Source organism: Engystomops pustulosus, chromosome 2 (genome assembly GCF_040894005.1).
Source record: "Engystomops pustulosus chromosome 2, aEngPut4.maternal, whole genome shotgun sequence".
Classification (NCBI taxonomy): Eukaryota; Metazoa; Chordata; class Amphibia; order Anura; family Leptodactylidae; genus Engystomops; species Engystomops pustulosus.
This window is the reverse complement of record NC_092412.1, coordinates 29,723,246-29,795,334: the sequence shown is the minus strand read 5'-3', so window position 1 is coordinate 29,795,334 and position 72,089 is coordinate 29,723,246. Positions and strand designations below refer to the sequence as shown.

General features: G+C 44.9%; 1 protein-coding gene across 1 annotated transcript; it reads right to left on the bottom strand.

Moving 5' to 3' along the window:
- Positions 1-29,474: 29,474 nt before the first annotated feature.
- Positions 29,475-71,823, bottom strand: C2H11orf97 (chromosome 2 C11orf97 homolog). Its single transcript, XM_072134141.1, has 6 exons — positions 71,745-71,823; positions 68,005-68,139; positions 66,974-67,069; positions 58,815-58,931; positions 44,188-44,232; positions 29,475-30,076 (listed from the first exon to the last, which is right to left on the bottom strand). The coding sequence occupies exons 2-6, from the start codon at positions 68,132-68,134 to the stop codon at positions 29,982-29,984; spliced, it is 483 nt and encodes a 160-aa protein (XP_071990242.1). The 5' UTR covers positions 68,135-68,139; positions 71,745-71,823; the 3' UTR covers positions 29,475-29,981.
- Positions 71,824-72,089: the final 266 nt, after the last annotated feature.

Below are 72,089 nucleotides of genomic sequence, written 5' to 3'. Positions count from 1 at the left end.
GCCGTTTAACCAAACACAGGGAGATTAGATGTGAGCTCATGCGGCCTCCATCGACACACACTGTACAGGCTGAAATACACATCCCTATGGGAGGGAGTAGCTTAATATGTTTTACAAATTAAGCATAATTTGTTATTGAAGTATATTATATGTATATATTATATATTATTGAAAATAACCACTTCCACCCACATACAATATAAAAAATTATCAGAAATGAGGGTTACGCTTCAAGCTTTCACCCTATCTTCTACACAAGCACAATGTGAATGACCTGCACATATATCTAGAGCTGCTGTCATTTGCTGTGACATGTATGAACCTACTCCACCTGCCCTGACTTTAACCTTTTTACCATATATAAACCTACTCTGCCGGTTGTGGCTTTGGCTCGCTGTGATGAGGAACAGCTTTTCCTGCTCATCCTTTGACTACACCTTTATTTTCAATACAGGAAATTAATGTTAATGTATTTATGATAAAAAGTTATACAATTTTCCAATGTACGTTCTGTATCAACTCCTTATGTTTTTCTAGATCTTGGCTTTCTATAGGAAGCTTCTATGTTTACTACCAATGGATAGAAATCTCACCGTGGTCACACAGGTGCATGGCTCGTTAGTATCAGAGAGTCATCAGGGCATTGTGGTATAAGAGTTGTGCACCTGTGTGACCATGGTCAGATTTCTGTCCACTGGAAGTAAACATAGAAGCTTTCTATAGAATGACAGCAAGCAGAGATCTAGAAAACCATGAGAAATTGACATAGAAATTATATTGGAAAACTAGAGAACGTTTTATAATACAAATGATAACATTAATTTGCTGAAATGGGAACATCCCTTTAAATGTTCCAATTGTTGTCACTTCAGATGCCACTTAACTGGGACTACTTCTAGGATGGCAACATGGTGGTTTCTTACCGCGAAGTCCAGCTTCTCATAAAGAGGTAAAGGGTGAAAACTATGGACTGACATTGGCAATTCCCTTGAAAATAGCCCCAATATACTTCAGTTGGTTACATAATGATAATGAGATGACTCTGCTCATACTGTTCCAGTCTACAAAACAAAGCTAAAAAAAACCCTGAATATTTCAACTTCTCTTTGATACTTTTCTGGCCTTTGTTAGCGCTGGAAAATTTCTGTGTCCATTTTTTCACTTAAAATATTTATGAAACATGTTCTATTAAACATTATATGATGTTTACAATAAAGATTTAAAAACAGCCTTGAATATTACATAGAAATTTCTAAACCAAAAAATAAAAGAATGGCTATTGGGTAATAAGTGGAAATTCTCTGGTTTTACATGAAACTATCAGTTGGCCGGACGTGTATTATCGTCAGCGTTACTTTCTTTTTGTTGTACGTTGAAACTGAAAGATTCTCAGACAAAACCGCGGCTCATACAGTAACCAGAGAAAAAAGTGTGTTACTGTTACATAACATGATGTTTTTTCCATTGTTTAGAAGCAGGAAAAGACTTAGAAGATGTCATAATGTGGTCGTCATTGTCTTCTTCCGACAGATAAAACTTTATTTTAAAACCTACACAAAGTTTTTGGTGCAACTCCTCGGTAAAGTTCTGATCCAACAATGATCTTAGTCATTTTGTGTTAATTCTTTTCTGAAGTCCACTTGTTTGGTCACAAAAGTCCATTCTGTGGTATAAGGGACTTACCCGTATATACTCAGGTATAAGCCGACCCAAGTATAAGCCGAGGCCCCTAATTTTACCACAAAAACCTGGAAAAACCTATTGACTTGAGTATAAGCCGAGGGTGGGAAATGCATTGGTCACAGCCTCCCCAGTATATAGCCTGCCGTACCCTTCCCCATACTATATACCAGCACCTGTCCCCCAGTATATAGCCTGCCAGCCCATATCCCCCAGTATATAGCCAGACCCCTGCCCCAGTATATAGCCAGCAGTCCCAGTATATAGCCAGCAGAGGGGGAAGCCAGAAAGGTGTGTTTTGATATATTTTTTTCACACGAGTATAAGCTGAGTTTGGGTTTTCAGCACATTTTTTTGTGCTGAAAAACTAGGCTTATACTCGAGTATATATGGTAATCTCACCGAAAACTACAGGTGATACCTTCAAAGTATTCTCAGGATTAATGTAGATCCTTGAGTACAAGAAAACCTCTATCATAAAGGAAAAAAACCCAGGTGGGAGGTTCAGTCTAAAGCAGCTTAAAGCTCCAGGGCCCCAATGCAAAATCTTCTACAAATCCAAGACCTATCATGCTCCATTTATAGAATGGGGCGTCTTTTTGAGTTTTTTGGGGCTTTCATTGAATCAATAATAACGTTGCAAATAGTATAATTACGGCTTTTACTTTTAGGAAGCCTTGGACCATTTTCTTCTCCGTGTAACCAAACAGTGGGGCTTATTTACCAAGGGTCCACGGTCGCACTTTTGTCAGGTTTTCCGACTTTTTTGGGATTTGTACGGCTGTAATAGGTATTTAACTGGGGATTGTGACGCAAGCGAATGGATTTTGGCGCAGCTGCGGTGGCTTTCATGCAACAGAAATCTAGGGGCGGGTCGTCGGATGATCCGACTAATTCAGACTCAGCGCGGGAATAAAGATTCAAATCATGTCGCAAGATCAAGCACTTACATGCACCAGGAAGAAGAAGGTAAACTCCGTCGGACCTGAGCGGGGAAGCGACACATGCAGGATATCGGGCGCACGAACTGAATCGTGGCAGAGTGCATTCTGGTCGGACAATGCACTTTCTGGGAAATTCGCGGACCGGGTAAGTGAATGTGCCCCAGTATATAAATGGGGTGAATGATTTTGGTTATTCCTCCCAAATCCCTTCAGGTTTCTCTATCCACCACTCAACCCCCCTATTCTACCTCCACTTCACAAAGACATACCATCTTTCTATTTCTTATTGACAACCTAATGTTCCCTCTATACTGCCCTTTTTGACACCAGCAGTCCATGGACCTCTTGTTCCACACAAAGCACCAAGCAGTAGACCTTAGCCTACTCTGGGCCTCCTTTTGTAAGTGAGTTCCTGTCCACTATCTTCTGAAGCTCTGTGATTTTTTTTTTTTATCTTGTCATTGAGCTGACTGTTCTGACCTGTTACTTGATCACTGACTATGCACAGACTCCTCCTGCCATGACCTCGCCCTGTACCTAAGCTATGCTCCTGTTTATCCCCATCACCTTCTACCCTAAGGCCCCTTTCAGACGAATGTTTGTTATTTTCAGTCATGTATTTCAGTGCCTTATTTGGCTGTATATGCATGATGTTTTTTAACTGTATGTGCACATATGTCACTGTATATGTTCTGCATCCATATAAAATATGGTGGGTTAGCAATTGAAAAACCCCAAAATCCCTGGATACTACACATCTATACAGCATATCACACCTATTGTACTCCATAAGGAGAAAAAAATTGGGCAGAGCCTCAAGAGTACCGAAAATAGAAATTGGTGCAATCTATACATCTATACAGCGGCATACAGAGCACAACCGTATACAACACATATTTTAAACTTTCCCAAAGCCTTCTATGGGGCGTATGCAACAGGAATGCAAGAGAAAATAGGACATGGTCTATATTTTTTTCACTTCTCTCTCACGGTATGGTAAGGCGGGTAATACAGTCATGTAAATGGATGACTGTATTGGCCATTGTAGTAAATGGGTCTTGTGCTAGCCATATGAAAACGGTACGGATCGCACACAGACTTTTTAATACGTTCTTCTATGAGGTAGCAACCTGCCTGTAGTCTAGTTAAGATCCACACATGGGGGTTAAAGGTTGAAAACCTGGGGAGATTGCTCAGACAAATCTCCCCCAATGGGTCCAGTATTACTTCCCCAATGCAAGAACAGTCCTGAAAATAGGAATGTCCCAAAAAACTGGTTTTAATAATGCCAATAATTAGCCCCTGGACATTACAGGTGAAATTTTTCCTGCTCCGTCCACGTAAAACACTCTGTATGCTGTAACATAAATGGTCAGTACTAGATTGTTACTCATCTGGGATCAGGTCTGCCGGTAGATTTTGCTGAATAAGTCTTATTACAGAATTCCCACAAGTCGGTTTGCTATATTACAGTGTTATATAAACACATCCATCCTGGAAGAAGAAGCAGACGTGGGATGAGCTTCCATGGTCTCAGATGACCTGGATATAAGGAACTAATCTGTGCTCATTAATAATACATGGTCCGGGTAATTGTCCCTGTCCTGCAGCAGGTGAGATGCTCTCACACGGAAGAAACGCCTCTACTGTGCAAAAGGGAAAGTTTTATATGAGCTTCTGGCCGAGAGCAACGAGGACCCCTGGGACCCCCCAGTCCAGAGCTTATTAGGAAGAGCCTGCAGCTTATGGAAACTTTTGGGCAGTGTTATAATTAGGAAACATTAATTAAACTGAACTAATTATATGGCATTGTTTTTCTTGGATAGAGAAACAATATTACTGGAATTTTCCATATTCCTGGCTAAGAATAGAAGAAGTTTAGTAAATAGGTTTTTATCTTCAATGAGAATTTATTTAAGAAGACCCTAAATTATTGTGAATTACCAAGCTAATACTCAACAGCAGGGGTGAAGCTAGCCTCTCTGCTGTGCAAGGCGAATTATATAGGGACGCCGATTCCCCACGCCCCACACCAGTAGTTAAATATTATAATATATATGAGGTTTTGTGCAATCTGGAACATTTGTGATGTGCACACATGTAATATATAAAGAATCAACACAGATTTTCTTGAGGATTTTGTTGTTGACTTTTGTCCTCTCCCATTGATAGAAAATAGTGTTGTACAGTGGTTCTCAACTTCCCTTATTCCACAACCCTCTAAAACAGTTCCTTGTGTTGTGGTGACCCGCATCCAGGCCCGGTGCTGGAGGGGCCCACTCGGGCGGCAAAAAAAAAAATTCGCTGGTACAAATGATGACCTTCCGGCTTTTGTACCGTCTTACGGCTGCCTTTATGCTACGCTCGTCGGGAGTACAGCATAGAGGCTCAATCCAAAGCTCACCTTTCCTCATTCCCCCTAAGCAGCGCTCCACAGCGCAACGGTGTACTCTAGAGCCGGCGCGTACAGCGGGTGCATGCCGAAGAAAGAAGTGGGCCGCAGGCACTGCTCCGGCGGAGCGAGGAAATGTGAGGGTTTTTTTCTTTCCCAGAGTGAGGAGGACAGTGTGGCTACAGAGGGAGGGGCAGTGTGAGTTATGGATTGGGGTGGGGGAACAGTGTGGCTACAGGGTTAACAGTGTGGCTATGGGGGGTAGTGTGGCTATGTAGGGGGAAACATTGTGGCTATGAGGGGAGGGGACAGTGTGGCTATGGGGGTAGGGGACAGTGTGGCTATGTAGTAGGGGACAGTATGACTACCTAGTGGGGGGACAGTGTGGCTTATAGAATGTGGGTTATGGTAAAATGTGTGGCTACGTAGGGGGAGGCAGTGTGGCTTATGGGTGGTTGGACAGTATGACTATGTAGGGGGGACAGTTTAGCTACGTATGGGTGGGACAGTGTGGCGATGTAGGGGGGACAGTGTGGCTAGTGGAATGTGGCTAGTAGGGGGACAGTGTGGCTACTGCGGGTTGGGAGGGGGCTACAGTCTTGCTACTGGGGGAGGCCCACTGAGGGGCCCACTAAGGCTCTGTCGCCCAGGGGCCTACTTAAACCTGGAGCCAGCCCTGCCCCCATCCATAAATTTATTTTCTTGCTGCTTCATAACTGCAAATTTGCTGATATTTTGAATCGTAATCGTAGTCACAGTGATCCGCCCCCCCAGTAGTCAAAGCGGACCGATATCTCCTTTTGTGACAAACATCGCTCCTTTTAATCTCCAAGGTGCCAGACACTTACTGGTCTTATTGTCTTTGAGGTGCCACCCCATTCCTCTGCATGGACCTCTCCCCCTGCATCCAGGACATGCCGCCAGCCATCATCAGTATTTTAAAGCAACAAGACCTGGCTGCCTTCAGTAACATGCCCTCCAGAGTTGGCTCAACGCGTCTCATGGTAGGTGCTCCCCTACTCAACAGTAAGAATGGACCAAACCATACCATGGAAACAGGTAGGCCATGAAGCTGCTATGGGGCCCCTGGAATGAGGGGGTCTTACTCTAGTTGGTTCTCCCCCTGTTTAGGTACTGGGTCATTAGAATCTATATTGGTCTCCCTTCTACTGAGGAGGAACAACAACACCAGAAAACTAGAATTTGGCTGGTAGGACTAAGGCTTGGGTCAGTTACCCACCCCCATGTTTGCCAAATATCATTTTGGATAGTAGAGTCGTGCAAAGGTCACACATCAGTTTGGCTTCTACTCCTAGTAATGTTTGAATTTGACTTTTGCTTTGTCCTAATCTTAAAAGGAGTTATCTAAGTGACATCTTTGGTATTTAACTTTTTACCCCTATACAAGAATTCTGACTTAAAGGGGCAGTCATTAATAATATTTATTCCCTATCCACGGGATATCAATGGGCTGTTGGACCACCCCCGCAATCATTGATAAGAGGGATTGCAAGTTTGGCTATCCTGTAAACCAATCCAGAAGTCTTGTAGAAGGATAGAGCCATGATTTCTATGCCACTTTGGTATTGGCTAACAGTACATCCAAAATCTGTGTTTCCCCACATTATGAGGAATAATGAGATTGTTCTACTGATCCAATGACAGCAGGGTGGGAGCGGTTAAAAGCTGCGTCCCTCACCATAATTAATTTATCCCCCTAACTTGTTGATTGGTGAGGGCACCATGAATTGTATAGTGGCTGTGCTTGGTATTGCAGCCCCTTCACTTTAATACTTAGTAATCCTTTGATGACATCAATCTGTCAGAGCAGAAACGCAGGAAGTTTTGTCATGGGTACAGAACTGAAAAACTGAAGAAGTTCTGACATCTTAACATAGGAATAAGATATATCTCATTTTTATTTTATGTCTTGATTCAGATTTTTGGAGTGCTCCTTTAAGGACATAAAATGCCAGCATTCTGATTATGTGAGCAGGATCAGTTTTTGTCGTTGTATGGGCGTGATCCATACCGTCCATGTAATCTCTCCTATCCATAATTTATGGAGATTTTACGATGTGATGGAGAGGAATTCATTATTGTCAATGGCAGCCGGTGAACTTCTATTCATCCGAGATGTCCTTGTGCCTGGAGTAATCTACTTATAGACAATGAATGCACTTGGACCGAGCGCCAGGTGTGAAGTGGTTGGTATTCCACATACATAATGGAAACTTCACTATGCGGGCGAATATTTACAGCGCCAAGGAAACAATTACACACTGAACGTGAAGGACACCTGCGGCAGCAGATGGTTGTAGATACGTAGCACGCCTGGTGCTAGTGTGGTAGTTACTATAGTGCAGCAGGTAATATCTTCCTGGGGATTGTAATTCGCTATGTAAAGATATTCAGGAAAGTATAATTATTAGCAATTAATTGAACATGTTTCTTAAATTGTTCCTCCGCATTCTAGGATTTGTAATAGAATTATGGAGAAACATGGTTTTCGTGTGACACCATATGGGGCACCTGCAGCCGTTCCTATTTTGTCCTAAAAACGTCTAAGTAACTGGCGTGGCGTTCCCACCCCGTGTCTGGGTTCTTTTGAAAAACCAGCAAAACTTTGTTCACTAGTTTTTACACTATTGTAGTTTTGCTCGCCGGTTACGCCGCCCATTGGAAACATCAAGAGGCAGGAGGGATGGCGTATGATAAATCTCCCTCAGACTGCCTATCATTCTGGAGGACCTCTGATGTCCTGCATTACACAGATGTAACATTGATGTGACTAGGCACTATGTTATGTTTTATTTCTCCAGTGGTGGCACTGCAGGGGATTCAGACCATATGATTCAGGGCTGTCCCGCTGAGTCTGGGATGGTTCAACTGATCAATTGAGGTCACAATACAAGGACCTTAGTTAACAACTTATTGTGGTAATTTGCTATTCGGGTACACTGGAGGGCCAGGCCAACACTCGGGATTATTTATCCCTTTAATGTTATCACTGTGAATTAAAAAGTGACAAAAACAGGAAACAAAAAAATCTAAACTGCATGGGGCAGATTTACTTACCCGGTCCATTCGCGATCCAGCGGCGCGTTCTCTGCGCTGGATTCGGGTCCGGCCGGGATTCATTAGGGTAGTTCCTCCGCCGTCCACCAGGTGGCGCTGCTGCGCTGAAAAGCATCGGAACGCACTGGAGTTCACCGAGCCGGGCTGAGTGAAGGTAAGTGCAAGCTCCGCGACAGATTTTTTGTTTTAAATGCGGCGGTTTTTCCGAATCCATCGGGTTTTCGTTCGGCCACGTCCCCCGATTTCCGTCGCGTGCATGCCAGCGCCGATGCGCCACAATCCGATCGCGTGCGCCAAAATCCCGGGGCAATTCAGGGGAAATTGGCGCAAATCGGAAATATTCGGGTAACACATCGGGAAAATGCGAATCGGGCCCTTCCTTAGTAAATGACCCCCCATGTGTCCATTATTGTGTGCAGTAGTGGATTATAATACAAGCGGTTTAGACGGTAGCCTGGGGCCCAAGCCTTCTATGGGGCCCATAACCACCCAAACCACCCACCTAGTATACTGTATACCTTCACCCATGAAATCCTTATACATTTGTGCATGCTCTCAATGTACAGAAGAGCCATTTCAGGACTTTTGAAGGTCCTCTAAAGGTCCAGAAAGCGCAGATTGAAAGCATTCAGGAGGGACACATCCTCCATTCCCCAAGAAGCTGATTCTAGTATCATATGTAGGAAGTGATCCCAGACTTGTAGGGGCTATGATATGGAGTGGGCAGAACCAGAGCTGTGAACTGGACTCTGGCTGCTATGATGGCAGGTAATATTAAGGGTTAACACTGTCTAGGAAGTGTAGTAGTAGGCTGTGTCCTAGTGATATTTGGAGCAGGTTTCGGGACATGCACGATGATTTACATACATATTGGTTAAGATGTTATCATCTGAAGTGAAGGCGATGGCTCCTAGCGCCCTCCATTTATAGCGATGACTTGTTCTGAGTGACTATAATATATTCTATATGGCTTTGATGTATGCGGGGACTGAATAAGGAGATAGAATGAGATTACCTCCTGCTCTGGAGACATTGTAGGATCAATGAACATATTTCATCTGATAAATGGACTCTGCTAAAGTCTTGTGTAGAACATACAATGGCTTCAATGTGATTTTTACCTTGTCAGAACTTTTTTTGTCCTGGAATCTCTACCGCCCCGGGCTGGGTAACATAATGGATAATGGTGTTGGGTATCCTGTATACCTTAATAAATAATAATAATTCCTTTAGTTATTTAGCGCACACAGATTACGCAGCGCTGCACAAGGCATGGCAAATTGGTCCCTGTCCCCAATGGGGCTCACAATCTAACAGTATGTTTTGAAGTGTTGGAGGAAACCGGAGGGAACCCACGCAAACACGGAGAGAACATACAAACTCTTTGCAGATGTTGACCTGGGTGGAATTCGAACCCAGGATTTCCCATAAATTTAAGTTAGGCCCTATCCTCAGTGCTGAGACCCCCACAGATCACGAAAACGGTCTGAAGGGGTCCCACGTACCTCAGTCGGACCCCTCTTCACTCCATGAGAGTAATGGAGCAGACGGCCGAGCATGACCGTTCTGTTCCATTCATCTCTATGGAGCTGATGGAGATCACCGAGAGCAGCGCTCTCCAATTTCCGTCAGCTCCATAGAGATGAATTGAACAGAACGGTCATGCTCGGCCGTCTGCTCCATTACTCTCATGGAGTGACGAGGGGTCCGACTGAGCTACGTGGGACCCCATCAGATCCCTCGTTTTTCGTTATATGTGGGGGTCTCATCCCTAAGACCCCCACCGTTCAGCAAGTTAGACAGGGCCTAACTTGAATTCATGGGAAAACCCCTGTAAAGGAGCAGTACAGTCTATAAAAAGTATCTTTGTACACAATTCCAGGGGAATCAGGTTTGATAGAATGGTTTCTCTAATCTGAATCTTAATCTCTTAACCAGATTGGAGAGGGGTGTAAAAGGCATTTCTCACTTTAAGGCTACATTCACATTGACGTGTGACCGCCGCACAGTAGCACGGCGGGCACACGTCGGCACCGGTGAGAGGAGGAGGGGGTGGGCGGAGTTTACGTGACAGATGTGACAGACATCCAGACCTATAGTAATTGATGAAGTTAAGGAAAGTTGCTCATGTGTAGAAAAAGGGGCTCTGGATCCATAGTGCCCACTTTTTCTGGTAAGAGGTGAACGTATGGGATTGATATACCATTCATTTTTCGTAGACATGGGTGGAGTTCATTATTTCTAAGACCTCAGAGAAGTCGGAGCAGGAGGAAGATTTCCAGTGGGGGAAATTACCAGTTTAGTGTCCATAAGTAAGTGAGCAAAAACAACCCTCTGGGAGAACTTGAAACCATTGAGCAGGGTCGGCTCCGGGTTTCAGTAGGCCCCTGGGTGACAGAGCCTCAGTAGGTCCTTTTGCAATGAACTCACGTGGCAGCATTAAAAATTCAGAAACTAAAACAGTCCCCTGTTCCCTAAAATATTCCCTAGTTTATCATCCTAAACGGCCCCTCATGGTTATTTTATATAAGCCCCCCTCACTCCCTATGGATTCATTAGATACAGCGCCCCTCACCCCCATAGATTCCTTATGTACAGCCCTATGGTGACCCCCCAGAAACTCTGGGACAAGGCACTTGCCCGGGTGCTCCCAGTGCTGACCCTGCCATTGAGACCCATTAGTAGTAGTGCCAGTTTTGGTGCTAGTAGGAATGTTGGCTTAGTAAGGCTGAGATGGTGGATTCCACTTTTTTCCAGAGTGGGGTTATTTGGGTACTTGTGGCCACAGACCATCCAACAAAGCTGTGATGTGGATGGGAATATTAAGTGAAGGCGATGATGGGGTGTAGTAGCATCTCAGGTATGTTTTAATTGCTGTTTCCTGGTATTTGGGACAGCGAAATATCTTGTAGATATTGTTTTTGGACTGAATAAAATAAAATGTTTTTAACTGATATGAACTTCTTCTAAGGACGTAAGGCTGGAAATCCCTTTTGTGTTTTCTCAAGTGTTCTGATATTCAGCTATTCCGTGCAAAGGCAATCTAAGGCATATTTAAGATGGGTGAAAAATCCTCTACTTTTTTGAATCCCGGACCAGAATTTAGAATTTGGTCCACACATCTCTAGTGCAGAACTAGCTGCTGTGACTTTCTCTTCCCTTCTCCAAAGATTTCTATGTGCAAAACCCAAGGGCGGACAGGAGTATCGGCGCTCAGAAAATCCTCACGGATCCAATGGAGTTAGCTCATACAGAGCGATGAATTTATTTCTTACAAATTTAAAAAACAAAAAACAGTCCTTAAATTTGTAAGAAATAAATTCATCGCTCTGTATGAGCTAACTCCATTGGATCCGTGAGGATTTTCTGAGCGCCGATACTTCTGTCCTCCCTTGGGTTTTGCACACTGATTCTCTTCAGCCCTGGGATCTGGCCCGGGCACTGTCGATCCACAGGAGACCAGTGGCTGCTGTAATTGCATCCTACATGTGCTAATTGCATATGTGAATAGGTGAGTAACCTATCCACCCATACCCTTTCCTCCGTGGCATTACTTTCTTCACGAGGTAGCGCTGTTTCTTCTCTTCTCTCCCACCACCACGCACTAATCGGACATTCTCCGACAACAAGTGTGAAACCTTTCCAGCTCCAAGCACCAAAGACTTCTATGTAATTTGATATCTCAATTGCAAGCAAGATGGAATTCAGAGTGAAAAGCAGATTAGAAGAGGAGATTATGAGAGCCATAGTATATGGAGAAGGAAGACGGGGAACATCTTCCTTACAGGATACTGAGTGACTGCACAAGGAAGCGAGGTATACTGCCATCAGCTTCAGCTGACCCACTGGGGCTCATGCAAATCCATTTCATCAGAATAAAGCTACTTTCCACACAGATTCCTCATCATAGTGGCAACAGCAGGACATACAGGCGGTCCCCTACTTAAGGACACCCGACTTACAGACGACCCATAGTTACAGACGGACCCCTCTGCCCACTGTGACCTCTGGTGAAGCTCTCCGGATGCTTTACTATAGTCCCAGACTGCAATGACCCGCTGTCAGGTGTCTGTAATGAAGCTTTATTAATAATCCTTGTTCCAATTACAGCAAAAATTTTTAAACTCCAATTGTCACTGGGACAAAAGAAAAAAAATTGTCTAGAACTTCAATTATAAAATATACAGTTTCGACTTACATACAAATTCAACTTAAGAACAAACCTCCAGACCCTATCTTGTATGTAACTCGGGGACTGCCTGTATTCCCTTTAAGCCACCGCACATTATCCAGTATTATTTGGCTTTAGATGTGAGAAATATCTACCATTTGGTATTTGCACAAAATACACATTTCAGCATGAAATATTCATCCTGATAATTGACTATTTAATATGAAATCAGGACGAACAAACAATTCTGGATCTGCATTAACATTCTGGCGTCACCTCCTAATTCCATCATTAGCTGAATAGCAAATCTCGCCCGTCAAATATCCATTATGAAACGGCCACTTTATCTAATTATTTCATTTCATCACATTACTTCAAAGAGCCGGGAACAAATAATTAACAATGAAACATTTATGTTATGATTACAAGACGCCGGGTTTAATGAGTATGAGCGAGCGGATGCTCCTCGCAAGACATAACAGCGAAGCCGCTGGCAGATGTCTCCGCTAGAACATTACATTATGTGGTGCGCTATTGTCACATCAGTCGCGTATTGTTGGACGTGTTTGTACTGAGGATGGAACACACAATGGTTTGATCATCTGTGGTTAAACACTTTGATTATTAGGATGGGTGTGCACTGATGTCGCAGAGCGGAGGAGCTACTTTGTTAGTACATAAGGGATGGATTAAGACTAGAGATGAGCGAACACTAAAATGCTCGGGTACTCGTTATTCGAGACGAACTTTTCCCGATGCTCGAGTGCTCGTCTCGAATAACGAACCCCATTGAAGTCAATGGGAGACTCGAGCATTTTTCAAGGGGACCAAGGCTCTGCACAGGGAAGCTTGGCCAAACACCTGGGAACCTCAGAAAAGGATGGAAACACCACGGAAATGGACAGGAAACAGCAGGGGCAGCATGCATGGATGCCTCTGAGGCTGCTTAATCGCACCATTATGCCAAAATTATGGGCAACAGCATGGCCATGACAGAGTGACAGAATGAAGCTAGATAGCATGTAAAACATCCAATAATTGACCCTGACACTATAGGGGACGGCATGCAGAGGCAGCGGCAGCAGGCTAGAGAGTGGCATGGCGACATACCCTAATTGGACTCAGGCTTCAAACCAATGGGTGTCAGAGAGGAACCAAAGGAGGTGAGCAAGAAGCGCTCAAATAATATCGGTACATGATAAAAGTTTGCCAGTATATTTTGTGGATTACACAGCAGGGTGGCGACAAAGTTAACATGGAAGCCATGAAAACAACCCAAAATTCTGCCTGACACAGCTCGTTTGATAAGGGGACCATGTATGCTTACAGTTCATGCCAGTCGCTGCACTGGCTGCCAGTCTCCTTTCGAATACAGTTTAAAATAATAATAACCCTCATCCATAAAGCTCTGTATAATGCTGCACCCCCCTACCTCTCCTCTCTTATCTCAGTCTATCGCCCAACCCGTGCTCTTAGATCCGCCAGTGATCTTAGATTAACCTCTACCCTAGTGCGGACCTCCCACTCGCGTCTCCAAGACTTCTCTAGAGCTGCACCAATTCTATGGAATGCTCTGCCCCGGACTATCAGACTAATACCTAACCTCCAAAGTTTCAAACGTGCTCTTAAAACCCATTTCTTTAGGCAAGCCTATAACACTCATTAACTGCATGAAGTTTTAACTCTTCTACTAACCCGTCCTGTGTCGTCCTCCCATCTGTTATCCAGCAACCAACAGGCACCAGACTTCTCTGCAGTCCCATTCACCCTGGACCTGGTATATAAGATGACGGCTGAGTGGTTCAAGCGACAGCAATTCCATTTATTATATTTTTTTCTATTCCCTAAGAAGAATGGCTTGACCATTAAATATTCTTTTACCTCGTGTTACCCCATCATCTTCATAAACCGTAAGCTCTGGCGAGCAGGGACCTCACTCCTGTTGTTCCATACAAATGTTGTGCTCTGTTACATTACATTTGTATTTGTTTCCTATGATTTGTAAAGCGCTACAGAATATGATGACGCTATATAAATAAAGATTATTATTATTATTATTATGGAGGCAGTGAACTAGTAGTAGATTAAAGGTGCTGCAACTATGTTAGTTGGATCTTGGGATGGAGCTGGCGCTCTGCAGCCAGGCGAGCTTTTGCCAATCCAAGCCCCTGTCTCTAGGCTACTCCCCAAACAGCACTTCTAAGAACCTTTTGTATAAGATCAAGTGTAGTAGCGTTCTTATAAGTTTAGGATATGGCGGGTGAGGGGAATGTAAACAGATGCGCAAGAAGCGCTGAAATAATATCCCTAAATGGTAAAAGTTTGCAAGTATATTTTGTGGATTACACAGCAGGGTGGCGACAAAGTTAACAACTTTGATGTGGAATGCCCTGTAATAGCTCTTGGGCGGTGTGCCTTTTATCGCCTAGGCTCAGCAGTTTCAGCACCGCCTGCTGTCGCTTAGCGACGGCACTGCTGCTGTGCCTAGAGCTACCGACTGATGGCGCCATGCCCACGGATGGTAATTCGGAGGAGGAGGAGGTGGAGGAGGGGTGGGAGGAGGTATAGTAGGCCTTTGAGACCTGGACCGAGGTAGGCCCCGCAATTCTCTGCGTCGGCAGTATATGACCAGCCCCAGGGTCAGACTCGGTCCCAGCCTGCACCAAGTTAAGTGTAGTAGCGTTCTTATAAGTTTGGGATATGGCGGGTGAGGGGAATGTAAACAGATGCGCAAGAAGCGCATGATGCGCATGGAGCTGGCGCTCCGCTGCCAGGCGAGCTTTCGCCAATTCAAGCCCCTGTCTCTAGGCTACTCCCCAAACAGCACTTCTAAGAACCTTTTGTATAAGATCAAGTGTAGTAGCGTTCTTATAAGTTTAGGATATGCCGGGTGAGGGGAATGTAAACAGATGCGCAAGAAGCGCTGAAATAATATCCCTAAATGGTAAAAGTTTGCCAGTATATTTTGTGGATAACACAGCTGGGTGGCGACAAAGTTAACAACTTTGATGTGGAATCCATGAAAACAACCCAAATTTCTGCCTGACACACCTCGTTTGATAAAGGGACGATGTATGGAGGCAGCTATATGGACGACTTTTGGAGGTAGCAATGGAGACAACGTGTGGAGGCTGCTATGGAGACAATTTAATTTGGATAGTGCCTGTATGTGGCAGTCCCAAACATTTTTCAAACCAGAGGAGCAGGTAGGTGGCCCTGCAGTAAAATGGAATAGATTGAGTGCCTGTATGTGGCAGTCCCAAAAATGTTTCAAACCAGAGGAGCAGGTAGGTGGCCCTGCAGTAAAATGGAATAGATTGAGTGCCTGTATGTGGCAGTCCCAAAAATTTTTCAAACCAGAGGAGCAGGTAGGTGGCCCTCCAGTAAAATGGAATAGATTGAGTGCCTGTATGTGGCAGTCCCAAAAATTTTTCAAACCAGAGGAGCAGGTAGGTGGCCCTGCAGTAAAATGGAATAGATTGAGTGCCTGTATGTGGCAGTCCCAAAAATTTTTCAAACCAGAGGAGCAGGTAGGTGGCCCTCCAGTAAAATGGAATAGATTGAGTGCCTGTATGTGGCAGTCCCAAAAATGTTTCAAACCAGAGGAGCAGGTAGGTGGCCCTGCAGTAAAATGGAATAGATTGAGTGCCTGTATGTGGCAGTCCCAAAAATTTTTCAAACCAGAGGAGCAGGTAGGTGGCCCTCCAGTAAAATGGAATAGATTGAGTGCCTGTATGTGGCAGTCCCAAAAATGTTTCAAACCAGAGGAGCAGGTAGGTGGCCCTGCAGTAAAATGGAATAGATTGAGTGCCTGTATGTGGCAGTCCCAAAAATTTTTCAAACCAGAGGAGCAGGTAGGTGGCCCTCCAGTAAAATGGAATAGATTGAGTGCCTGTATGTGGCAGTCCCAAAAATGTTTCAAACCAGAGGAGCAGGTAGGTGGCCCTGCAGTAAAATGGAATAGATTGAGTGCCTGTATGTGGCACTCACAAAAATTGTTTCAAACAGAGGACCGGGTAGGTGGCCCTCCAGAAAAATTAAATGCATGAAGTACTATAGCAAGAGCCAGTGGGCCCTGTCAAAAAATAGCCATTTTCCTCTGCTTTACTGTAAAAAGAGGAGGAGAAGGAGGAAAATGAGGAGGAGGAGGAGTGGATCAATTATTCAGGTTGAGCTTCCTTCACCTGGTGGAGATTGGAAATTCTGAGAAATCCAGCCTTTATTCATTTTAATAAGCGTCAGCCTGTCAGCGCTGTCAGTCGACAGGCGTGTACGCTTATCGGTGATGATGCCACCAGCTGCACTGAAAACCCGCTCGGACAAGACGCTAGCGGCAGGGCAGGCAAGAACCTCCAAGGCGTACAGCGCCAGTTCGTGCCACATGTCCAGCTTTGAAACCCAGTAGTTGTAGGGAGCTGTGTGATCATTTAGGACGATGGTATGGTCAGCTACGTACTCCCTCACCATCTTTCTGTAAAGATCAGCCCTACTCTGCCGAGACTGGGGACAGGTGACAGTGTCTTGCTGGGGTGACATAAAGCTGGCAAAAGCCTTGTAAAGCGTACCCTTGCCAGTGCTGGACAAGCTGCCTGCTCGCCTACTCTCCCTCGCTACTTGTCCCGCAGAACTACGCACTCTGCCGCTAGCGCTGTCAGAAGGGAAATACTGTTTCAGCTTGTGCACCAGGGCCTGCTGGTATTCATGCATTCTCACACTCCTTTCCTCTGCAGGGATGAGAGTGGGAAGATTTTGCTTGTACCGTGGGTCCAGGAGAGTGAACACCCAGTAATCGGTGCTGGAATAAATTCTTTGAACGCGAGGGTCACGGGATAGGCAGCCTAGCATGAAATCTGCCATATGCGCCAGAGTACCAACGCGTAAGAATTCACTCCCCTCACTGGCCTGACTGTCCATTTCCTCCTCCTCCAACTCCTCCAACTCCTCTTCTTCTGCCCATACACGCTGAACAGTGAAGGACTCAACAATGGTCCCCTCTTGTGTCTCGCCAACATTCTCCTCCTCTTCCTCCTCATCCTCCTCCACCTCCACCTCCTCCGATATGCGCTGAGAAACAGACCTGAGGGTGCTTTGGCTATCAACAAGGGAATATTCTTCCCCTGTCTCTTGTGACGAGCGCAAAGCTTCCGACTTCATGCTGACCAGAGAGTTTTTCAACAGGCCAAGCAGCGGGATGGTGAGGCTGATGATGGCGGCATCGCCACTGACCATCTGTGTTGACTCCTCAAAGTTACTCAGCACCTGACAGATATCAGACATCCACGTCCACTCCTCATTGTAGACTTGAGGAAGCTGACTGACCTGACTACCAGTTCTGGTGGAAGTTGACATCTGGCAGTCTACAATCGCTCTGCGCTGCTGGTAAACTCTGGATAACATGGTCAGTGTTGAATTCCACCTCGTGGGCACGTCGCACAACAGTCGGTGAGCGGGCAGTTGGAGGCGGCGCTGCGCTGCCCTGAGAGTGGCAGCATCTGGGCTGGACTTCCTGAAATGCGCACAGATGCGGCGCACCTTCGTGAGCAAATCAGACAGATTGGGGTATGTCTTGAGGAAACGCTGAACTATCAGATTTAACACATGGGCCAGGCATGGCACATGTGTCAGTCTGCCGAGTTGCAGAGCCGCCACCAGGTTACGGCCGTTGTCACACACAACCATTCCCGGCTTGAGGTTCAGCGGTGCCAGCCACAGATCAGTCTGCGCCGTGATGCCCTGTAATAGCTCTTGGGCGGTGTGCCTTTTGTCGCCTAGGCTCAGCAGTTTGAGCACCGCCTGCTGTCGCTTAGCGACGGCACTGCTGCTGTGCCTAGAGCTACCGACTGATGGCGCCGTGCCCACGGATGGTAGTTCGGAGGAGGAGGTGGAGGAGGGGTGGGAGGAGGAGGAGGCATAGTAGGCCTGAAACACCTGGACCGAGGTAGGCCCCGCAATCCTCGGCGTCGGCAGTATATGAGCAGCCCCAGGGTCAGACTCGGTCCCAGCCTCCACCAAGTTAACCCAATGTGCCGTCAGCGATATATAGTGGCCCTGCCCGGCAGCACTCGTCCACGTGTCCGTGGTCAGGTGGACCTTGTCAGAAACGGCGTTGGTCAGGGCACGGATGATGTTGTCTGACACGTGCTGGTGCAGGGCTGGGACGGCACATCGGGAAAAGTAGTGGCGGCTGGGGACCGAATACCGAGGGGCGGCCGCCGCCATGAGGTTGCGAAAGGCCTCGGTCTCTACTAGCCTATAGGGCAGCATCTCCAGGCTAAGCAATCTGGAGATGTGCACATTAAGGGCTTGGGCGTGCGGGTGGGTTGCACTATATTTGCGTTTCCGCTCCAGCGTCTGGGGTATGGAGAGCTGAACGCTGGTGGATGCTGTGGAGGATCGTGGAGGCGACGATGGGGTTTTTGTGGCAGGGTCCTGGGCAGGGGGCTGACTATCAGCTGACACAGGGGAAGGAGCAGTGGTGTGCACGGCCGGAGGTGAACGGGCTTGTTGCCACTGAGTGGGGTGTTTAGCATTCATATGCCTGCGCATACTGGTGGTAGTTAAGCTAGTAGTGGTGGAACCCCTGCTGAGCCTGGTTTGGCAAATGTTGCACACCACAGTCCGTCGGTCATCCGGTGTTTCCTTAAAGAACCTCCAGACTTCTGAAGATCTAGCCCTCGCCGCAAGAGCCCTCGCCACGGGAGCTTCACTAGTTGACACATTTGGCGCTGATGCACCAGCTCTGGCCCTGCCTCTCCGTCTGGCCCCACCACTGCCTCTTCCAACCTGTTCTGGTCGAGGACTCTCCTCCGTCTCAGAAGCACTGTGTTCACCCGGCCTCTCAACCCAGCTTGGGTCTGTCACCTCATCATCCTCCGATCCCTCAGTCTGCTCCCCCCTCGGACTTCCTGCCCTGACAACAACTTCCCCACTGTCTGACAACCGTGTCTCCTCATCGTCGGACACCTCTTTACACACTTCCACTACGTCAAGAAGGTCATCATCACCCACAGACTGTGACTGGTGGAAAACCTGGGCATCGGAAAATTGCTCAGAAGCAACCGGACAAGTGGTTTGTGACTGTGGGAAGGGTCCAGAAAACAGTTCCTCAGAGTATGCCGGTTCAAATGCCAAATTTTCCTGGGAGGGGGCAGACTGGGGGGGAGGAGGCTGAGGTGCAGGAGCTGGAGGAGTGGCGATTTCGGTGACATGGGTGGACTGCGTGGAAGACTGACTGGTGGTGGACAAATTGCTCGAAGCATTGTCAGCAATCCACGACATCACCTGTTCGCACTGTTCTGGCCTCAACAGTGCTCTACCACGAGTCCCAGTAACTTCAGACATGAACCTAGGGAGTGTAGCTCTGCGGCGTTCCCCTGCTCCCTCATCAGCAGGTGGTGTCTCACCCCGCCCAGGACCACGGCCTCTGACCCCTGCAGTAGTTGGACGCCCACGTCCCCGCCCTCGTCCTCTACCCCTAGCCCTCGGGTTAAACATTTTTAAAATGAGAGTTATAACTTTATTTTTTTTTTTAACTTTTTTTTGTTTTTTTTTGTGTTTTTTGTTTTTTTTTTGTGTTTTTTGTTTTTTTTTGAGTTTTTAAAACCAAACAATGCTATCCTATTGCTATGGCTTTTTTCTAGCCAAGTATCAAAGCACACTACTATGCCAGATGAGATGACACTGAGTTAGTGCCTAATTGAAATCCAACCCCTACTAAATTTTCCCACTTCGGTCTTTGCTATGGATATGTGCGTCACTAAGCGCAGAACACAGCGGTCGCAAGTCTCACTACAAATTGCTCAGAATTGGCTAGTACATGCACTGCAGAAAGTACAGCCACCAGCAGATCAACCAGAAATCAAATATATAGAACGCTACTGTAGGCGGAAGTAAGCTCTTTGTATTCTCCTATGGCTATTTTCTAGCCAAGTATCAAAGCACACTACTATGCCAGATGAGATGACACTGAGTTAGTGCCTAATTGAAATCCAACCCCTACTAAATTTTCCCACTTCGGTCTTTGCTATGGATATGTGCGTCACTAAGCGCAGAACACAGCGGTCGCAAGTCTCACTACAAATTGCTCAGAATTGGCTAGTACATGCACTGCAGAAAGTACAGCCACCAGCAGATCAACCAGAAATCAAATATATAGAACGCTACTGTAGGCGGAAGTAAGCTCTTTGTATTCTCCTATGGCTATTTTCTAGCCAAGTATCAAAGCACACTACTATGCCAGATGAGATGACACTGAGTTAGTGCCTAATTGAAATCCAACCCCTACTAAATTTTCCCACTTCGGTCTTTGCTATGGATATGTGTGCCACTAAGAGCTAAACACAACGGTAGCAAGTCCCCCTGCTAATTCCTCACAAAATGGTACTAGATGCAAATTAAAATAAAAAAAGTAGAACGTTATTGTAGCCCTAAGAAGGGCTGTTGGGTTCTTTGAGAATCACTCCTGCCTAACAGTAAGCTAATAGAACACCCTAACGCTTTCCCTGACCAGCAGCAGCTCTCTCCCTAGCGGCATCCAGACACAGAATGATCCGAGCAGCGCGGGCAGCGGCTAGTCTATCCCAGGGTCACCTGATCTGGCCAGCCAACCACTGCTATCGACGTGTAAGGGTACCACGTCATGCTGGGTGGAGTGCAGAGTCTCCTGGCTTGTGATTGGCTCTGTTTCTGGCCGCCAAAAAGCAAAACGGCGGGAGCTGCCATTTTCTCGAGCGGGCGAAGTATTCGTCCGAGCAACGAGCAGTTTCGAGTACCCTAATGCTCGACCGAGCATCAAGCTCGGACGAGCATGTTCGCTCATCTCTAATTAAGACCTTAAGGACGCAGGGTTTTTTCACTCATTTCTCGTTCTCCACCTTCAAAAATCCATAACTTTTTCATTTTTCCGTGTACAGAGCTGTGTGAGGGTTTATTTTATTTTATTTTTGTGCGTAACTTTCCCGTGATGTTATTTATTATAACATGGCGTGTACATGGAAGCAGGAAAAAAATTCCAAATGTGGAGAAATTGAAGAAAAAACGCATGTGTGTCACGTTCTTGTGGGCTCAGTTTTTACGACTTTCACTCTTCGCTCACGTCTACGAAAAAGGGAAAACATTTTTTGCCATCTTCTGACGCTAATAACTTTTTCATCCTTTGGTGTACGGAGCAGTGTGATGTGTCATTTTTTTGCGAAATGAGCCGAAGTTTTCATTGCTGTCATGGCAACCAGAGGTAACATGGCGGCGCCCATGCTTTCAGTGCCGCCGCCGACTTTGCCGGCGACAAAGAAAAGGTTAACACCCGCGATAGGTGCACACACCGACCGCAGGTGTTAGCGATGGGTCTTTGCTGCAAAATGCAGCAAAGCCCATCTCTGTATGAAGAGGGATCAGCCCGTGAGCCCTCATCATACACCCTTCATAGCTCTGCGGCGGATATATCCGTTGCTGAATGTGAAGGGTTTAAGAAACGGCCTCACTCAGCTAAACTGGTTCCCTACACTGTGCTGAAGAGACACAACCATGTTGAAAAAGCTCTGTCTACAATTGTGAATCTGTTCCTTCTGGAATAGATATACTGGTTTTGCTTTAGGCTTCCTGAAAGTCATGCTTGATGGTAAAGGTTCAGCCTTACAAGGAAGCAAAAGAAGTGTGATTTTCCTTGTCCCACCCAGGGAAACCTATTTGTACAGACTGCAGATCAGACAGCGAATAATCATACAGACCCCAGACCAGACAATGAATAACAATACAGCTCGCAGACCAGACAGAGAATAATCATACAGATCCCAGATCAGAGAGTGAATACTACTAATACACACTGCAGATCAGACAGTGAATAATCATACAGACCCCAGATAAGAGAGTGAATATAACCCAGATACCCCAAGCCAGATACCAAAAAATAAAGGCCACAGACCAAAAAATGTAGACCCCCCAAACCAGACAATCAATTTTAATGTATTTGTAGTATCTGACAATATTGCATACTGCAAACTACCAGTATCAGGATCCAGATTAGAGCGGTGGGGCAAATTTACTTAGCAGGTACGCAGAGTTTGCCAAAAGTGCATTGTCCAACCATAATGCACTCTGCCGCGATTCACTAAGATTATGCGCCCAATATCCTGCATGTGTCGCTTCCCTGCTCAGATTTCACCACCTTCTTCTTCCTGGTGCATGTAAGTGCATTGTCTTGTGAAAGTTAAATTCCTAATTTCTGTCGCGTGCAAGCCAGCGCAGCTGGGCCAAAATCCAATCTGGTGCGACACAATTCCAGCGCAAACCCCTGTTAAATACCTGTCAAAACTGCGCAAATCCTGAAAACAAAGAACAGCCCGACAAAAGTACGATCTGCGATCCTTAGTAAATAAACCTCAGCGAGAATTCTTTTTTTTTTTTAATCAAGTTGTAACAGCACAAGAAAGAAAATAAATACAAACATACATACATAATCCTTCACCACACAGTGAGAATCCTGATTTCTCAGTCAACACACAGTGATTGACAGTGAGAGTCCTGTTTACCCCTCCCACACGCAGTGATTGGCCGTGAGAGTCCAGATTACCCCACCCACACACAGTGACTGACAGTGAGAGTCCTGTTTACCCCTCCCACACGCAGTGATTGGCTGTGAGAGTCCAGATTACCCTGCCAACACACAGTGATTGACAGGGAGGGTCCTGATTACTCCGCCCACACACAGTGATTGACAGTGAGAGTCCTGATTACTCCACCCACACACAGTGATTGACACTGAGAGTCCTGATTACCCTGCCCCTACACACAGTGATTGAGAGTGATAGTCCTGATTACCCCGCCGACACACAGTGATTGACAGTGTTCCCTAATTATTCGCCCACACACAATGATGTACAGTTTATAAAGATCATTAGAAGGATACAGAGGAAAAATACCTTTAATACCCTGGCCCCTCTATAAGATTTCCAACAAAATCAAAAAGATTCTTCCACTTCTGTACGGCTGTACCGGGGAACGGGAGGGTTGGGTATAGGGGGGGAGAGGAGGAACTGGGAAGGTGTTGTCAAGTTTTGTTCTAATTGTTGTAAACGGAAAATGTGTTGGCGTATTAATAAACATGATCTGATTTAAAAAAAAAAAAAAGATTCTTCCAAGAAGATTTTCTTTGTCCCAAGTAGTCTGAATCTAATTTAGTGAAAACTTTATGTTTAATGGGGATTCCTGGGACAAGTAGTACAGCAGGATCTGAAGCTGTTCGGGTGTCTGTAGTCTATTCTAGAGCCTTCCGTCCCCTTGTGAGAAGAGAAAATTGTTTCATCTTAGGCCAGACTTAGAATCTCAGCAATCATTTGTAGATTTTCAGAAACGCTCTTTCAGTCTCTGTAGGAAGCGTTTCCATTTTTCCAGGCGATGAATGCATTCAATAAGGATTTCATGCAATGTCCTATTAGGTGTTTTTTTTTTTTTTTTACCCTCGGAACAGTTAAAAGCTTTTTAAGAAAAGAAACAGAAATATCTGAGAACATATATTCTTGATTTAAATTGATTCCAAGGAGCTGAGATTTTGCTAAGAAATTGCTAAGTACTTGAGCAAACTTTTTATTCTAGCGTATCATTATATCGCACCAGAATCGGGGGACAGGCTGACCTTAGCGGGTGGCAGGTGAGGATTTAATGATATGGTGCACAGTGGGAGGTCACTTGCCAACCACAGGGGTGGTGGAGTAGATGTGGGTCAAGGAGGTATTTCTATATATCCCCTATAATGAGCTGAACACAAGGCAGTGGAGTGCCTAATCTTCTCCCCCAGCCATGTAATAACATAGAGTACAAAAAGTTCTTAAAGTCCTTGACACCATCTAATGAAAGACATTAAGACTGTATAGAATAATATAGGTTACGTAACCTGTTAACTGTATGCAACCTGTGTGACCACGTGGGCCACTGGCCTGAATAGGGCACACACCGATGGACACAAAGGATCCACAGTAGCTTCTCTTTGATGATGCGAGTGGTTTGATGATGTTAGAAAGCAAACATTATTAGAGACAAGGGCTTTCTTTTTTTGGAAAGGGACCAGGGGGGTAACTACAGCGGTAGCAGTCATAGAAGCTGCTATGGGGCCCGCAGTGTCAGGGGGCCCTGGCTTCTGAACTGACACAATAATAAATGAAGGTTGTGCATCATTATATACAAATTATGCTGCACTATTTAAAGCATAATGGGGCAGATTTATCAAGCAGTCTGAAAGTCAGAATATTTCCAATTGCCCATGGAAACCAATCACAGCTCAGCTTTCATTTCACCAGTGCTCATGAATATTTTAAAGGGGAGCTGTGATTGGTTGCCACAGGCAATTGGAAATATTCTGACTTTCAGACTGCTTGATAAATCTGCCCCAATATGTATTCAACAGTGCACATCTCCCACACTATACAACATAAATGTGTGTAAGAATTTATAAATGTGTAAAATTTGTATATTTTCTCAGGTGGTAGGGGAGCCCCATTCAGATGTCTGCCATGGGGCCTTGCTTTTCTTAGTTATGTCCCTGAAAGGGACACAGTGTAAGAAAATACATTTATCCAGAGGCAATTGTTTTATACATTTTGATACCATGTTATGAGTGTTTTCTTAATCTGACCCTGACTCTCTGGACTTATTAACCGATTGGGGTTACTTACCATCAATTCTGGAGAGCAGCAGCACATAGTGACACCTCAATGGTGCCTTGCAGATCCAGCATAGCTTTGGGGCCACCCCTAACCCTGGCACTGCACTGCACATATTCTCCACTTACCCTGACCTTGGCTTATACCTGACTTCTCTTTTACTTGACCCCTGATGTCTCACACAAATACAGCCATCACCTAAGCCAGAAACACTTCAAGAGGTAGCAACCTGGGGGATTCCCAACTGTGAAGTCCATATCCCTGTACAGGGGTTAAAGTGAGAAAACCAGACGAGTCACGTCAATGCCAAACCAGGTAGTTAAAATATGGGTCCAATGGTTGTCACCAAGAGCCAAAGCAATAGCTAGGTGCCCTTCAGGACTACGCCATTCAAAATAAGTCTACGGGGTGCAAGGATAGTAACCTAGTTCCAATGCCATGTCTTAAATGGAGTAGTGACCTAGATAATGTAGGGTTAACACATTTTCTGCTATATTGCAAATCCACTCCCAAGTAAAACAATGGGGCACATTTACTTACCCGGTCCAGTCGCGATCCAGCGGCGGGTTCTCCAGCGCTGATTCGGGTTCTGCCTAGATTCACTAAGGTCCGTGCGCCGATATTCACCAGGTGTCGCTGCTGCGCCGAGGTCCGCTGGAGCTCACCTGCTTTTTTCTGGTGCATGTGAGTGCTTGATCTTGCGACACAAATGGCTTTTTAAATTCCGCGTTTTTTCCGAATCCTTCGGGTTGTCCGGTGGCCACGCCCCCTGATTTCTGTCGCGCGAAAGTCGGCGCGATTGCGCCAAAAATCGATCGCGTGCGCCACAATTCCGTGAAATACAGCGCAAAGAGGAAATATTCGGGAAAAACCCGACGGATTCGCGGCTGCGGACCCTTAGTAAATGTGCCCCAATGAGTGTGAATTATCAATGTAATAGGGTAACTGTCCTTTAATTCTTGTCGACTTGTTGAACTGGAAGAAAATTCTCCTTTTATGTCATCTGTGTGCAATAAGATCTAAAGGAATTCATTCATAAGCTCCCATAACGCAGTCACCTCAAATATATTGCATTCCAGCTCGCTGTGTTAATGCGCCCTCATGAATAGGGTCCTGTAACTTAACTCTGCACATTGCTAGTATGAAAGAAAAGTCCCTTGTACGCGATGGTTACCTGAAACTCAAGCAAGTTCTTTGCTGTGTATGTAGTTTATGGAAAATGAACTTACTGGTACATCAGTTACATATTTATTCATACAATGTTTTGGCAAATTGTGATAAATCGGTAACTGATTTTCCACTTACCTGCAAGTTTTTATGTGTAGAAAAGGTGCAGGGTCTATGGTACTATGTGTGGTCTAGGGTAGCTGTAAAGTTCATGGTGACATCTGTGGTGGTCTAGGGCAGTGGCTTATGCCTTGTTTGGCTAGGGTGGTGATGTCTCTGGTGTCTGGGAACTAAACAGTGCTATGGTGGTCCAGGATATAAAAGTAGATACTTCAATCATCACTTGTGGAATTGGGTTTGATGGGGTCAGTGGGAACATCCTAGGTCAGTGATGGCGAACCTTTTTGAGGCAGAGTGCCCAAACAACCAAACCCCCAATAGAAAGTGCCGACATGGCAATTTAAGCAGTAATATGTTACTACCTCTTTTGTCACTGTTTTTAATTGTATTGGCACCCTGAGGACACCAATACAGATGAAATAAAGAGGAGAAAATCAGATTATCATTGTAGCTTCCTTCCATGGTACCCTGAAGAGAAAGAATTGTATGCTCATAGCAGGAGCTCCAATAATAATGCACCCTTCTTTGCACCTCCTTGCTCCTCCTGTAGTCCCAGGCAGCTAAGGATGTGTAGCTTTACAATAGCCCTGATCACAGCACATCCTGGGTGGCCAGGGACTGCAGGAGGAGGTTTTGAGTCCTGTCTGGAAACTCTGTGCAGGGGTGATGGCCTGGGTGCCCACCGAAAATGCTCCGAGTGCCACCTCTGGCACCAGTGCTATAGGTTCGCCACCACTGTCCTAGGTAGTCTTGAGTACTGAAGTGTTCATTGGTAACAACCAGTGTCGGACTGGGGTTCCTTGGGCCCACCAGATAAATTATGCTGGGGGCTAACCCCCAGTCTTCTGCTTTATCTCTGGGGTCCAGTACTGGGTTATAGCCTGGGACCACCGGAGGATCCTCTGGTTCTCCGGTGGGCCAGTCCAACACTGGTAACAACCATGGTAATACAGGACGATGAAGTGTTTAATTGCAACGTCTCAGGAAGATATTTAATTAGCCAATGCCATGATAATTGGTAGTCAGTTTTTTTTATAGTATTCAGTACTTACATTCGCAGCAAAATAGAGCGTTGAAGTAATCATTGACTGCATCTCTGGGATCTAAGACATTGAAGAGGTTAATAATACCCTACTTGGTGCACTCGAGTGTGCAATGACAACATCAATAGTGATATAGGGCCATAAATGGTCAATTTTCATGTCTTAGAGATCGAGGAGTCATTACCGCAGGTCGTCTAGGGTCTATTGAAGTGGTCCTGGACAAAATCTTTGATACAAGTGCATTGAAGTAGGCCAATGTCAACATGTCTGGTGTCTAAGTTATTGATTTGAACAATACTATCAACCCTGGTGGTCTTGAATGTTGAAGTGGTCATTGACTGCTGGACAGACTGTTGATCTGTTTAGTAACTATGCCTGGTTTTGGTTATTCTCCTTGACTATGGAGGAGAATAACAGTAATCAAATACTTAAGAAAAATGGGTGACCTTCCATTTACTAACATTTACAATAGATGTGCATGCATTGACGGTCCCCAGACTGAAGGAATTTTTGGAAAGCAGAATATAGCAGATTAACTGGCCATAACTCTTTGGTGGCTAATACTGTTCTAATCCAGACTGATTCTTGGAGCTTGTGTTAATAATTTTCCAATTTGATAGATGAAGATGAAACCACAGACAACAAATATTTTTTATTATACCATGTAAAATATAATTTTCTGCTAAAAATTTCTGTAAAATGTAACTATCCTATCAGGCGATCAAAAGATTGAAAGATCTGTAAGTAGTATCTCACCGCTGTGGACCAGTCAAGATGGCAAGATGGATCAAAACGCAACCCAAAAATTCCAGAGGAGGTTGAATCCGTAAAAAATATCAATATGATATAAGGGGTGGATCAATGGGCTGTCTATTGTTTTCACAGTAATTTCGGATGCTGTCTTGCCCTTAGGAAATCTGAATTTTAAATTTAAATTTTAAAATTGGACAACACATTTACCCCACTAATATGGGCTTCAACTATTTGCAACGTTCAATAGGTGGCGCTTCACTGATACTGGCGAAACTCCCTCCTGATTCAGTAGATTCATCTACTGTCCAGTGGGAGGTGCTAAGTGATCTGCTCCGCCCAGGACCACACACAGTAGAGAACCCAATCAGCATAACAAGTTACAAAACTTATGGCACTGATGGTTTTGGAAGCTACAGAAAAAAGTCCCAACTTCACCAGAATCAGTGGGATATGGCATATTAAAGAATGCAAAGATTTGGTGGAAGTGGTGAAATGTTGTCTATTAATGGTTTAATATGTCATTTGCTGAAAGATTTCCACATTTCCATATATCATATAGCACTTCATGAATTCAAAGAACACCATGTAAATTGAAGACCAGCAGATACTCTCACCCAGTTGGATGCCTCATTTAAAGAGAACATGTCACTAATATAAATTCCCCTAAATAAACATATTTATACTCCTATTAAAAAGCAGTGTTACCATCACTAAATTGTTCCTCCTCATGCCTATAAAATTTGAAATTCTGTTCCTAAATTTATCTCATTGTGTATGCAAATCACCCTATGCAAGTCCAATCTGCGTCTCCCTGAGTGCTGAGTCCGATATAGTCTCTTCCACAGCCATGCTTGAAGCAAGGAGGAATGAGGGGGCTGAATTCTTTATAGCGAGTCACACACTGCCAAAGTCTCTCTCAACTCCCTCATTCCCCCCTCCTTCTGGAATTCTCTTCATTGAGTCACACATCCAACATCTCACTCAATTCCCTCATTCGCCCCTCTCCCTGGAATTCTCTTCAACGAGTCACGCATGCCAAAGTCTCTCTCAACTTCCTCATTTCCCCCTCCCTCAGGAATTCTCTTAATCGAGTCACACACTGCCAAAGTTTCTCTCAACTCTCTCATTTCCCCCTCCCTCAGGAATTCTCTTAATCGAGTCACACACTGCCAAAGTCTCTCTCAGCGCCCTCATTCCACCCTTCTCAGAAATTTTCTTCATCTAGTCACACACAACCAACGTCTCAATCAACACCTTCATTCCTGTGGCAGGGGAGAATGAGGTAGCTGTTTCACCAAGCGACTTGGTTGAAAAAAATGCATGACCCCTGTGACACAATGGGGCAGATTAATCAAGCAGTCTGAAAGTCAGAATATTTCCAGTTGCCCATGGCAACCAATCACAGCTCAGCTTTCATTTCACCAGTGCTCATGAATATTTTAAAGGGGAGCTGTGATTGGTTGCCATGGGCAATTGGAAATATTCTGACTTTCAGACACTTGATAAATCTGCCCCAATGTGTCTCTTGGTGGTGCCAGGAACTTTTTTGAAAGAGATTTTAGATAGATCTGAGCTAAGGATTTTTATAGAAAAAATGATGGGGCACAGTATGATGACTTCTGTGGGGACCTCTCATTAGGTTTAATGGTCAAAACCTGATGACAGATTCCCTTTAAATAAAAAATTTAGAAGTCTTCCAGAATTATTGGGTGAGCTGACTATTTCGATTCCCTTTAAATGAACCAGTGCAATTGTTCCAGTCATCTCCAGACCTGTGCTCAAAATGTTTATTTTAGCGCTGAAGCCTTGGAACTATTCTTGTTTCTTCTATTCAGTGATATTTTTTTCTGCGTTTTTATCACGTAGCAAATGCATAGTAAATATTACAAAGAACCGCCATAAAAGGTGTTAACAATCTAACAAAAAGCATCTGGTAGCAAAAGAACATAAGGCACAGATCATAAAAAGAACAAAAATATACTACGGAGGAGGCACGTCTTCCGCGTCCCTGCTGAGATAGGGCTTTGGCTTGGTCGTCAGCGGTTTTGGAAGCCATCGCTTACTGGAAGCACCATCTGTTCGAAGGGTGAAAACACAGTATTCATTTACTACCTTGGGATTGGTTGTACTATGTGGCTAATTATACTTTTTATATCTTACAGTCTTTCAGGTTAGCGCCAGGGATCAGTATGAAACAGCAGACAGTGAATTCAATAGACAGAATATTGAGGCAGATGTTGCAGATTGTAATGTAAGCGATATCTCTTCGGCCCGGCGAATGGGTGAGTATTAAAAAAAACGAAGGGAATATTTCTTTATGAAATGGATATAAGGGCTTTTTGACTATAACTGCAAAATGGATAATGCAAAACATACAAAAATATATAAATAGAGATATTCTACACCGTTATATAATGTAACTGGCCCAAATTTGCCAGTACAGTCACTCATTTTCAGAGATGGCAAATACAGGAGTTACATGGGACAGGGCTGGCAAAACCCACTAGGTAGCCCAAAGTAATTTAAAGTTGTGTCCATTTAAGATCCAGGGACGGAATTTAAAAGTATAAAATATCAGAGATGTGTGAATTCCCTCGTAGTTTCCCAGAGATACCACCACATAGCGTCATACAATGCAATGCAAAATACAATACAATGGGGAAGATTTACTTACCCGGTCCCATCGCGTTGTCCGACGAGGATTCGGATCCAGCGCGACTCACTAACATCATGCGTCTGAGTTCCTGCATGTGTCACTACTGCGCCGAGGTCCGCCGGAGTTCACCTTCTTCTTCCTGGTGCATGTGAGTGCTTGATCTTGCGACACAAATACTTTTTTCAATTCCGCGGTTTGTCCGAATCCGTCGAGTTGTCTGACGGCCAGCCCCCCCCCATCGATTTGTCACGTGCAAGCCGGCACCGATGCGCCAAAATCCAATCGCGTTCTTCAAAATCCCGGGACAATTTGGCGAAAAACTGAAATATTCGGGAAGCCTGACGAAAGTGTGGCTTTCGAACCCTTAGTAAATGAGCCCCAATATATGATACTATTTATCTGGATATTGTGTGACACTATTTATCTGGTGATTATGTGTCACTATTCATCTGGATATTGTCTGACACTATGGGGGTCATTTACTAAGGGCCCGATTCGCGTTTTCCCAACGTGTTACCCGAATATTTCCGATTTGCGCCGATTTTCCCTGCATTGCCCCAGGTTTTTGGCGCACGCGATCGGATTGTGGCGCATCGGCGCCGGCATGCACGCGACGGAAATCGGCGGGCGTGACCAAACGATAACCCGACGGATTTTGAGAAACCACCGCATTTTAAAAAAAAAAAGTGTTGCGGGACACGCACTTACCTTCACTCAGCCCGGCTCGGTGTACTCCAGTGCATTCCGATGCTCTTCAGCGCAGTAGCGACACCTGGTGGACGTCGGAGGAACTACCTTAGTGAATCGCCGGAAGACCCAAATCCACCGCAGAGAACGCACCGCTGGATCGCGAATGGGCCGGGTAAGTAAATCTGCCCCTATGTATCTGGATATTGTGTGACACTAGAGACGAGCGAACATACTCGTCCGAGCTTGATGCTCGTTCCAGCATTAGCGTACTCGAAACTGCTCGTTGCTCGGACGAATACTTCGCCCGCTCGAGAAAATGGCAGCTCCCGCCGTTTTGCTTTTTGGCGGCCAGAAACAGAGCCAATCACAAGCCAGGAGACTCTGCACTCCACCCAGCATGACGTGGTACCCTTACACGTCGATAGCAGTGGTTGGCTGGCCAGATCAGGTGACCCTGGGATAGACTAGCCGCTGCCCGCGCTGCTCGGATCATTCTGTGTCTGGATGCCGCTAGGGAGAGAGCTGCTGCTGGTCAGGGTTAGCGTTAGTGTGCAGGTAGATTACTGTTAGGCAGGAGTGATTCTCCAAGAACCCAACAGCCCTTCTTAGGGCTACAATAACGTTATACTTTTTTTTTTTTTGTTTGCTTGTGGCTGGGCTTGCTGGCACTAGTAGTGCAGCTAGTACCATATTGTGAGGAATTTGCAGGGGGACTTGCTACCGTTGTGTTTAGCTCTTAGTGACACACATATCCACCTCAAACACCAAAGTGGGAAAATTTATTAGGGGTTTGATTTCAATTAGGCACAGTCTGCCATTTCCTTTTTATTTTACGTTTATTTTTTCATAACTCAGCGTCATCTCATCAGTGTGCTTTCATACTTGGCTAGAAAATAGCCAAAGGAGAATCCAAACGGCTTACTTACGCCTACAATAGCGTTATATATATTTTATTTCTGGTTGATCTGCTGGTGGCTGTCCTTGCTGCAGTGCATATACTAGCCAATTGTGAGGAATTTGGAGTGAGACTTGCGACCGCTGTGTTTAGCGCTTAGTGACGCACATATCCATCGCAAAGACCGAAGTGGGATAATTTATTAGGGGTTGGATTTCAATTAGGCACAGTCTGCCATTTCCTTTTTATTTTACGTTTATTTTTTCATAACTCAGCGTCATCTCATCAGTGTGCTTTCATACTTGGCTAGAAAATAGCCAAAGGAGAATCCAAACGGCTTACTTACGCCTACAATAGCGTTTTATATATATTTTATTTCTGGTTGATCTGCTGGTGGCTGTCCTTGCTGCAGTGCATATACTAGCCAATTGTGAGGAATTTGGAGTGAGACTTGCGACCGCTGTGTTTAGCGCTTAGTGACGCACGTATCCATCGCAAAGACCGAAGTGGGATAATTTATTAGGGGTTGGATTTCAATTAGGCACAGTCTGCCATTTCCTTTTTATTTTACGTTTATTTTTTCATAACTCAGCGTCATCTCATCAGTGTGCTTTCATACTTGGCTAGAAAATAGCCAAAGGAGAATCCAAACGGCTTACTTACGCCTACATTAGCGTTATATATATTTTATTTCTGGTTGATCTGCTGGTGGCTGTCCTTGCTGCAGTGCATATACTAGCCAATTGTGAGGAATTTGGAGTGAGACTTGTGACCGCTGTGTTTAGCGCTTAGTGACGCACATATCCATCGCAAAGACCGAAGTGGGATAATTTATTAGGGGTTGGATTTCAATCAGGCACAGTCTGCCATTTACTTTTTATTTTACGTTTATTTTTTCATAACTCAGCGTCATCTCATCTGGCATAGTAGTGTGCTTTCATAGTTGGCTAGAAAATAGCCATAGCAATAGGATAGCATCGTTTGGTTTTAAAAACTAAAAAACACAAAAAAAAAAAAAAAAAAAAAAAGTGAAAAAAAAATTAAAGTTATAACTTTCATTTTCAAAATGTTTAACCCGAGGGCTAGGGGTAGAGGACGAGGGCGGGGACGTGGGCGTCCAACTACTGCAGGGGTCAGAGGCCGTGGTCCTGGGCGGGGTGAGACACCACCTGCTGATGAGGGAGCAGGGGAACGCCGCAGAGCTACACTCCCTAGGTTCATGTCTGAAGTTACTGGGACTCGTGGTAGAGCACTGTTGAGGCCAGAACAGTGCGAACAGGTGATGTCGTGGATTGCCGACAATGCTTCGAGCAATTTGTCCACCAGTCAGTCTTCCACGCAGTCCACCCATGTCACCGAAATCGGCACTCCTCCAGCTCCTGCACCTCAGCCTCCTCCCCCCCAGTCTGCCCCCTCCCAGGAAAATTTGGCATTTGAATCGGCATACTCTGAGGAACTGTTTTCTGGACCCTTCCCACAGTCACAAACCACTTGTCCGGTTGCTGCTGAGCAATTTTCCGATGCCCAGGTTTTCCACCAGTCGCAGTCTGTGGGTGATGATGACCTTCTTGACGTAGTGGCAGAAGTGTGTAAAGAGGTGTCCGACGATGAGGAGACACGGTTGTCAGACAGTGGTGAAGTTGTTGTCAGGGCAGGAAGTCCGAGGGGGGAGCAGACTGAGGGATCGGAGGATGATGAGGTGACAGACCCAAGCTGGGTTGAGAGGCCGGGTGAACACAGTGCTTCTGAGACGGAGGAGAGTCCTATAGCAGAACAGGTTGGAAGAGGCAGTGGTGGGGCCAGACGGAGAGGCAGGGCCAGAGCAGGTGCATCAGCGCCAAATGTGTCACGTAGTGAAGCTCCCGTGGCGAGGGCTCCCGCGGCGAGGGCTAGATTTTCAGAAGTCTGGAGGTTCTTTAAGGAAACACCGGATGACCGACGGACTGTGGTGTGCAACCTTTGCCAAACCAGGATCAGCAGGGGTTCCACCACTACTAGCTTAACTACCACCAGTATGCGCAGGCATATGAATGCTAAACACCCGAATCAGTGGCACCAAGCCCGTTCACCTCCGGCCGTGCACACCACTGCTCCTTCCCCTGTGTCAGCTGATAGTCAGCCCCCTGCCCAGGACCCTGGCACAAAAACCCCATCGTTGCCTCCACGATCCTCCACAGCATCCACCAGCGTTCAGCTCTCCATACCCCAGACGCTGGAGCGGAAAAGAAAATATAGTGCAACCCACCCGCACGCCCAAGCCCTTAATGTCCACATCTCCAGATTGCTTAGCCTGGAGATGCTGCCCTATAGGCTAGTAGAGACCGAGGCCTTTCGCAACCTCATGGCGGCTGGGACGGCACATCGGGAAAAGTAGTGGCGGCTGGGGACCTCGGTATTCGGTCCCCAGCCGCCACTACTTTTCCCGATGTGCCGTCCCAGCCCTGCACCAGCACGTGTCAGACAACATCATCCGTGCCCTGACCAACGCCGTTTCTGACAAGGTCCACCTGACCACGGACACGTGGACGAGTGCTGCCGGGCAGGGCCACTATATATCGCTGACGGCACATTGGGTTAACTTGGTGGAGGCTGGGACCGAGTCTGACCCTGGGGCTGGTCATATACTGCCGACGCCGAGGATTGCGGGGCCTACCTCGGTCCAGGTCTTTCAGGCCTACTATGCCTCCTCCTCCTCCCACCCCTCCTCCACCTCCTCCTCCGAACTACCATCTGTGGGCATGGCGCCATCAGTCGCTAGCCCTAGGCACAGCAGCAGTGCCGTCGCTAAGCGACAGCAGGCAGTGCTCAAACTGCTGAGCCTAGGCGATAAAAGGCACACCGCCGAAGAACTATTACAGGGCATCACGGCGCAGACTGATCTGTGGCTGGCACCGCTGAACCTGAAGCCAGGCATGGTTGTGTGTGACAACGGCCGTAACCTGGTGGCGGCTCTGCAACTCGGCAGACTGACACATGTGCCATGCCTGGCCCATGTGTTAAATCTGATAGTTCAGCGTTTCCTCAAGACATACCCCAATCTGTCAGATTTGCTCACGAAGGTGCGCCGCATCTGTGCGCATTTCAGGAAGTCCAGCACAGATGCTGCCACTCTCAGGGCAGCGCAGCGCCGCCTCCAACTGCCCGCTCACCGACTGTTCTGCGACGTGCCCACGAGGTGGAATTCAACATTAACCATGTTATCCAGAGTTTACCAGCAGCGCAGAGCGATTGTAGACTGCCAGATGTCAACTTCCACCAGAACTGGTAGTCAGGTCAGTCAGCTTCCTCAAGTCTACAATGAGGAGTGGACGTGGATGTCTGATATCTGTCAGGTGCTGAGTAACTTTGAGGAGTCAACACAGATGGTCAGTGGTGATGCCGCCATCATCAGCCTCACCATCCCGCTGCTTGGCCTGTTGAAAAACTCTCTGGTCAGCATGAAGTCGGAAGCTTTGCGCTCGTCACAAGAGACGGGGGAAGAAGATTCCCTTGTTGATAGCCAAAGCACCCTTAGGTCTGTTTCTCAGCACATATCGGAGGAGGTGGAGGAGGATGAGGAGGAAGAGGAGGAGAATGTTGGCGAGACAGAAGAGGGGACCATTGTTCAGTCCTTCACTGTTCAGCGTGTATGGGCAGAAGAAGAGGAGTTGGAGGAGGAGGAAATGGACAGTCAGGCCAGTGAGGGGAGTGAATTCTTGCGCGTTGGGACTCTGGCGCATATGGCAGATTTCATGCTAGGCTGCCTATCCCGTGACCCTCGCGTTCAAAGAATTTATTCCAGCACCGATTACTGGGTATTCACTCTCCTGGACCCACGGTACAAGCAAAATCTTTCCACTCTCATCCCTGGAGAGGAAAGGAGTGTGAGAATGCATGAATACCAGCAGGCCCTGGTGCACAAGCTGAAACAGTATTTCCCTTCTGACAGCGCTAGCGGCAGAGTGCGTAGTTCTGCGGGACAAGTAGCGAGGGAGAGTAGGCGAGCAGGCAGCTTGTCCAGCACTGGCAAGGGTACGCTTTACAAGGCTTTTGCCAGCTTTATGTCACCCCAGCAAGACACTGTCACCTGTCCCCAGTCTCGGCAGAGTAGGGCTGATCTTTACAGAAAGATGGTGAGGGAGTACGTAGCTGACCATACCATCGTCCTAAATGATCACACAGCTCCCTACAACTACTGGGTTTCAAAGCTGGACATGTGGCACGAACTGGCGCTGTACGCCTTGGAGGTTCTTGCCTGCCCTGCCGCTAGCGTCTTGTCCGAGCGGGTTTTCAGTGCAGCTGGTGGCATCATCACCGATAAGCGTACACGCCTGTCGACTGACAGCGCTGACAGGCTGACGCTTATTAAGATGAATAAAGCCTGGATTTCTCATAATTTCCAATCTCCACCAGGTGAAGGAAGCTCAACCTGAATAATTTATGCACTCCTCCTCCTCCTCATTTTCCTCCTTCTCCTCCTCTTTGTACACTAAAGCAGAGGAAACTGGCTATTTTTTGACAGGGCCCACTGGCTCTAGCTATAGTACTTTATGCATTTAATTTTTCTGGAGGGCCACCTACCCGGTCCTCTGTTTTAAACAATTTTTGGGAGTGCCACATACAGGCACTCAATCTATTCAATTTTTCTGGAGGGCCACCTACCTGCTCCTCTGGTTTGAAAACTTTTTTGGACTGCCACATACAGGCACTCAATCTATTTCATTTTTCTGGAGGGCCACCTACCTGCTCCTCTGGTTTGAAAACTTTTTTGGACTGCCACATACAGGCACTCAATCTATTCCATTTTTCTGGAGGGCCACCTACCTGCTCCCCTGGTTTGAAAACTTTTTTGGACTGCCACATACAGGCACTCAATCTATTCCATTTTTCTGGAGGGCCACCTACCTGCTCCTCTGGTTTGAAAACTTTTTTGGACTGCCACATACAGGCACTCAATCTATTTCATTTTTCTGGAGGGCCACCTACCTGCTCCTCTGGTTTGAAAACTTTTTTGGACTGCCACATACAGGCACTCAATCTATTTCATTTTTCTGGAGGGCCACCTACCTGCTCCTCTGGTTTGAAAACTTTTTTGGACTGCCACATACAGGCACTCAATCTATTCCATTTTTCTGGAGGGCCACCTACCTGCTCCTCTGGTTTGAAAACTTTTTTGGACTGCCACATACAGGCACTATCCAAATTAAATTGTCTCCATAGCAGCCTCCACACGTTGTCTCCATTGCTACCTCCAAAAGTCGTCCATATAGCTGCCTCCATACATCGTCCCCTTATCAAACGAGGTGTGTCAGGCACAAATTTGGGTTGTTTTCATGGATTCCACATCAAAGTTGTTAACTTTGTCGCCACCCTGCTGTGTAATCCACAAAATATACTGGCAAACTTTTATCATGTACCGATATTATTTGAGCGCTTCTTGCTCACCTCCTTTGGTTCCTCTCTGCCACCCATTGGTTTGAAGCCTGAGTCCATTTAGGGTATGTCACCATGACACTCTCTAGCCTGCTGCCGCTGCCTCTGCATGCCGTCCCCTATAGTGTCAGGGTCAATTATTGGATGTTTTAGATGCTATCTAGCCTCATTCTGTCACTCTGTCATGGCCATGCTGTTGCCCATAATTTTGGCATAATGGTGCGATTAAGCAGCCTCAGAGGCATCCATGCATGCTGCCCCTGCTGTTTCCTGTCCATTTCCGTGGTGTTTCCATCCTTTTCTGAGGTTCCCAGGTGTTTGGCCAAGCTTCCCTGTGCAGAGCCTTGGTCCCCTTGAAAAATGCTCGAGTCACCCATTGACTTCAATGGGGCTCGTTATTCGAGACGAGCACTCGAGCATCGGGAAAAGTTCGTCTCGAATAACGAGTACCCGAGCATTTTAGTGCTCGCTCATCTCTATGTGACACTATTCATCTGGTTATTGTGTGACACTATTCATCTGGATATTGTGTGACACTATTCATCTGGACACCATATGATACAATTTCTTTGGATATTATGTGACACTATTTATCTAAATACCCTATAACATAATTTATCTGAATATTTTCTGGTTTTAGCCATAAGTTACCCCAAATTGTATCTGCCATGAATCTACTTTAATACAGGCATAACACATTTAGGGGAGCTCTCAGGGGAGCGTCCGTTCTGTCTGTTTCCTGATTGTACCGCAATGTAGTAACGCCACCGGCGCTGCTGCTCCGGCTGATTGTCACTCTCCCAGTGATCAATTACAATAACCTTATCTATAGAAGCCTAGAAAACCCCTGTAATAATAACTTTAATGGTATTCTATAAAATTCCGGAAATTATCTATACAATGAATAATCAGCGCATAAAAATATTTCCGTAATAAACTCATGTGTGAAAAACGGCTTCTCTTGGCACGATGTAAATAAGGGGCTTCATGAGGACCTTGTGTGAGGGTAAGTGCGGGGTAGAGGTTGGTCAGGGGCAGGTCAGTAGCCTCACAGCCGGACTCGCTGTACAATTACACAATGTGGCCGAGCGGTCACCACATCGCAGAAGTGAAGGCTTCTATTTCCTTGCACAATGGCTCCATTATATCTAGAACAAAATGATATAATGGTGCTGGCTTTACGAGGTAGTTTCCAGTCTATAAAAATACAGATAATCACTGTTTAATGGAAAACACTGCAACTTTCTTCAATATTCTGTATTTCCCAGATCTCTGCTTCCTGTTAGTTTACTATCAAAGGCTGAACAAGTGTTCAAAACTTTCCACATAAACATCTACAATGTACCAGGGGAGCAGAAATATATCTTCCCTGTAATGGCTAAGTATGAAGAATGGTGTAGTGTTATGACTTATTTATTTTTAGTGTACTATGAAGCATGTTATAGAGCAGGAGGAGCTGAGCAGATTGTACATAGTGTCCTATCTGCAGGCAGCATGTTATAGAGCAGGAGGAGCTGAGCAGATTGTACATAGTGTCCTATCTGCAGGCAGAATGTCATAGAGCAGAAGGAGCTGAGTATATTGTACATAGTGTCCTATCTGCAGACAGCATGTTATAGAGCAGAATGAGCAGAGCTGATTGTACAAAGTGTCCTATCTGCAGGCAGCATGTTATAGAGCAGAAGGAGCTGAGTATATTGTACATAGTGTCCTATCTGCTGGCAACATGTTATAGAGCAGGATGAGCTGAGCAGATGCTTCAAAATGTCTTAACTGCACGAGGAGCCGAGCATATTGTACATATTGTCCTATCTGAAGACAGTGGGGCAGATTTATCAAGTGTCTGAAAGTCAGAATATTTCCAATTGCCCATGGCAACCAATCACAGCTCCCCTTTAAAATATTCATGAGCACTGGTGAAATGAAAGCTGAGCTGTGATTGGTTGCCATGGGCAACTGGAAATATTCTGACTTTCAGACTGCTTGATAAATCTGCCCCAGTATGTTATAGAGCAGAAAGGGCAGAAGATCAGAATGAGCTAAACAATTTGCAAATAGTATCCTATCTGCAGATAAAATGCTATAGAGCAGAAGGATATTATCAGATTGTACATAATGTCCTATGTGCGGGCAGCATGTTATAGAGCAGGAGGAGCTGAGCAGATTGTACATAGTGTCCTATCTACAGGTAGCATGTTATAGAGCAGGAGGAGCTGAGCAGATTGTACATAGTGACCTATCTGCAAGCAGCATGTTTTAGAGCGGAGTGAGCTAAACAATTTGCAAATAGTGTCCTACCTGCAGATAAAATGCTATAGAGCAGAAGGATATTATCAGATTGTACATAGTGTCCTATCTGCTGGCAGCATGTTATAGAGCAGGAGGAGCTGAGGAGATTGTACATAGTGTCCTATCTGCAGACAGCATGTTATAGAGCAGGAGGAGCTGAGCAGATTGTACATAGTGTCCTATCTGCAGGCTGCATGTTATAGAGCGGAGTGAGCTAAACAATTTGCAAATAGTATCCTATGTGCAGATAAAATGCTATAGAGCAGAAGGATATTATCAGATTGTACATAGTGTCCTATCTACATGCACATGTTATAAAGCAGGATGAATGGAGAGCTTGACTTCTGCCACACGCTTTTCACTACCCTAACTTCATACCTGTCATTTGCATAAATATTAAATGTTATTTTCTGCCTTTATTGATAAAAAAATGTGGTTACATGTTCCCTGATAGTAAAATAAGTACTTATTCTCTTCTGGGACAGGTGATAGATCCGGTATAAATTATTCAGTGAGATTTCATCAATGATTTGTATAAAAGAATCATTATAATCTATTAATAAATTCAGGTCTAGTAATATCCATGGGGTAGTGAAAGAGCGGCCAGCTGATTAGTATGCAGGAGGAAGGCAATCCGAGTTAATGACTTAATTGCAGGCAGCACAATGCACAGATGTGCTCTCTACCTGATGAAACTGCCAGACTGAGACCCGGCCTATATCTCTGCATCAATAACTCTCTCCGGCTCGCCCCTCGACCCTCCGAATCAGCACAACGTGACTTGGAGAACTTTAGATGTTTAGTCTGTTGAGGATGTTTTTTTATTCAAGGTGTAAGCCTCGGCGCCAGTCTATATCTGAGATGTAGATGGATGATCATCATTTACATTATGTGAATTGGACCTCAGTGATCCTCAGCCATTCTCTGGTTGCTTACATAAGGACATATTACAATATCTGTATCATAACTGGGACGCCATAAAGTGGTGTTATAAGTAGAGTTATGCAGAGTCAGTTTGGGGCGTAGGAAAAGACTACAGATGAGGACCATATACAACTATAGCAAGTGGTAGAATGATAGAAGATGAGCGGACATGGTTGTATCACCAGGTTCTCATATGCTATTTACAAATGGATGTTTAATACCATCAGTACCAGAACTGGGAAAGCATAAAACCCCTTGATGATCTAAGTAAGGTTGAGAAGGACCACCACAGGGCTTACATTACTTGGTTGAGGAAGACTACTGCTGTAGACCTCATCCAAATATAGCAGATGGTTGAAGATGGATGGACATCGTTGTATGACCATTGGTCCATAGCCATTTTTTGGTGGCTTACATATGGATGTATTATAACTTCTGTACCATAACTAGGATACCATGAAACTCTAAGGATAGGATCATAAGGGGCAGGTTAATGAGGTTAGGGAATGCTACATACAAAGGAACGCTATATACAGGAAGCTACTAGATGTTGGACAGGACAGTGGGTTCTGGATATGTTTACCTATCCATGCCATCTTCATGACCACTGACCAATATTTAATCTCCTTGCCAGCAAACATTCCAGTTCTTCAGGAGATGAATCCTTCAAACTCTGTCAAGGAATTCTACAAGTAATAGAAAGGACATCTACCACCAGATTTACTGGTGACCCCCTTAGGGGGTCTTCTGCATTGTTTTTGTGCTCCTTTCTAAGGTTTGTTTAACCAACCAAACGACTTCATAAAAATATGGTAATGAGCCGGAGACATACGTCAGCTGAGTGGCTCCTGGCTCTGGCCACTAATAAATTATGCACGCCCCCGTAATAAAAATTCATATAATGTCCCTCCAGCAATGGCAGCAGACAGCTGGTGGCGTCACCCGGCTGTCACCAGTAAATCTGGTGGTGGATGTCCTTTAAACTACAGATACCCCGCCTATCGTTCTCTTCGCCTCGATCCTTCTTTAATGTTGACATGCCAAGATCGCTGAGAAAAAAGTTATAGGGCTCATTCACAGGAATGTAATGGGGACCAATATGCGGCAGCTTATCAGTCCACAGTGATGTCTATGGCGCCCGGTAACTATGCAGTGAGCACGCGTTGGCTCACCACACCTTGACCATGTTACGGCGGCTGCCCTACGCTACTCTATGGAGAGCAATGTCCTGGTTCTCTGGGCTGTGGATTACTCACGCCGCTCGCTTGGCGTTATCTCCCTCTCTTATGCTCTCATACAGAGCGCCAGCCGTCACCTCCATCTACGGTATGGAAGAGAGAGGTATCTTTCACGCAGGAGGCGTGAATAATTAACAGCCCGGAGGGCCGATATGTTTAGTTTCATGTAACTACCAACAAATGGTTGATTTCCTTTAAATGTTGTATCCCTATGATCATTCTGACCTATAGAAAAGATAACATGTAATTTCTACACCATAGTGAATCGGATGGTTTTTGATAGGCGAAAGTAAAAAAAATGGAGATGCAAATATGGAAAAGCGCTACAGGTAAAGGGGTTATGTAATGTACACATATATTATATACTTACCGTAAGTAAAAAGTGTGAAACAACTGAAAATATGTCTTATATTCTAGGTTCTTCAGTTTTTGCTTTGGTTACTGCTTTGCACACTCTTGGCCTCTATTGATGAGTTTCAAGAGGTAGTCACCAGAAATGGACTTCCAACAGTCTTGAAGGAGTTTCCTTAGATGCTTACTACTTTTTGGCCCTCTTGTCTTCACTTTGCGGTCCAGCTCACCCCATATCATCTCGATAGGGTTTAGGTCTGGTGACTGTGGAGGCCAGTTCATCTGGCATAGCACCCCATCACTCTCCTTCTGGGTCAAATAGTCCTTATACAGCCTTGAGGTGTGTTTGGGGTCATTGTTGTGTTAAAAAATAAATGATGGTCCAACAAACACAAACTGGATGGAATAGCATGCCGCTGCAAGATGCTTTGGTAACCATTCTGGTTCGGTATAATCTCCAACAGTGTCACAAGCAAAGCCCCCCACACCATCACACCTCCTCCATGCTTCACGGTGGTAACCATTCATTCTCCTTTTCTGCATCGCGCAAAGACATGCTGGTTGGATCCAAAGATCTCAAATTTGGACTCATCAGACCAAAGCCCAGATTTCCACTGGTCTAATGTCCATTCCTTGTGTTCTTCAGCCCACACAAGTCTCTTGTGCTTGTTGCCTGTCCTTAGCAGTGGTTTCCTAGCAGCTATTTTACCATGAAGGCTGCTGCACACAGTCTCCTCTTACCAGTTGTTGTAGAGATGTGTCTGCTGCTAGAACTCTGTGCGGCAGTGACCTGGTCTCCAATCTGAGCTGCTGTTACCCAGTGATTTCTGAGGCTGGTGACTCGGATGAACTTATCCTCCGCAGGTGACTCTTGGTCTTCCTATCCTGAGGCGGTCCTCATTTGAGCCAGTTTCTTTGTAGTGCTTGATGGTTTTTGCAACTGCACTTGGAGACACTTTCAAAGTTTTCCCAACTTTTTGGACTGACTGACCTTCATTTCTTAAAGTAATGATGGCCACTCGTTTTTTCTTTACTTAGCTGCTTTTTTCTAGCCATAATACAAATTCTACCAGTCTATTCAGTAGGTCTATCAGCAGGATATCCACCTGACTATTGCACAACACAATGATGGTCCCAACCTCATTTATAAGGCGAGAAATCCCAATTATTAAACCTGACAGGGCACCTGTGATGTGAAAACCTTTTCAGGTGACTACCTCTTGTATCTTATCACGAGAAGCCAAGAGTGTGCAAAGCAGTAATCAAAGCCAAAGGAACCTAGAATATAAGACATATTTTCAGTTGTTTCACGCTTTTTTGTTAAATATATAATTCAACATGTGTTAATTCATCATAGTTTTGATGCCTTCAGTGTGAATCTACAATTTTATATATATATATTTTTATACATATATATATATACACTACAGATCTTCCCAGATAAAACAAGGCCACATTACTCAGAAATGTACATTATAACTACTAAAACACAATGCAGAGAAGATAAAGATATTTTTATCTTTGTTAAGACACACACAGGTCTGGTCATTGCAGGGTTAATGGGCACCTGAATCCTTATTATAGATGCAAATGTAACCAGCAATCATAAAACAAACTTCTTCATCAGTAAGCATTGCCTACAGCGTTCCCCTGTAATTATTGTGCTACCTGTGTACCATTCCAAAATTTTTGGAAATAAAAAAGACCCCCCACCCCCCAGATAATACATACCTGTCATTTTGTGTATTGTGCTGTTGTTAGAAACTGATGGATAACCTGAAAAAGAAAAAGAAACACTCTGTACAATATATTTAATTGTGGTTCCGTTTTAATGGACTGTACATATTTGTGAAGTTGTGGAATGTTTTTAGTTTTTAACATTTCTCATAAAATACACATACCTGTAAATAAACCCCCCGTGGTGCTGCTGTGTATAATGTTTGGAGCATTTAGGTTTTGTACTTCTTTCCGGGAAAATCTATTTGACTCTAAAAGATTGTGTACCCTGAACGTTAAGCCTCTTTAGGCTATTATGCTATAATACAGTAAAGAAGGTAGATTCGGGGGCGTGTACTGCACCCATAGATGACAATTTAAATTATAGCCCCCTCCTCTATAGTTATTAAGAACTGTACTTACCTTGATATAGGGTTCAAGGATAATCTTACGTGGGTTAGTAGTATTGGAATGGTTCATATCTGGCCTTGGGTTTAGTACTATGGAAAGATTTTTCTCCTGACCTTGGGTTTAGTACTATTGGTAGGTTTGTATCTTGGGTTTAAGTACTATGGGTAGGATTGTATCTTGGCCTTGGGTTTACCGTAATAGTATGAGTAGGTTTGTATCTTAGCCTTATGTTTAGTACTAAGGGAAGGGGTGGCTCCAGGACTTGGGTTTTGCACTCTGGGAAGAGGTTTGCTCCTGGGGTTTGGTTTACTACTATGGAAAGATTTTGCCCTTGGCCTTGGGTTCAGTACTATGGAAAGGGTTTGCTACTTTCCTTGGGTTTGGGTCTATGGAAAGGGTTTGCTGATGGCTTGGAGTTTTGTACTATGGAAAGGGTTGACTTCTGGCCTTGAGTTTAGGTCTATGGGAAAGGTTTGCTCCTGGGGTTTGGTTTACTACTATGGAAAGGTTGTGATCCTGGGCTTGGGTTTAGTACTATGGAAAGGGTTTGCTATTTTCCTTAGGTTTGGGTCTATAGAAAGTGTTTGTTAATCTCCTGGAGTTCTGTACGATGGGAACGGTTGACTCCTGGCCTTGAGTTTAGGTCTATGGGAAATTTTGACTTGGATACTTTGGTTAAGTAATATAAAAAGCATTGACTTATAGTCTTGGGTTTAGAATTAAAGGAAGGTTGACTCCTGGCCTTGGGTTTAGTACCATGGGAAGGTTTTGCTCCCGCATTGGGTTTAGTACTATAGAAAGGATAGACTCCTGGCTTGGATTTAGTACTATAGAAAGGATAGACTCCTGGCCTTGGATTTAGTACTATAGAAAGGATAGACTCCTGGCCTTGGGTTTAGTACTATAGAAAGGATAGACTCCTGGCCTTGGGTTTAGTACTATAGAAAGGATAGACTCCTGGCCTTGGGTTTAGTACTATAGAAAGGATAGACTCCTGGCCTTGGGTTTAGTACTATAGAAAGGATAGACTCCTGGCCTTGGGTTTAGTACTATAGAAAGGATAGACTCCTGGCCTTGGGTTTAGTACTATAGAAAGGATAGACTCCTGGCCTTGGGTTTAGTACTATAGAAAGGATAGACTCCTGGCCTTGGGTTTAGTACTATAGAAAGGATAGACTCCTGGCCTTGGGTTTGGGTCTTTGGGAAGGGTTGACTTCTTGCATTGGGATTACTTCAATGAGAAGTGTTGGCTCCCTTGGTAAAAGAACTGGGTGGCTCTCTAATGTGGCACTACAATAAATATGTCAATTTTCCATCCATTTAGATAAATAATACTGCCATATACTCTCTCTCTCTTTCCCTTCTCAACCCTACAGATATACACTGCGTGCATAAGCGATGCCTCTATGTCAGTCAAAGAGATTGCAATTTGTTGTTCTTTACCCACACAATTTCCATCTGTCACACTGCTAAAAAATAAACGATAAGTCGAAAATATGAAATTCCAACACCCAATACCCCAACACAGAATGTATTAGGAAGCTAATAGCGCCATCCTCTGCATAGTGGTCAAACTATGTTACTTCAGATCAGTTGAATAAGAGCTAATCTTCAGTGACAATCAATATTATTATCATCCAGGAAGATACCTTAAAGGGACACTTATCAGTTGTTTCCTTACTAAACTAGCAGCACCTCAGGTTGGGGTCCAAGTCATATGTGCAACATCCCCCACCGGGGCCTAGTATTTCTTTGGAGGCTGTAGACAGCCGGGACTCAGAATACTGGAGTATCTGGCTTATGCAGCCCTGGGCACGCTATGGTCACGGTATTTGGTATTGATAAAGGTGGATGGGCCTACAGCCTGGCAGGTCTCCAGTGGTTGGTGTGTGCAAGAAATATGGAGGGAGAGGCTGATGAAAGAGGTTTCTCCCTTGGACAACCCCTGGGGTGTATGTTGGAGTCCCTGGATATTGGAGGTTGGGGAGCCCGTGATGGTGATACAGCCGGGATCCAGGGATTAGACGGAGGCAATGTTGTGCAAATCAACTTACAGTTTTTTATTCAACTTCAAACAGCAGGCAACGGCCAAACGGTAGCAGCAGATTCAGCAAGCTGGAAGGTTGATGGAGATACCTGGTTCGCAGAAATGTTTGCTCACCCCTGAGTAGTAACTTCAGGCTGGGTCGGTAAAGATGTAGCTGAGTGCGGATGGTGGACCTCTGCTCTGGGGATTAAGTCTCATGACTTGCCCTGAAGTGCTAGCCAGCTTGCTTCACAATAGTATAGAGATTCTTATTGGACAACAACATTGAACATTGTTAACTCTTGCCTTACCAGGCAGTGGCTATAGCTGCAATTATAAAGTTCTCCACTACTTAGAGACATCCTAGAGCAGTGATGGCGAACCTTTCAGAGACTGAGTGCCCAAAGTACAACCAAACCCCACTTATTTATTGCAAAGTGCCAACTTTTAAGTGCAATTTACGCAGTAACTTCTTGCTCCCTTCGCTCTCATACTTTCAATCGTATCAGTGTTCTAAGAGCAACAATATCGTAGAAAGAGAGAGTGACAAATTCAGGGTATCTTGAATAGGAAGAATTTATGGGCTTGGAGCTAAAGCGACATTGATAATCCGGATCAGGCTCACACCTTCCCATTCCTCCTGTAGTCTCAAGCAGCACTGTTGCTTTAAGATAGCACTGAGCACAGCAAGTCCTGGGCTGCCAGGAAATCCATGAAGATAGATTGCATCCTTTTTGGTTACTGCCTGGGTGCCCGCCGAATAGCTCTTAGTGCCACCTCTGGCACCCGTGCCATAGGTTCGCAACCACTGTCCTAGAGAGATGATCAGTCTCCCTAACAGCTCCTGACATAGAGAGGGCGCTATTCGCAACTACCACCATGCCTATGCGTTGGCAGGGGTGTTGCATATGCAAATAGTCATTAAAGATAAAAATCTCATATTTCAGCTATAGAACCAAAGTATTTCGCCCTCCTCCCCTTTAAAAGTGACACATTTTTAGGCAAACAGAGACTCTTCTCATCTCATTTTGATACGACTTTCGAGGGTGAGATACCACATAAAAGAGGGAATTCTAAAAGGGACATTTCATACCGTACCTGAGAAAGCTGCTAATTTAATAGGGTGATAGACTCCCTCTTATTTACTCAAATAAATAAAAAAATGTTGGAAGTATATATATCAAGAGGCTCCAGAGAAGAAATAAGCGCAGCCGTCGACTTATCACGTATGGGCCGGCATGGAGCGGGGAGAGGAATGCCCCATGCCGGCCTACTCCCTGGCCGGCCACACCCTCCCGTGGAAAATAATTACAAATACTAGCAATAATCCAGCATTTGTGATTATTTTAGGGCTTCTATTCTATTGTCCTGGCACAGAAGCCCTGATAAATACCCCCCATTGACTCTATTCCTTGGCTACCTACGACAATGGCCGCTGCTCCCTATGTTTAGACTCTGGATAGATCATTTAGATCCCAGGTTGTGCTTCGGACAGCTTTGCTTTTTGGCGCCATAATGTATCAGTGGATCCGGGTGCAAATAAACTACAGGGCACAAATGGCACCAAACGCTGTATGTTCTATGACATTAAGTGATTCTGATGTTTGAAGTGACTGATATTGAGCTCAATATTTACTGATATTTAATACACCGCAATGAATGTTATCCATCTTCTCTCTGGGAACACTACTGTTTGCGGAGTCTGAGTCACCATCTATACAGAAGGCTGCTGGATACATACCTAATGATCACCTCCAAACAACTGAATAAATATTGGCCTGTGTGACAAATACAGACTACTGAGAAGGTACGATATAGAGGTGGATGAGAAGCTTAAAGGGATGAACAAACTTTAAGGGATATCCTGGTAACTACTAGTTATTCCCTTCAAGCATGATCAGGGATAGAGACACCACTGATCCTCAACTCCACTGAGAAAGTTGTCACGTGTCCATATGATTGGAGCAAAATAGGGTAGCATGGGGGAGTGTCACACTATGCAGGGGAGTGGTTTAATTGAAAAAAGGGGTGGGGGGAGTGGGGGTGATGCATCCCACCTATCACATGCAAAATATTGCCAAATAAAATCAATAGAGATGAGCGAACATGCTCGTCCGAGCTTGATGCTCGTTCGAGCATTAAGGTACTCGAGACGGCTCGTTGCTCGGACGAGTATTTCCCCTGCTCGAGATCGAGCATTTAATTAAAAAAACACAGTGAAGAACAATGAAGAATAGAATAAAAACAGTGAACACAGGATCATTTAAGTGAAAAACACAGTGAAGAATAGATTACAGATGTTCGGCACATCTGCTTACTTGTCGGAAGATACGCGCGGAACGGTGCGAACAAAATAGCATGTGAAGAACAATATATATGTGTGAAGAAGACATTGCAGAACACGGTGAGCAGGACGGAGACACAAGGGAGCAGCACAGAGACACCGGGGAGCAGCACAGAGACATCGGGCAGCGGCACGGAGACATCGGGGAGCGGCACGGAGACATCGGGGCACGGAGACATCGGGGCACGGAGACATATGGGCACGGAGACATATGGGCACGGAGACATATGGGCACGGAGACATCGGGGCACGGAGACATCGGGGCACGGAGACATCGGGGCACGGAGACATATGGGCACGGAGACATCGGGGCACGGAGACATATGGGCACGGAGACATCGGGGCACGGAGACATATGGGCACGGAGACATCGGGGCACGGAGACATATGGGCACGGAGACATCGGGGCACGGAGACATCGGGGCACGGAGACATAGGGGCACGGAGACATATGGGCACGGAGACATCGGGGCACGGAGACATATGGGCACGGAGACATCGGGGCACGGAGACATATGGGCACGGAGACATATGGGCACGGAGACATATGGGCACGGAGACATCGGGGCACGGAGACATATGGGCACGGAGACATCGGGGCACGGAGACATATGGGCACGGAGACATCGGGGCACGGAGACATATGGGCACGGAGACATCGGGGCACGGAGACATATGGGCACGGAGACATCGGGGCACGGAGACATATGGGCACGGAGACATCGGGGCACGGAGACATATGGGCACGGAGACATCGGGGCACGGAGACATCGGGGCACGGAGACATAGGGGCACGGAGACATATGGGCACGGAGACATCGGGGCACGGAGACATATGGGCACGGAGACATCGGGGCACGGAGACATATGGGCACGGAGACATATGGGCACGGAGACATATGGGCACGGAGACATCGGGGCACGGAGACATATGGGCACGGAGACATCGGGGCACGGAGACATATGGGCACGGAGACATCGGGGCACGGAGACATATGGGCACGGAGACATCGGGGCACGGAGACATCGGGGCACGGAGACATAGGGGCACGGAGACATATGGGCACGGAGACATCGGGGCACGGAGACATATGGGCACGGAGACATCGGGGCACGGAGACATATGGGCACGGAGACATATGGGCACGGAGACATATGGGCACGGAGACATCGGGGCACGGAGACATATGGGCACGGAGACATCGGGGCACGGAGACATATGGGCACGGAGACATATGGGCACGGAGACATCGGGGCACGGAGACATATGGGCACGGAGACATATGGGCACGGAGACATATGGGCACGGAGACATAGGGGCACGGAGACATCGGGGCACGGAGACATCGGGGAGACTTCAGTGGAAGAAGAGCAGCGGATCCCGGGACAGCGTATCTCCCGACAAGTAAGCAGATGTGCAGAACATCTGTAATCTATTCTTCACTGTGTTTTTCACTTAAATGATCATGTGGTCACTGTTTTTATTCTATTCTTCACTGTTCTTCACATCTGTTAACTTGTCGGGAGATAATATACGCGCGGAACAGTGAAGAATAGATTGCAGATGTTTGCATACATATGCTAACTTATCAGAAGACATTCTTTTTCAATTAATTAACACATTTTATTCCCGAACCATGGTCCCTTTGAAAAATGCTCGAGTCTCCCATTGACTTCAATGGGGCTCGTTATTCGAGACGAGCACTCGAGCATCTGGAAAAGTTCGTCTCGAATAACGAGCACTCGAGCATTTTAGTGCTCGCTCATCTCTAAAAATCAATTGTTTGTCTTCCTCTCTCTGCTTGAAGCTATGAGTTGGTGATGACTCGTTTCTTCCAGTGTTATTGTCGGACAAGGTTAGTGGTAGATGTTTCACACTGACTTTATTTGGTAAGAGCTGCCTGTAAATACACTTCAAGCAGGTTACAGGTAACATGACAGCGCAGGTTATATTTGCATTTCCTAGAACTGAAAAAACGAGAAACCTCAAAACCGACTCATAAAGTCTGGTCTCTTGTGTTGTGGTTCGTGGCGAGAACTGATGAGTGCGCACTATGTAACGCTGAGTCATCTCCAGATACAGATGAAGACTTATATATTACAGCTATAATATTTTTATTATTCTGTATATGATCCAGCTCATATCTATCTATCCATCTATCTATCTCATATCTATCTATCTGCAACATCCCCCCCGCCGCCTAGCCTTTTCTTGGGGTCTGGAGACAGCTGGGGCCCATAATACTGGAGTGGCTGGCGGTTGCAGCCTAGTGCGCGCTGATGTCACGGTGCCCTACAGCCTGGCAGGTCTCCAGCAGGTGGTGTGTGCAAGAAATATGGAGGGAGATGATGTACCGGTTCTCCCTTGGGAAACCCTGAGTGTCTGTAGGATATGTCCCTGGGTAATGGATGGGGAAGCCTGTGATGGTGAAACAGCCGTATCCAGGGATCAGACAGAGGCGACGTTGTGCAAAATAACTCACGGTTCTCTATTGGAACAACTGCAGGCAATGGGCCAAACGGTCTTGTTACAGATGCTGGATTGTTGGAGATCAGGATTACTGAAGTGGTCATGGAGAGTGATCCTCAGGAGTTGGTTCACCAGCCTGGTAGCAGGTGCAGGCTGGGAGGTAGCTGTGTCCAGGTATGGAAGCTGCAGCTTTGTCCTGGGTGTTAGTTCTATGTGTAGCACTGAAGGTGTACTAACTCTCTTTCTCTCAAAGTTAAAACGGCTTCCACAGGTATTTAATTAGTGGGTGCGCTGGGATTGTGGCGCATGTGACATCTTTTGTGGAGCGGCTGCGCTGGCTTCCATGCGACACAATAAACTGATGGTAAATGGAACCTGTAAACTACCCACATTCACTGAGCATCTTTGAAAACTGTATTATATAGCAGTACAACAATCCCTATATTGTTCCTCCACATGCCTGAAAATGCTGAGCCTGTAGTAACCCTGCACAACCACTATACAATGAATGGAGCTATCTACTTTCACTATCCAGTCTGAAGCAGCTGTAGCGGAGGGGGTGGTGTGTGTTGTGCCCCAACCAATCTCTTATCTGTGACCTAAACCTATAGATTGGCCATTGAAATATATGTTACATGGTAAATCCCTTTAAGAGTTGAGCAGGATGTGTAACCCTTTCACACATTACATAATTTCCATATGATATTTATGAAATCTCGTGATCTGCTCATCCCGAGTCACATTTGAGTGACTTTACACACAAGACTCGATCTATAAAGTCTCTGGGCTTCCTGTCTTGTCTGTCACACTCAATATTTCTCTTCCACTTCCTTTTCACAATGTCGGTAAACAAAGTCATATAGAGAGTAGATGAGGGATCAGACATCGTGACTTGCACGCACCTCTGATCTATTATCACTCGTGTAGGAACCACCGACATCGTCTCTGGTGGTAATTCCCGGATCTATAGGAAGATTTGGAAGGTCTGTCACTTACCACATTGCATGACATTGTTAGAAGATTTAAAGGAACTGAAACAAGTTTAAGACCTTGTGTTTTCTCTATTATAATTAGGGGAAAAAGAACATAAAAAACACTAACTTCAGCATAGCTACATGTGCACTTCATATGTCACAGCACTACAGAAATTTTAAGAAAAATTTTTACCAGAAAGGTAATTCATGGATATGTAAAGAATGTATAATTTTCATTTAGAGGCCTTGTCTGGTACCATCAATCTAAAACCCCTAATTTTTTAAGACCCTCAACGTAGGTCTAGATGCAGGCTCCTAACAAGCTGGGATTTCAAGTATACTGTATTTGGGTGAGCTGGTTAATATATCTCTTTTTGAGGTGTTAATTTTTGGTTCCTACCATTCAGAAAACCTCTGACTACAGCAAGCAAACTGAAGAGCCCTGCTAGCCCTCAGCCACTAACATCGATGTCCTCTCTCTTACCACCAGAACGTTATTGTCACGTGGTCTCCCCCTCTTCTTGCTTCACCTTTCCGGCTATGATGTTATGTGTGGTAGAGGCCTACACTTGGACTGAGCTACCGTGACAACCATGGCTAGGCCGCAACCAAGCCAGCCACTTCCATCCTATTATCCAGCTGCCTACTAATGGCTATATGGCTATCATGGGTGACTGGGAAAAATACAAATACGTTTTCCAAGCCGTTTAATGGAAAACAATGCCTCCTTTTTTCCCTTTAAAGGCAGCCCCCTTAACACGAAGCACAACCTATAGGAAGTCTGTAGACAGTGCTGTTTCGACCTGGTTGGGTCTCCTCACTACAGTGTAGGAAACTAGTTTGGCTGAGTGAAAAGCTAAGCTCTCCTTATAAAGTGTTTACCAATTAAGGCCGTTTATCGTGGGGGACCTAAGGCCAAAAAAAGTCTTTCGTTATTCCCCTACCAATAGCATAATGGGAAATGCTCAGAAGTGGCAATAGCCTATCCGTCCTAGGTCTGAATTTGCCAGGACTTTCTCTGAAAATTAAATGTACCATTTGTTTTTATGCGTTCTGAACCAAACTTACCTTAAGACTACTGTAGCAACACAGATGCAGAAACATATCTTGTTTAATCTCTGAAGCAGGTGGTTTTGCTCACAAAACTATTATGAAATTCAGGACCTTAGGAAAGTTGGGTGCAGGCTGGCTGCCGTACTTAAAAGAACTGCCTGAACTGTCCAGGCAGGACTAATCAAACTGACCTAGATGTCTCCTACATGGCAGCTGGGGGATGGTGCAGTGATTGATTACTTTGTGTTGTATGAAACAAGTAGGATTGTCGGGCCCAATACTTCAACATTCAGCTTTTTATGCAAAAATCCTAATACGTATTCTGACATGCCAACTAAATATTGCCGACCCTGATGAGAAAGCAGTGACCTGATTTTTAGACAAAAAGGCTGGCTAGCAAAAAATCTGATTTCTTAAGCCAAGTTCTCCTCTAATAACAGTAATTTTGTAGCTGCCACAATAAAAATACATGAACTACAGCTCCTGCTCACGAATCCCCCAGTAAATGCAGCCATTTATGACAAAGCCTGTGCCTGACATTTACAATGTCCCAGGGCTCAGCACAGGACACACTTTGTTTCCGACTCTTTTCTCATCCTCCCCACTGGAAAATCCCAGAAACATATCACTCCCTTTAAATCCCCACCATTGTTCCGAGATGTATGGAGTTTTATAAAATATTCAGTCTTGAAATGAGTGTAAGGGTCAGAATCTAAGGGACATCAGAAAGGCGGAGCAGGGGTGGGGTGTAAGTCATCAATAAGGACGCATTATGCGTGACTACTACAGGTAGGTCCATTATCTAAGCACAAAATCTTATGCCAAACACAAACAATGAGCTGTATTCATCTCAACTGGATACCAAAAATCTGAATGAATCCTAGTTTCAGGGTTTTTTTACCTTTTCCGAGTGGCGTTCAACTTTACTAAAAAGATATTCCAGCCATCGACACTTATTATAGGACTAGTGGGAGCCGACCCGAGCCGCAATGTCTATGATGACACACAGATTTATTATGTAGCAGTAGTGGTTTATTATATGGAAGCAGTGGTTTGATCATCAGCAATGATTTGCTATGTAACCACACAGATTTATAACGTAGCAGCAGTAGTTTATCATCCAGTAGTACTGTTCTAATGACCAACATGAACCCCCATTGAATAAGCCCTTAACCCTATCTATGGTTTATCACCTATCCTATGTAGTGATGAGCGGACCAATCCAGTGGGTTTGTGGACCCAGACCCAAATCTGATAACCTGCCATTGATACGTGTACCAACCATTGGTGTTAACCCTTTAAATGGGTCCGCTCACGCAACAGGAACACCAGTACCGGTCACGGATGTTATCCTTTACATGCTGTGGGGAAAGCGGGTATTATCCACCATCAGCCTGGGCTCCAAGTTCCAATAGACCCCTGGGTGACTGCGCCTCAGTAGGCCTCTTTACAGTAAACTCACGAGACGGCATTAAAAATTCAGAGACTAAAACAGTCTTCAGTTCCCTAAAATATTTCCTAGGTTATCATACCAAACAGCCCCCTTTGCTTATTTTATATACAGTCCCCTCATCGGTATGTAAAGCCCCCCTCACACCCCATGGATACATTAGATACAGCCCCCCTTAACCCTATGCTTTCCTTATGTACAGCTTTATGTGCCCCCCCCCCCCCCCCAGCAGCTCTGGGCCCCAGCACTCACCCGCGTAAGCCCAGTGCTGGCTCCAGCCCTCTCCACCATTTTCCCGAGGATCGCTGCTACCCGTGACGTAATGGGGAGCAACTAGATCTATGCCTACGGCAAGGATAATCAGTGGGCCCATTTAAAGGGTAAACACCCACGATTGATGCAAGCAACGCGAGCGTTCGGACCCAAATACTTATTGGTCCTCTCATCACTATATAGGACAGGTGATAAAAGATACATTCTGTAAGGGTCTGATCAATGGGGTCCATACTGGTCGCTAGAATAATGGACCCCCAAAGTGGGAATTCATGGCATAAAGATTACTTCTGGACGACCAACTACTGCTGCAGAGAAACAAACTACTGCTGCTGCATTATCAATCTGCGGGGTAACATAGCAAATCATTCCTACATTACAATCCCTGCTGCTAAATATCAAACCACTGCTTCCACATAATAAACCAACGCAGCTACATAATAAACCACTGCTTCCACATAATAAACCAACGCAGCTACGTAATAAACCACTGCTTCCACATAATAAACCAATGCAGCTACATAATAAACCACTGCTTCCACATAATAAACCACTGCTTCCACATAATAAACCAACGCAGCTACATAATAAACCACTGCTTCCACATAATAAACCAAAGCAGCTACATAATAAACCACTGCTTCCACATAATAAACCAACGCAGCTACGTAATAAACCACTGCTGCTTCCACATAATAAACCAACGCAGCTACATAATAAACCACTGCTTCCACATAATAAACCACTGCTTCCACATAATAAACCACTGCTGCTACATAATAAACCACTGCTTCCACATAATAAACCACTGCTTCCACATAATAAACCACTGCTTCCACATAATAAACCACTGCTGCTACATAATAAACCACTGCTGCTACATAATAAACCACTGCTGCTACATAATAAAAAAAATGCTGCTAAATAATAAATCTTTGTGTCTATATATAAAACCAGTACTGCTACATAGTAAACCGTTACTGCTGATTAACAAAGCATTCCTGCTGCACAAGAAACCACTATTACTACAGTATAACAAACCACTGCTGCTATAGCGTATTAAGACACGTTTACTGTAGTTTTTGCTACAGCAGCAGTGATTTGATGTAGACACTGCTGCTACGGCATAGCAAGCTATTGCTGCTGCATACCAGACCCCAGCAGCTACACAACAAGCTCCTGCTGCTCTATAACAAACCACTGCTGCTGCAGCTGCTGCTGTTTGGGGTCCGGTTGCTTATCCCCTAATGATATTTCGGAGAAAAACAAAAGAAGCTGAGCTAAATGTATATAATCCACTTTAAATTAACATTTTGGAGAGACCTGACAACTTTCTGATGTGTATAGGAGAAGGGGGGTTGATAATGTCAGTGACAAAGATCATGTGTAGAATTTTCTGTTCTTCCTCCATTGTGTGAACCCTTTCATATTCCTTCCATATCTTATCTACAGCTCTGACAGTCATAGACCTATAATACATCACCTGCAGAGCGTCTCCTGGATAGAGTCATCTTGGCCGGTAAAACTGATATTAAGAAACTAGAAATAGATGAAAAATTGCATTTATTCTGACCCGTCACCTCCTGAACAATTTCTCCTGGATACCGAAATAATTTCTTAAGGGATCTCTGGGCTCAGTTCATATAATACCCATTTCAAGGCACTGAATATAGAGCCATGCGCACTACTGCCATCTGCTGCCCGGTTGGCAGTGGAGCGGAATTTATCATTGAGCATCAGACACTGTGATCTGGTGCAGGATATAACCAATTTGCCCCACTTTGTGTAGGGTGTGGGTACATAGGCATCAAGGTCTGGTAGGCATTACTGAGTATCCTACTCTTCTAGTAGAAGAATATTTTCCTCCCTCCTCTGTGCTCCTGATTCTACGTAAAGGGACATTGTCACCATGTTTTATAGGTCAAATTATCAGCCATCTCATGTGTGGTATTTCTAAAATTCTCTCTTTTATGTGTTATCTCAACCATTAACCTATACAAATGAGCTGAGAAGAGTCACTTTTTTCCTGAGATGAGTCACTTAGGGTGTGGAAATTGAGCATCACTTCAGGCACCTACATTTCCTCCATTGCCATCATATTAAATCAATGAATCCCATACTTCAAATTGCACCAGGTTTGTGAGCTACAGAACCAGAGATAAAGGCAGGTAATGGCATAGTTGAGGTGAACTGGAGATACAGATCTAGAGGGAAGGAGTCTCCAGATTTTGCCCAACTAAACTATTACCCCCCTCAGGTAGGATGTGAAATGTCCTTTGTAGAATTCCCTCCTCTATGTGAAATCTCATCCGTCTACCTGTTAAATAAAATCTTCTACACATTGATGTGAAAATGAGCAGAAAGAAGGGTCACTTTAGAGGCTGGAAGGGGGAGACATCAATTTTCTTTGTTTATTTAGTCTTTAGAATGAGAGCTGCTGATTTAGATCCAGTTCCTACCTATGTCTTTACCTGCCTGTATCTCTAGCTCTGTAGTTTGAATTGAAAGATGAGATACTTCTCTTTAATGTTATACAAAAGCATGATTCTAGATTTTATAGAACTGAATATGGGGCATCTGAAGTCACCCTAGCCTGCATCTTCTATAAACAATTCATTACAGGCAAAAAGTGACTCTTCTCAGCATATTTGCATATGATTTTAAAGGGTTTTTCTTAAAGTTAAACAGACAAAATTTCACATAAAGAAGGGAATTCTAGAAATGACATTGCGTAGGTGACCTGAGTTCTGAGCAAGTCTTCTGTAGCATTCAGAACTACAATCCTGATGTGGTCTGAAAACTGAGATCTTTATCTTTAATATGATACCAAGTATAGTTCTAGCTGCTATAGAGCCCAGAATAAAGGTGAGCTTATGTTTCCCATTCAACCTTTAAAATTGACTCTTTTCAGCTCATTTGCATGGGAGGAGATTTTTTTTTAATAGAAAATTTTAAATAATTTCATATAAATTATATATATGAGATTTAATGAGAAATGAGATTTAAAATAAAATAGAGGATGTCAGAAAGCAAATTTCATACCCTACATGAGGGGGCTGCTAGGTTGGTGAAATTGCCCCTTGAAGTTTTTCACCACTGTGCTCCTTGGACACTATGGGGGATATTTATCATACGCTGGCGCTCGAGCGCCAGCGTATGATAGCCCCGCCGCTGCAAATTCGCAGCCCGATACATGAAGAGGCTTCTGCCTCTTCATGTATCGGGCAGCCAGTCGCGCAGCGTTTATCCTACGCCAGGCCCTGCCTGGCGTAGAAAAAAACGCAACCGGCGACTTTTCACGTATGAAAAGTCGCCGGCAGCAGCGAGTGCGCAGGCGCGGGGACAGTAACGCCCCGCGCCGGCCCACTCCCGTCCGGCCGCGCCCCCCGCTCGGCCGGCCGCGCCCCCCCCTTCACGCCCCTTCACGCCCCACTGGCGTGAAGGTGGCGGATTGGGGAAAATAATCGCAAAAGCTAGCAATAAGCTAGCATTTGTGATTATTTCAGGGCCTCTGCGCCAGTGGCGGTGCGCAGAGGTCCTGATAAATATGCCCCTATGACCAGATGTCTACAAAGATTTCCCTCAAATTTTAAATGGGAAACCATGAATTGAGATATTTGTAGGATAGGGTTGAGCCTCACCTCTGACCCCCTTGTGTCGGGAGTAATGGCTGGGCTGTGTCAGGTAGCTGTTCCTATATTGAGCCGCAGGCGTCTGGAAAGTCTTCTCCGTTTTCAGAATTTTATCCATTTGAATTGCTGGAAGAGAGAATAAAGGACTAACGTTAGAGCTGTAGGATTGTCTTGAATGGTGGTGAGATTTGTGCCCGGGGAGCAGAACAATGATAATTTCAGCTGTTAAAATAATTATTAATTAAATTAAATGGGGATTAGTTATGATTGGTTTTCCTGGGTTTTTCTGGCATAAAAAAGCCTCAAAGTAGTCACATTGAGGGTTTTTGAGACTTTTTCACTGCTAAAAAGTCTCACAGGACAATATACACCTCTTCATTAAACTGGACTAAACATAGAACTACTGCTAATTCCAGACAGAAAAATAGACCATTAGAACATTTATTAAAGGGCCAAAGCCACTTTAATAAATCTGATGGGCACCGGAGCTCCAAAAATAGTCATAGAACTGTCCCAAGTAGCCGCCTAATGATAAATAACCCCCAATATGTTTTTCCACAAAATTTTAGAATTGTGATCAATTGAAAACTTTTAAACAATCAATCGTGAATGACTATAGATCGAAAGTAAGACAGGGAAGAGTCCCAGAAACCTAAATAGAAGGACTGGGATCCGTCACCGCTGTCCATGGTGAGATACCTCCGAGGGGGGTAGGAGGAAAGCTTCCATGACTGTGAATGTGGAGAGAACAGTACCAAGACCTGATACATGAGAGGTAAGATGAGGGATTCCCTCCAGTTTAGTGATACAAGATGATTGTATTCTTCACTGGCCAAGAACCTTCCCCTGGTTGATAGAGGGTCCTGGAAATTCAACTTGGCTAGGGACTTCAGCATTCCCAATCTATGGAAAGATCAGTGGTTCGACGACCCAGACGAATGCTCAATCCGAGCCGAAACGCACGTCGGGGCTGTCGTCATCACGGACAGTGGAGCACTTTCCTTTCCGGTAAGGTTTTACAAGCAGTCTATTGGTTGACCACACATGGTCCAGTGTTGGCCAAAGTTGTTTTCTCTCCTATACTACATACATGCTAAAGTACTTTATTATACTTCACCTACCTTTCCTTGCCATCAGTGTTTGCAAACTTTTATTACCTGCATTTCCTCCAATACTGTCCAGGTTGACGACCCTTCTCTCTGTGTCACCGTCACTGTACTGCATACCTCCAAAGCACCTTATTCGGGGTGCTAACAAATGTTTTTATCATCATGTTTTATCATATTTTGCAACAATAAGGAGTCATATTTTATTTTACTGGTATAGCTTCATTCATTCAGTAATGATAAGGGCAGTGGTAGCAGTTGCACCCTGGTCCTGGAGCATGAGAAGACATCGGTAGACCCTTCCCACCACATATAACGTCTCCAGTGTTATTAATGGTGGGGGAAGGAGGCTGCACAACCCTTCTGCTCACCTGTAGGATGTGTGATCTCTCACAACATTGTACTACGGAGCTTCTATTTATATAGCGTGACATTTTAGCCTAAAATTAGACATTGGTGTGAAGGTGCACCGCCATCTAGTCATTGTGCCAAGGATTTGTTTATAAGGGATTTCTTTGTGCTGTATAAATATAGTGGTAGAAGGGAAAATTATAATTTGATGGTGAGTCCCAGGGTTGGTGGCGGACCTTAAGATATTGGGGCACATTTACTTACCTGGTCCAGTCGCGATCCTGCGGTGTGTTGTCCCACGCTGATTCGGGTCTGTCGGGAATCACTAAGCTTGTGCGCCCGATATCCACCTTCTTCTTCCCGGTGTATGTAAGTACTGATCTTGCGACACAATTTTTTTTTAAAATTCCGCAGTTTTTCCGAATCCATTGGGTTGTCCGACGTGAAAGCCGGCGCCGATGCGCCACAATCCGTTCACGTGCGCCAAAATCCCTGGGCAATTCGGCGCAAAACGGAAATATTCGGGAAACCCGACGAAAGTGCGGCCTAAATTAGCCCCAATGTTCTGTACCTGGTTATTCCCAACTAGATTAATATTTAGGCCTATAGCCATAGATATAAAATAGCTATAGAGTGAGCTAAACCCCCCAATAGACTAAGAAGATACATATACCCAAAAAATCCCAGAAACCTTAACACCCATTGAAAGAACCAAGCACCCTAGAATAGACCAGCACCCATTAGAAATGCCAAGGACCTGTCAGCAGACAATTCCAAAAAAACATTTTTATGGGAGCCACTTCTCCACAAGTCTTTTATATCAGAGACGGTCTGGGATCTTTTCGTCTCGCAATGCCCAAAGGTTTCCCATTTTCCAGGATCTTTTTAGACATTTTATCCAGAATAGTGTTTACACTTGGAGACTTTTATATCTCCGTGGTTACAGACTACAAATAAACTCTGTGTAGTCTGATATTGTACTCGTGTTTCCTAGTTCCATCTATAATCTATTGTATTTATGGGGCACATTTACTAAGGGTCCGAACGCCGCATTTTCGTCAGGTTTCGCAATTTTTTTACCGTTTTGCCCTGAATTGCCACGGGTTTTTGTCACATCGGCGCCGGCTTGCATGCGACACAAATTGGGGGCGTGGACGTCGGACAACCCGACTGATTCGGACAAACCGCAGAATTTAAAAAGCAAAGTGTGTTGCAAGATCAGCACTCACATGCATTGGGAAGAAGAAGGTGAACTCCGGCGGACCTCAGCGGGGAAGCGACAGATGCAGGAAATTAATGCACGATCTTGGTGAATCGAGGCAGACGGCGGGAATCTTGAGGGACGGGTAAGTAAATGTAACCCAATATGCATATATTGTAACAATAAATATGGTACAGACAAAAAAATCCTACATTGCTGCACTTTCAGACTACATAAACTGTGTGTAGTCTGTTACCAAGGAGACACATAGATCTGAATCCGAGATATATATTAAATAAAATGCAATTTTGCTACCCTCCATCACAATAACCAAAGGGCTACGGTGCCATATAATTAGTTTAATTGTGAAACAGCTTCATTAACAGATGTACCAGCACAGCGGTGTCACACACTACACACATAACACAGACACAATACACCCAGCGTGTAGTCGTCTCATCTGACTGTCACTTATGATGGTGACTCATTTGCTCCACTAAAAGTACAGGAGAAACATTGTCACCTTGATGTCACGTCAATGTTTACTACATTTACAACTTCCTCATTAGCTGTTATCAAAATGGCACCAGAACCAGATAGTGTTAACCCATTCCTTGCCACTATTTTAAAAATTACCAAAAGTTTTCAAAGTAGCTTAAACTATTATTTTTTTAAAGATCCTACTACTACAAATGTCTTTGAAGTCTAAGGAAGCAATATAAATGTATACAGTACAAGCGCCTCCTAGTGGTGGCACCCAGTGTCCCAATATAAAAAGTCTTGGACAGTCTGAGACTATATTTTTATGTGATGATGGAAGCTATAAATTCTCCCCATACAGTGACCTCATTATTACAGGAAGGTTTCGCCATAGGAAAGGATCCTACCACCGGTTCCGACATCGCTACAGACTTTCACACCACATATAGTCATAAATTCACAATACTTCCACTGTGGTTATTGATGGGACATTGCAATCATTCTGTATTTTTGTCCTACATAAATCACCTTGAAACTTAAGGTTTCCACTGCAAATTTTGCGCAATTACATCCTGAGCTTGATACTAAGATGTTGTTAAATATTTTGATATATTATGATGTTCTGCAGCAGCTGAGTTGTGTATTATGTAGTTCTGTGGCAGCTGAGGTGCGTACTATGATGTTCTGCAGCAGCTGAGGTGTGCATTATGATGTTCTGCAGCAGTGGAGGCGTGTATTATGTACTTCTGCAACAGCTAAGGTGTGCATTATGATGTTCTGCAGCAGCTGAGGTGTGTATTATGATCTTCTGGAGCAGATGAGGTGTGCATTGTGATGAACTGCTGCAGATGAGGTGTGTATTATGATGCGTTATTATGTCCTGCAGCAGGTGAGATGTGTATTATGATGTTCTGCAGCAGCTGAGGTGTGCATTATGATGCTCTTCAGCAGTTGAGGTTTGTAGTTTGATGTTCTGCAGCAACTGAGATGTGTATTAAAATATTCTGCAGCAGCTGAGGTATGAATTATGATGTTCTACAGCAGTCAGTTAGCCTTGCTCAATCTAAGGGCTCAATCACACTGCCGTCTGCGGGGCTGTACATGCGGCCGCAAATAGACTGTAAGCTCTTGTATCACCCCCTCATCCTCATAGACTGTAAGCTCTTGTGTCACCCCCTCATCCTCATAGACTCTAAGCTCTTGTTTCACCCCCTCATCCTCATAGACTGTTAGCTCTTGTGTCACCCCCTCATCCTCATAGACTGTAAGCTCTTGTGTCACCCCCTCATCCTCATAGACTGTAAGCTCTTGTGTCACCCCCTCATCCTCATAGACTGTAAGCTCTTGTGTCACCCCCTCATCCTCATAGACTGTAAGCTCTTGTGTCACCCCCTCATCCTCATAGACTGTAAGCTCTTGTGTCACCCCCTCACCCTCATAGACTGTAAGCTCTTGTGTCACCCCCTCACCCTCATAGCCTGTAAGCTCTTGTGTCACCTCCTCATCCTCATAGACTGTAAGCTCTTGTATCACCCCATTATCCTCATATACTGTAAGCTCTTGTGTCACCCCCCTCATCCTCATAGACTGTAAGCTCTTGTGTCACCCCCTCATCCTCATAGACTGTAAGCTCTTGTGTCATTCCCGCATCCTCATAGACTGTAAGCTCTTGTGTCACCTCCTCATCCTCATAGACTGTAAGCTCTTGTATCACCCCCTCATCCTCATAGACTGTAAGCTCTTGTGTCACCCCCTCATCCTCATAGACTCTAAGCTCTTGTATCACCCCCTCATCCTCATAGACTGTTAGCTCTTGTGTCACCCCCTCATCCTCATAGACTGTAAGCTCTTGTGTCACCCCCTCATCCTCATAGACTGTAAGCTCTTGTGTCACCCCCTCATCCTCATAGACGGTAAGCTCTTGTGTCACCCCCTCATCCTCATAGACTGTAAGCTCTTGTGTCACCCCCTCACCCTCATAGACTGTAAGCTCTTGTGTCACCCCCTCACCCTCATAGACTGTAAGCTCTTGTGTCACATCCTCATCCTCAAAGACTGTAAGCTCTTGTATCACCCCATTATCCTCATATACTGTAAGCTCTTGTGTCACCCCCCTCATCCTCATAGACTGTAAGCTCTTGTGTCACCCCCTCATCCTCATAGACTGTAAGCTCTTGTGTCATTCCCGCATCCTCATAGACTGTAAGCTCTTGTGTCACCTCCTCATCCTCATAGACTGTAAGCTCTTGTGTCACCTCCTCATCCTCATAGACTGTAAGCTCTTGTGTCACCCCCTCATCCTCATAGACTGTAAGCTCTTGTGTCATTCCCGCATCCTCATAGACTGTAAGCTCTTGTGTCACCCCTTCATCCTCATAAACTGTAAGCTCTTGTGTCACCCCCTCATCCTCATAGACTGCAAGCTCTTGTATCACCCCCTCATCCTCATAGACTGTAAGCTCTTGTGTCACCCCCTCATCCTCATACACTGTAAGCTCTTGTATCACCCCCTCATTCTCATAGACTGTAAGCTCTTGTGTCACCCCCTCATCCTCATAGACTGTAAGCTCCTGTGTCACCCCCTCATCCTCATAGACTGTAAGCTCTTGTGTCACTCCCTCATCCTCATAGACTGTAAGCTCTTGTGTCACCCCCTCATCCTCATAGACTGTAAGCTCTTGTGTCACCCCCTCATCCTCATGGACTGTAAGCTCCTGTGTCACCCCCTCATCCTCATAGACTGTAAGCTCCTGTGTCACCCCCTCATCCTCATAGACTGTAAGCTCTTGTGTCACTCCCTCATCCCAATAGACTGTTAGCTCTTGTGTCACCCCCTCATCCTCATAGACTGTAAGCTCTTGTGTCACCCCCTCATCCTCATAGACTGTAAGCTCTTGTGTCACCCCCTCATCCTCATAGACTGTAAGCTCTTGTGTCACCCCCTCCTCCTCATAGACTGTAAGCTCTTGTGTCACCCCCTCAACCTCATAGACTGCAAGCTCCTGCGGGCAGGGCCCTCACTCCCATTGTTTGGTATGACACTATTATTACTCTGTCATGTTGTATTTTGGTTGTATATGTTTCCCATAATCTATAAAGTGCTACGGAATATAAATAATCATGATTATTATTATATTATTATTATTATTAATAATATCAGCCCCCGCCTATGAGACAGAGTGCTGCTATTCACCCTGGAAAAACAAGCAGACACTTTCCCTACACCGGAGCCTTCTGTGGCCACGATCTCTCGGGCACTGCCCCAAGTCCAACCCTGACCATAACTATTCCGAATGAGAATTTTCTAATTTAGTTTTTTTTTTTTATTCACAGTTTTTAATTCAACCATCCTCAACCACCAATAATAAATTGCCCATAAAGATGTTGGCTGGCAGGGAAGTGCTTAAATAAATCAGTGAGAACATTATCTTTTCCACTCGAGAGGCCGTGCCTGTGCGTCTCCCCGTACAAGCGCCTCGGCTTCGCTCTTGAAGGAATACTGCACTGGTTGAGTTTTGATTTAATAATGACATACGCTGCCGCGGTGATATTACTGATGGATATTTATGACGTCCCGGCCAGTGAACATTCACATTTTAATGTATTATCCCAACATGTCGAGCCGAAGCCAATGCCGAAAAAGCAAACTGTTACAGTAGCCGAGCACCTCCGCAGCCACATCACATACATCTCAGCCCCATGTCCATTACACCGCTCCTAATGAACACGTCCACTCAAGCTTATATCACATGGGGATTATTAATGAGGCTTCTTCCAGCCAGACTGGAAATATACAAGGAGTGATGTCTATTTTTTTCAGATTACTAAAACTTTACCGTTTCACTATTTATTAGGTTACAAAAAAAACCAAAAGATTTTATTCAAATACGGTGGGAGGAAGTAGCTTAAAATATTTCTATTCAAAACCCTCAAATCCTTAATAAAGATCAGCCCTTGAGTTATAGTCTATCCATCCAGTCATTAGAAAATTCTAAACCAATCCAAAATGTCTGCCAAACAGCCTTTTTTTGCATTTTTGTGAAGAAATTTGATAAAAGAACTCACAAACATTCATCTTACAAGACCACGGCCTCCTCCGTCTACTATTTTGCTCCTTATAATAATTTTTTTTTTCTGACTTCTCACGTGCTTTACCTGATTTCTAGAATTTACTACCTAATCAGATATTTGAGCTTATTTACTAAGAGTCCTGCGGCCGCGCTTTCCGACTTTTCGGGAATTGTGTCGCACGCGATAGGATTTTGGTGCTTTGCGCCGGCTTTCATCGGACAGAAATCAGGGGGGGGCGGGTCGTCGGACGATAAGACGGATTCGGACAAAGTGCAGGATTTAACTTTAAATTTGTGTCGCAAGATCAAGCACTTACATGCAGCGGGAAGAAGAAGGTGAACTCCGGCGGACCTGAGCGGGGAAGCGACACATGCAGGATATCGGGCTCACTATCTTAGAGAATCGCGGCAGCCGTGCATTGGAGTCGGGGAACGCTCCCGGGGATCGCGCAGGGATGGGTAAGTAAATCTTCCCCATTGTGCGATAAGATCTAAGGTGAAACTTGTTTTGATTTCTTTTTTCCTCTGACCCTCTGAGGATATTTCAGAAAATGATACTGAGGCCTTACCACCTCCTTCAAAAAGTTTCCTCCTCCTGTACTCTTACTCATGAGTCTACCAAAATAATTATGTCTATTCAACGTCCACTTACCTTATACCATTCACCCACATTATCAGAACTATTAGTCCCAGTCACTGACTTTAAAGTTACCCAAGTGTGTGGCCTTGGAATTAACTTTACTTCCGGCCTCGTCTTCTGCTTCAGACCAAACCAGACCTTACGATTTCCTTCAATTTGCTTTGAATGGACAAATGTAATGCTTAATTTCCCCTGTGGTGGCGCTACTGGAAAATTAAACACTTCCGCCCCCTGACCTATAACTTAACTTTTTTTCATTGATTCTAGATTTTGGACAATTCCTACTATAGAGTAGGGTCCATAGTTTTTGATGTTCTCACCTGATGGAAGTTTAATTTCTTCTTTCTCAAAAAATCTTTCCTCCTCAGTCAGCTCTTGAATCCTTTTCGGTGTGCCAACATAAAAGAAATGCCTCCCTGTTTGAATATTAAAATATTTATGGTCAAAACTTTGAATGGGACATCAATATATGGTTGGTGGAGGTCCCACCAGACACGCTCTATGACAGTGATGGCGAACCTCTTAGAGATCGAGTGCCCAAACTACAACAAAGACCCGCTTATTTATCGCAAAGTGCCAACACAGAAATGTAATTTGTGATTTACACTCCCTGCTCTGTCACAGCTTTCATTCATATCGGCACCCTGAGGACACCAATAAAGCAGAAAATAGTCCCAGGTAGAGCTGTCACTTTAAAATAGCTCTGTGCACAGCAAGTCCTGGGCTGTCTGGGACTGCAGGAGGATACCTGGGGTCATCTCTGGTGATGACCTGAGTGCCCACAGAAAGGGCTCTGAGTGCCACCTCTGGCACCAGTGCCATAGGTTAGCCATCACTGCTCTATGAGGAGCATCATGTCTACTAGACACAGGTATGGTAGCTCCCAACAATTCTAATACCGTATATACTCGAGTATAAGCCGACCGAAGTATAAGCCAAGGCCCCTAATTTTACCACAAAAACCCGGGAAAACCTATTGACTCGAGTATAAGCCGAGGGTGGGAAATGCATTAATCACAGCCTCCCCAGCATATAGCCTGCTGGACCCTGTCCCATAGTATGTAGCCAGCACCTGCCCCCCAGTATATAGCTTGCCAGCCCATATCCCCCAGTATATAGCCAGCCCCCTGCCTCAGTATAAAGCCAGCCCCCTGCCCCAGTATATAGCCAGCCCCCTGCCCCAGTATATAGCCAGCAGCGGGGGAAGCCAGAAAGGTGAGTTTTGATATATATATTTTTTTACTCAAACATAAGCCTAGTTTAGGTTTTCAGCAAATTTTTTTGTGCTGAAAAACTAGGCTTATACTCGAGTATATAGGGTAATTTTCCAAATGTCCTATATTTTACTTACTGACTGGTAGATCCTCCAGGGAGGAAGTCATGTCCGGTTCGTGACACTCATTGGCAACCTCTTCGTCTGATGTCACGTTCCAGAGGCTAACGTTTCCACCGAGAATTCTGCTCCTTGGTTGTCTCTTCATATCAACTCCGAAAACAGAAAACAATCACATATAATTTGGTATCTAAAAAATGCAAAAGTCACCCAAAAGTTAGTTTGGGCAGCTAGGAAGTAGGGGGCGGACTACTAGAGGACATCCACAACTACTGACCATGCCCCCATATTGAGGCCAGTAATTGGGTGTACAATGCCGGTAGAGCGCCCCCTAAAACTGAGTATAACATGTAAGAAATTCCATATAAAAGTTTAAAGGGTTGGCCACATTACAATAAATATATGCTATTACACACAGGGTTGGCTCCAGGATCCAGTAAGGCCCCTGGGTGACAGAGCCTCAGTGGGCCCCTTTGCAGTGAACTGATGTGGCGGCATTAAAAAATTCTGAAACTAAGACTCCAAAATGTTCCCTAACATATATGTTTATTTTATAAAAGCCACCCTAATACCCTGTATCACAAGCTACAGCCCCTTTTACCGCCATGGATTCCATTTGTACAGCCTTGGGTGGGCCCCCCAGCAGCTCTGGGCCCTGGCACTTGCTGGGGGTGTATATTCACCTGTGCATTCACCTTCATTCAAAACTCCCATCATCCTATGCTGTCTACATGCTCCCCCATTATAAAGAACCCGCTCTGCCTAGTATTGTATGCACAGCATGTCCTTCTGATACCATTCCTACGGGGTATCAATTGCACGCTCCCGCTCCGATGCCAAGGACCAGAATATACACAGTACATACCTTACAATTCCCACCTCCTCTTCAATGTCCCAGCTCTTCCAATCCTCTATTTGTGACCAAAAAGATATATGACAATTCTGTTGTGCAGAAATTTGTGGCGAGTTGTGGGGCATGTGGGGGTACGGCACTTTGGTTCTGTTCTTTAAAGGGAACCTGTCACCAGGAGACCCATTTTTAGCACTCCCCCAGTCCCCACAGAGCATAGTACATACACTGCCAAAGTGTTTTTGTATTAAAAATTGGTTTTACAGAAAAAAAGATATGTTATATTGTACCTTTCATTAGCATCTGCTGTGTGACTAGGCAGTTGTCTATTGGGAGGGGCTGGAAAGTAACAGTTCCCCCCCACCCTTGGGATTCAGCTACTCCATGTGACCTTTTCAAATATATGAAAACACCCATCACTTGGCTTAGCGACGCCCCCTGCTCCTCTACAGCCAATCCTGAGTGATGGGAGTTATTCATATATTAGAAAAGATCACTTGTTTCCCAAGGGTGGGGGGAACTGCTCCTTTCCAGCCCCTCCCAATTGGCAACTGCCTAGTCACACAGCAGATGCTAATGAAAGGTACAATATAACATATCTTTTTTTCTGTAAAACCTATTTTTAATACAAAAACACTTTGGCAGTGTATGTACTATGCTCTGTGGGGACTGGGGGAGTGCTAAAAATGGGTCTCCTGGTGACAGGTTCCCTTTAAATGAGGTCCAGTTTGAATAAAACAATTGATTATAATAATAATCTTAATTTATATAGCGCCACCAAATTCCGTAGTTTTAGAAATCATAGGGGACATATAATATTACATTACAGAGTACACACAGTCATATGGAACAATTGGAGTGAGGGCCCTGCTCCCAAGAGCTTACAGACTATGAGGATGAGGGGGTGACAAGAGCTTAAAGTCTATGAGGATGAGGGGGTGACACAAGAGCTTACAGTCTATGAGGATGAGGAGGTGACACATGAGCTTACAGTCTATGAGGATGAGGGGGTGACACAAGAGCTTACAGTCTATGAGGATGAGGGGGTGACACAAGATCTTACAGTCTATGAGGATGAGGGGATGACACAAGAGGTTACAGTCTATGAGGATGAGGGGATAACACAAGAGCTTACAGTCTATGAGGATGAGGGGATGACACAAGAGCTTACAGTCTATGAGGATGAGGGGATGACACAAGAGCTTACAGTCTATGAGGATGAGGGGGTGACACAAGAGCTTACAGTCTATGAGGATGAGGGGGTGACACAAGAGCTTACAGTCTATGAGGATGAAGGGGTGACACAAGAGCTTACAGTCTATGAGGATGAGGGGTGACACAAGAGCTTACAGTCTATGAGGATGAAGGGGGGACAGAAGAGTTTACAGTCTATGAGGATGAGGGGGTGACACAAGAGCTTACAGTCTATGAGGATGAGGGGGTGACACAAGAGCTTACAGTCTATGAGGATGAGGGAGTGCCACAAGAGTTTACAGTCTATGAGGATGAGGGGGTGACACAAGAGCTTACAGTCTATGAGGAAGAGGGGGGACACAAGAGCTTACAGTCTATGAGGATGAAGGGGTGACACAAGAGCTTACAGTCTATGAGGATGAAGGGGGTGACACAAGAGCTTACAGTCTATGAGGATGAAGGGATGACACAAGAGCTTACAGTCTATGAGGATGAAGGGGTGACACAAGAGCTGACAGTCTACGAGGATGAGGGGTGACACAGGAGATAACATTGTAAAACACCATGTAGGAAGAGAGTTATAAAACTATAGCATTAGCTTCTACAACAAGCTCACACCGCAGATCATCCACCTGGAAGAGACAACACTTAAAGCTATGGCTGCCAGATCATATCAGGTCATGAGGCACATAGTGGCTCTGCCAGAATCAATCAGTCTCGCTGTTCGTCTTGTCTCGAGAATCAACCATCCTTTTACTCACAGGTCAGCGTCCATATTTTCTACCCCTGCGGTGCTCTTATTATATATTTTTGAATCTTATTTCCCTTTTAATATTTGTTTTATTGTGAAAATAATTTTCATGACATAAAAAGATTTCCCCTCAATTCATTTTTTTTCCTTTTGCTATTAAATGGTCGATCCAGGTTTTAAATGCAAAACCTTTTATCCCTAGGTAAGTGATCAATTTAAGATCTACCTTGGTCTGACAACCGGCGTCATTTGCTGATTGAACTGACACGATCGAAAGTTGAATGAACAAAGTGGTGGCCCAGGATACTCTGATAACGATGGAAGATTACTATATTATGACAACAGTATGGATTCAGGGTCCCTTTAGTACAAAGATGGATTTTTACTTAAAGGAAATCTACCACCCGGATCAAAGGTTGTAAACCAAGCTTTTAAAATTATGCAAATGAGACTGCGGGGCTTCAGAATCCATAGGTGTTAATGGAGCCTGAAGCCCCTCAAGCTCATTTGCATAATGTAAAGCCTTTTTTGATTGAAACAAGGGTATAAGTAGCTAAAAGAAGAACAGATACACACCAGTATGTCAGTGTGCTTAGTTTACAACCTTTGATCCTGGTGGTAGATGCGCCTTAAACTCCTTCTTGTCCTGTTGATACTGTGGCTGGATCTAGTAATTTATTGCGTCGTAGAGAGCGAATCTTAACCAACTTTTACCTAACATTTACCTATCCGTAAAATATTTATGTCCAGAAATTATATGGTTAAAAATAGGTAATAAATCTTCAAATATATTCTATAATAACATAGAATTTACTTATAATTATAAAGCCAATATGGAACCTAAAAAAACCCCATAAAATGTCAAATCATCGAAATCACATAATACAATGCGCATTGTGATCTTCTTATGTTACTCGTTTCGAGTTTTCACATTTCCAAATTTATTTTATTTAAAATCCCTACCTTCAAAAATGGACCGAGATCCAGCGGCTGCCTGATATATTCCTACAGCGCGGTGATTAGAGGATTAGGTGACTATAGTTACCATAGACACATCTTACAAAACAGGGTGGAGCGGACACTTTGGCACAGTATCGTGTGATATTCCCCAAAGTATTGTCAATTCTCTTTTCAATTGTTTCTTTCTACATGACTTCACTTCAGTGAAGACATTCTGCAGGATTTCTGACCCGTGTTATACTCAACAGTGATTTCTTAATTTAAACTAGATTTAACGCCATCACCTCTAGCTGTAATATATGATAAACCTGCTTCATCGAGTCATGACTAGATTATTGTTGCCAATTT

Bases quoted from the DNA above. Each gene is read 5' to 3' on its own strand.
- C2H11orf97 (XM_072134141.1), bottom strand. From the start codon at position 68,134: ATGAAGAGACAACCAAGGAGCAGAATTCTCGGTGGAAACGTTAGCCTC. The intron at 67,070-68,004 runs GTAAGTAAAATA...ATATTCAAACAG, and splicing joins CCTGGAGGATCTACCAGTCA to GGAGGCATTTCTTTTATGTT. The intron at 30,077-44,187 runs GTATGTATTATC...CCCTTCGAACAG, and splicing joins CACAATACACAAAATGACAG to ATGGTGCTTCCAGTAAGCGA.